General features: G+C 47.4%; 3 protein-coding genes across 3 annotated transcripts in view; 2 read left to right on the top strand and 1 right to left on the bottom strand.

Annotated features, from left to right (window-relative positions):
- The first annotated feature begins 7,240 nt into the window (after window positions 1–7,240).
- Window positions 7,241–36,229, top strand: LOC136633613 (claudin domain-containing protein 2-like). The gene is made up of 5 exons (XM_066609371.1): window positions 7,241–7,314; window positions 8,708–8,919; window positions 18,784–18,912; window positions 34,444–34,575; window positions 36,032–36,229. The coding sequence occupies exons 1-5, from the start codon at window positions 7,241–7,243 to the stop codon at window positions 36,172–36,174; spliced, it is 690 nt and encodes a 229-aa protein (XP_066465468.1). The 3' UTR covers window positions 36,175–36,229.
- Window positions 36,230–44,011: 7,782 nt separating this feature from the next.
- Window positions 44,012–53,294, top strand: TMEM202 (transmembrane protein 202). The gene is made up of 5 exons (XM_066605632.1): window positions 44,012–44,079; window positions 45,256–45,428; window positions 48,155–48,283; window positions 49,841–49,960; window positions 51,693–53,294. The coding sequence occupies exons 1-5, from the start codon at window positions 44,066–44,068 to the stop codon at window positions 51,833–51,835; spliced, it is 579 nt and encodes a 192-aa protein (XP_066461729.1). The 5' UTR covers window positions 44,012–44,065; the 3' UTR covers window positions 51,836–53,294.
- A 6,321-nt stretch (window positions 53,295–59,615) lies between these two features.
- The window catches only part of LOC136631362 (lens fiber membrane intrinsic protein-like), a 5,918-nt gene continuing 4,585 nt past the window's right edge, over window positions 59,616–60,948 (bottom strand). The window contains exons 3-4 of the mRNA XM_066605630.1: window positions 60,767–60,901; window positions 59,616–59,677 (exon numbers count right to left, since the gene is read on the bottom strand). Of these exons, the coding sequence (XP_066461727.1) occupies window positions 59,616–59,677; window positions 60,767–60,901 (197 nt within the window). The remainder of the gene's footprint in view (window positions 59,678–60,766; window positions 60,902–60,948) is intronic.

The following is a 60,948-nucleotide window of genomic DNA, read 5'->3' as shown; positions in this document are numbered from 1 at the left end:
TCGTGGGAGGCCGCAAAGACGGAGGCAACCACCGGCAAGATTAAGCCCCAGCCCAGCGACGAAAAAAGGGGGCAGAAACAGCCCAAGAGCAGCGGGAGCGAGCCGGAGTGGAGCGGCGCGGTCGCAGCGCCAGGCGGAGGCTTACAGACCCGGGGAGCGTAGGAGTGGGGACGAGAGCGGAGCGGAAGGCGGAGGTCTACTCACCGGGAGAGGCGGAGCGGTGCCAAGGTCGGGTAAGTCCTGCGCGGGCAAGGGGAATCCCGTGGCGGTGCAGGAGATCATGGCGGAGGTGAGGGAGAGCGGGACACGTGTCTCCCTCAGCAGGCGGAGGGATCTGCGAGCCGGAAGTAGTACCGGCGGGAGGCCTGCACTTCGGAAGGAGGCCACAAGGGGCTACGGGAGCGAGTCCCTGTTCAGCCCGGAGGAGCGCAGCGGGGGGGAGGGAGAGCTTAGCGGGGGTAGCGAGAGGGAAGGGGGGGGGGGTCGGATTTCAAAGAGAGGTGTCAGGAGGATAAATAGAAGGGAGAGTAGGGATAGTGGAGATAGTGCAGGCAGTATAGTTTTCATGAGAAGGGGGCTTGGGGCGTTGGCAACAGCCCCTCCGCCTGGAGAGGGGAGGGGGGGGGAGGGGCGGGGGCGCTTTATGCAGCAACAAGCAATAGTGGCATCAGGGGCAGCAGGTGGAGGGCAGGGCGCCCGACACGAGCGGCACACAGGCGGGCGCTCACCGGGCAGCTCGTCAAGGGAGCGAGCTAGTTGGCGCGATAGGGAGGAGCAAGCAGCAGGGCACGGTAAGTATGGAGGGGTGGGGGGGCGCAGAAGCGAAAAAGGGGCGCAGCGGTTTAGGGCAGGCAGAAGAGCGCGGGTATCTACGAGCTCGTCAGCGTCTCCAGAGAATGAGGGTCGGAAAAGGAAGGCCCCTCTAATGGATACACAGAGAAGGGCAGGAGCGGCGGTTGTTTACGATAGGCGCAGCGGCCGGGAGCGGGACGCTCGGGCTTCACGCGGTACTTCATCTCTCTCGCCGGCTTCTTCCGCAGATAATAGGTACGCTCCCCGCAGTAGCAGACACAATATGGCACCTTCGGCCGGTAGGGCATTCAGTGCGCAGAGCCAGAGAAGCCGTGGTGTCACCCATGATTTGGGCACGGAACGACACGCAGGCCAGAGGCGGGATCGTGTATCAACGCCACCCGGCCCGAGCTTCCTCTTGGCGGAACCAGGGAGGAACAAGGCGGGTGAGTCACACTACAAAAATGTTTGGGATGTATCGGTAACATCAGGTGATAAGTATAACGAAGATTTTATGGGTGCGCTTAAAGCGCTGGTAAATCGTTCTGGAATGGAGAAAGGTTTTGCTCACGCACCCGAGAGCTCGCAAGGGGCGAGTCGTAGGGGCGAAGAGTTGTGTGATGAAGAGTTTATGGGAGCGCTAAAAGCGCTGGTGAATCGTTATGAGGTTGGTAAAAGTTTGGCTCACGCACCCGAGAGCTCGCAGGGGGCGAGTCGTAGGGGCGAAGAGCTGGTTGGTGACGGTTTAAGGTTCGCAGATACACTTTTCTGCGGGGTAGCCCCGCTCGGGGTGGGCTTGACGGAAGAAGTAACGGAGAAAATTAAAAATGGTACATATGTTGACATATGGTCGCTATTGTCGGTGGAACATATTGCGGTCGACAAAGAACGGTTTTCGGAACGTGGGACCGACAAAAAAGCGAAAGTAGCCAAAACATTTGGTAATTGGCTACAGGCGTTTTTAATGTTGGCACACGTAGCTTGTCAACATAGCCCACAGAAGGGCCCGGAACTAATGGTGTATATGAACACCATTCATAGTGCTTATAAACTGCACGGAGGGTCGGCGTGGTGGAGGTACGACGAGGATTTTCGTCGTCGTATTTCCGGAATGAGGAACATAAGCTGGGCCACGAAGGCAACGGATGTGTGGATCCAGCTTATTCTTTCACAAAAACCGGTAAAACCGTTTTTTCAGGGGACCGCTGCAGGCGCCAGTGGACAGCAGGCACCTGCGGCATCAAAACCCTCCGGATCGTGCTGGGCCTTCAACGAAGGTCATTGCCGATTCTACGCATCGTGTAAGTTTCGGCATGAGTGCTCAGTGTGCGGAGGAGCACACTCCGCAGTACGGTGTTTTAGGCGACAGAGGACAGCAGTTACACCAGGGGTGCCCAGCGCAGGGGCGAACCCCAGTGAACGTCAGGTACCTGGAGCGGTGGCTCGTCCGGTACCACAGGACGCAGGAGGCAAGATTAATTAGGTTAGGTTTTACGGAAGGTTTCCGGATACCGCACAACCCGACTTTTTCCCTTATGCTCTGTGACAATTTAAAATCGGCTCGAGAAAACAAAGAGTTAGTGATGGAGAAGTTACTGAAAGAGGTAGAATTGGGTCGGATGGCGGGCCCATTTCGGGAGCCCCCATTCGGGAACTTGCGGGTTTCACCTTTGGGGCTGGTCCCGAAGAAAGAACCGGGCAAGTTCCGGCTTATCCATCATTTATCTTTTCCGACGGGTGATTCGGTCAACGACGGGATTTCGAAAGAGCAAGCGGCAGTGTCGTATGCGTCTTTCGACCGGGCGGTGTATCTAGTCCGTCGGGCGGGAGCTGGCGCAATGTTAGCAAAGGCGGACATTGAATCAGCTTTCAGGTTGCTTCCGGTACACCCTGATTGTTTTCATCTGTTGGGGTGTAGATTGGAAGGGTGCTATTTCGTGGACATGTGTTTGCCGATGGGATGCTCTATTTCGTGCTATTATTTTGAGGTTTTCAGTTCATTTTTGGATTGGATACTTCGATTCGAGACGGGCATCCCTTCGGTATTACACTATCTGGACGATTTTTTGTTCGTAGGGCCCCCCGAGTCAGGCGTATGCGGTTTTCTATTGGCATCTTTACAGAGGCTGATGGAAAGAGCAGGCGTTCCCCTGTCCGCGGAAAAGACAGTAGGGCCAGTGACAGCTTTGGAGTTCTTAGGTATCGAGATCGATACTAAGGATATGGTGTTTCGGCTACCAGAGGAAAAGATTGCGCGGCTGCGGCAGATGGTAGAGACCATTGGTACATCACGGAAAGTTACACTGCATCAAATGCAAGTGCTGCTGGGCTTGCTAAATTTCGCGTGTCGGGTCATACCTATGGGACGCGCCTTTTCGAGGCGATTGTCTTTGGCGACGAAAGGGGCAAAGGAGCCTCATCATTTTGTCAGGGTGACAAAGGAAATGAAGGCGGACCTGCACATATGGAAGGTTTTTCTCGAAACTTTCAATGGGCAGGTAATATGCCAAAGGGAAGAAGTCGACAGTGAGGAGCTAGGACTGGTATCAGATGCAGCGGGAGCCTGTGGTTTTGGTGTGATTCTGGGTAACAGGTGGTGCAACGCCATGTGGCCGGAAGCCTGGTTCGAGAGAGGATGGACGAGAAACATAGCTCTGTTGGAAATTTTTCCCATCATGGTCGCCATTGAACTATGGGGCCCGGTGTTGGCTAATAGAAGTATATGTTTTTGGTCGGATAACCAGACGGTGGTGAGAGCGGTAAATAAACAGTCCTCAGCGTGCAAATTGGTGTTGGCGGCTTTACGCCATTTGATTTTGGATTGCCTGCAGCATAACATAAAGTTCAAAGCGAGCCATGTACCAGGACATTTAAATAACAAAGCTGACGCTCTTTCTCGATTTCAGATGTCGAAATTCAGGGAGCTTCACCCGACGGCGGACGTCGAGGGGGTATGTTGCCCTGCTTTCTTATGGCAAATAATAGAAAGGAGCTCCTGAATCTGGTCCGTAAGTCGGTATCCGAAGCCACATGGCGGCGCTACAATGCGATTTGGAAGCAATGGTTTGAGGTCGCCGGGGGTGGTTTTCCGGATACGGAACAGGCTAGAGCGGTTACTTTAGACACTTTGGCGAACCTGCGCGGGCGGGGAGCGTCGGCGGATGCGGCGAAAAAACACGTTTCGGCAATAGCATTTTTGTTACGCTTACACGGGAGTCGGGACGTGACAAAGGATTTTGTTTTTACGCAAATACTGAAAGGTTGGAAGAAAGAGAAGTTTTCTCGGGATGGGAGACGCCCGATCACTTTCGAGCTGCTTTGCGCAATGATGAAGATAATGGGATCAGTATGTGCGAACGCGGAAGAAACGGCGCTTTTTAGAACTACATTTTCCTTAGCCTTTTTTGCAGCGCTGCGGTTGGGCGAATTAGTATCGACGAGTAAAAATAATCCGGGAGGTCTGCAATTTTCGGATGTTTCGCTCGGGGACGACGATATTAAGATTTGCATAAGAAAATCGAAAACGGACATATACGGAGCGGGAGAATGGTTGCGGATTCGTGCGCTGGGGACAGAGTGGTGCCCAGTAAAGTTAGTTAGAGACGTGATAGCACGCCACAGTGGTGGCGGCCCGCTATTGGTGCACGCAACGGGATTTCCGGTAACAAGGTACCAGTTCACGGCGATAATGCGGTCATGCTTAAAAAACCTGGGTTTGGCGCCAAACGACTTCGGGTCTCATTCGTTTAGAATTGGGGCGGCCACGTCGGCGTTTTCCTGTGGGTTGCGAAGTGAGGAGGTAAAAAGGGTGGGTAGGTGGAAATCGGAGGCATACCGGTCCTATGTAAGGCCGGATTTGAGAGTACTGTGAAATGGTGATGAGTTTGATGTTGGGGACAGTCTTCCCCTGTTTTTTCTTTCTTGATTTGTTTTACAGGTTCAAATTGGACAGTGTGGGTGGTAGGACACTCCTACATATTTTGGGCCGAAAGGAGGGCCAGAGCAAGGCCGGTGGGTCCCCATTTGGGACAAAAAGACGTATGCGTGCAATGGCACGGCGTACGAGGTTTGAAATGGACCGGGCTGCTCCAAGAGGTGCTGCAAATCAGCAGGCGGTCACCCGATAAAGTGATCTTGGTAATCCACGCGGGTGGAAATGATCTGGGGAAAGTTAAAGTGGGAGAGTTGCTAACGTTGATGAAGGAGGATTTATACCGTTTTAAAAAATTCTTTAACGACGTTATTAGAAGGTTCTGGAGGGACGCGAGGGATATGGAGGCTATAGAGAGAGCGAGGAGGAACGTTAATTTTAAGATGTCTAAATTTGTTCAGTCAATTGGGGGGGTGTCAGTTAGACATTGGGAGTTAGAAAAGAGAGAGATAGGCATGTTTAGGGGTGACGGTGTTCACCTTAGTGATATTGGCACCGACACGTTTTTGTCAGGACTGCAGGACGGGGTAGAGGAGGCGTTGTGGCTGGCATGTGGGGGGCGGAGTGCAGCATAGGGATATGCTGCATCCTTGGTGGCGGTAATTTTATTCCATGCCAGCAATGGATGGAAGGGCTGTACAGGCCCATCATGGGGCTTTCTTACGCCTGGTTGTTTTACGTTAAAAGTTTTAAATTTTATAAAGCGGTTAAGCGGCATGGAAGATGGGTATAAAGTGGAGTAAAAGAGAAATTAAATAAAGCTGTGGCCTACCCACGTAAAACGCCAGCAGGTTGTTGTGTCCTTTATTTCATAGATAAAGGGGAGCTAAGAGGTAAATGGGTAGTCCTCCCAGTCTGAAAAACAGCAAAGTGTATAACGTAGCTGTGGGGGACTGGGAGGCGGGGCTAGCTAGATGGAGAGGAAGGAAGCGACCAAGGGAAGGTGTTAGAGGGATAGGAAAGAGAAGAGAGGAAGAGGAGGAGTCAGTGCTCAGAAGGAGAAAGAAGAGTGGAGTCGCCCACCCACCCGCCCTGTAAGGAAAGGGAGGTGGGATAGAGTTATTATGAGGAAGTTAAGTTGTTTAGGAAGTTGTCACAGCTTAGGGTTAGGCGGTAATTTTATTCCATGCCAGCAATTGATGGAAGGGCTGTACAGGCCCATCATGGGGCTTTCTTACGCCTGGTTGTTTTACGTTAAAAGTTTTAAATTTTATAAAGCGGTTAAGCGGCATGGAAGATGGGTATAAAGTGGAGTAAAAGAGAAATTAAATAAAGCTGTGGCCTACCCACGTAAAACGCCAGCAGGTTGTTGTGTCCTTTATTTCATAGATAAAGGGGAGCTAAGAGGTAAATGGGTAGTCCTCCCAGTCAGGTGGGGGGAGTGAAGATGTGTTGTGTGTCAAGTCCTGTGAGTGTTGTCAGATCACGGTGCCTTTACTATAGATAAACATAGCTAGTAAAGCAGGGGTACTATAAGAGGGGCCACGGAGGGGGCACTATAACTAAGAGGGGCACTGTAATTAAGAGGAGCTAAACAGGGGGCACTATTACTTTGTTTGGCCAAGGAGGGGCACTATAATTTAGTCAGGTCACAGAGGGAGCACTGTTACTGTAAGGGGACACAAAGGGCGTGGCTAAGTATAAAAGGGATGTGGCCTAATGTAAAAAAAATACCACAGTGCGCTATTCATGCTGCTAAACGTTGTTCCTCTTTTCACTGTTCAAAACTTGGGAGGTATGCATGTGCGTTCACAGTCTTAGGTAGGCTGTTGGGTCCCAAAATGATGCCGAACATTTGCAGCTTAAATGATGCTGTAAAACAATGCACAGTCACTGACTCTCTTGAACAGTCTATTAGACTCATCAGTCTCTGTGGCTCTCTCTCAGTCTTGGAGTGACCCCTCTAAGGGGGCAGCTTCCAGCTTCAGGACCAGTCTTACTCTCTCACCATCCTGACAAGGGGGTTCCCATGGACTTCACTCCTCCTCAGGCTTCAGTCACTTCTTTTGGCCTCTGTCTTCCTCTCACGTCTCACAATGCTTCTTGGTGGCTGTCTAGGCCCAGAACTCCACTGCCTTTCATAGCAGATCATACTGTCACTCAAGGGCCCATTGTCCACACACTCGCCAAAGGCGCTATACATACCCAGTTATATATATGTACCTCAACCCCACCTAGGGACACTGTGGCTCAGTGCTAATAGTGCTGCAATGTCCATCATCAAACCAGGGCAGAGCACCAATTACTGGCCCTCAGTGTCGCCATAAAAGTGATAGCCACAGACACAGCTTGCCCATAACAGTATATAGCCACAGTTCCCCAATAGCAGTGTCAGACGTCTCTGATTTTGTGAGCACTTTCATTCCCATAAAATGTGTAGTAATCACTTGACCAACCCATTGAATAAAGCTCTAGTGAGGGTGGTATAGCTTGTTGTGACTTATTGCATCAACAGCAGTAATGTTGCAAGAGTTCCTTCCATCATACATCCACTTCTTAAAACCTGAAATACAGTAAATGTCATGTTCAAAGACAGTGAAGGCTCCAAAGACTGAAATTACCCGCAGAGCAAGCTGCAAACAAGCTACGAGGTAAGCATGACCTCCCTACATTGTTACTGTTACGTCCCTATGGACCTCCCTACATGGTTACTGTTACATTCCTATGGACCTCCCTACATTGTTACTGTTACGTCCCTATGGACCTCCCTACATTGTTACTCTTACGTCCCTATGGACCTCCCTACATTGTTACTGTTACATTCCTATGGACCTCCCTACATGGTTACTGTTACATTCCTATGGACCTCCCTACATGGTTACTGTTACATTCCTATGGACCTCCCTACATGGCTACTGTTACATTCCTATGGACCTCCCTACATGGTTACTGTTACATTCCTGTGGACCTCCCTACATTGTTACTCTTACGTCCCTATGGACCTCCCTACATTGTTACTGTTACATTCCTATGGACCTCCCTACATGGTTACTGTTACATTCCTATGGACCTCCCTACATTGTTACTGTTACGTCCCTATAGACCTTCCTACATTGTTACTGTTACGTCCCTATGGACCTCCCTACATGGTTACTGTTACATTCCTATGGACCTCCCTACATTGTTACTGTTACATTCCTATGGACCTCCCTACATTGTTACTGTTACATTCCTATGGACCTCCCTACAATGTTACTGTTACATTCCTATGGACCTCCCTACATTGTTACTCTTACGTCCCTATGGACCTCCCTACATTGTTACTGTTACATTCCTATGGACCTCCCTACATGGTTACTGTTACATCCCTATGGACCTCCCTACATTGTTACTGTTACGTCCCTATGGACCTCCCTACATGGCTACGTTTACGTCCCTATGGACCCCTTATGCCACACTCATGGAATTTCGATAAGCTGAGATAGAGGGAGCTAGGTAATAAGAAAAGAAAAGTCATAAATACAAATAAAGATTATTATTATTAAATGCCTACCATCTCTACAGATGGGAACCCCAACAAGCAGCCTCTCATTACAGACAGTATACACGCAATGAAGAGGAGTCCATTCAATGGACTGAGCAATGGGTTTGCAAGAAATGTAGGTGAGCCTTACAGTCACGTCCGCAGACCCAGCACCCCATGTCCTATGAGTCCATAACTTTATTTTACAGGACTCATGGGATGTGACTGGTTCCCTTTAAAGGCTAAATAACAAATAGTCACCGCAATGCTTAATTTGTAATATGAAGAGTAGAAAAATAACTGTCAGCTTCAAACATTTTTACCATTATGTTGCACTTTAAGATTAGTCTACTACAAGCGTCTGAATGATAGAGCTCTGTGCTCCTGGTTACATATAGAGACACTTGCTAGTAACAGCATACCCTGTGGCCAGGCTTGGTATTGCATATGAATATTAATATTGCAGGATGATTTTCTTCTATCTGCTGTATTTTACTATTATATTTGTCTGTTTTCTACAGAAGATCCCTCAGGAGATCAAGCGACATGTCCTGGAAGTCTAAACTCTTGACCTATGTGATCCTACTTCTACAACTTGGCACTAGCATATTGGCTATTGTGGCCATGGTTACCAATTACTGGGGGACTATCCCCTCTGTATCTGCACACTTTGGCTTGCACCGGTTATGTGACAATCAAGAGAGGTGTTCTTCTGTAGTCTTCCCTGGGGCAGGTAAGAAAGTCACAACCTGCATCTTCACCATTTTAGTTCTAATGGGTAACTGTTTGGTTTCAAGAAATTCATTACTCAACAAGTATGGGTATTCCCAACTTTGTGGCAAACTAGGCAAGTCAAATTCCTTTAACAGAGCATCATAGGCTGCAGATTACCAAATGTTCTGGATTACTAGAAGCGCTGCAGTATTCAAGGGGATCTAGTGTCAGACCAAAAGGACTTCTGAAAATTTACCATAGGAACATTTTTATTACATGGATTAGGAAGATTATGCCCCCCTATATGCCATCATACAAGACCTCTGGGGAACATTTACAGTTTTCCATTGTAACTGGGGCATCCATACAGGTACAGATACAGGTACAGGTGAATATCACCTTATTGAGACATTAGTCACTGACGGAGCTGCGCTGGGTCTAATAACGCCGAGCAGCTCTGTGATGCTGAAGGGCGCCAGCAATCACGTGATCACCAGGTCCAGTAGAGGGAATGGCACTGCCACTTTCTATATTCATTATCTAGCGCTCCGTGAACACTATGTAGGTCGCAAAGGAGATGAAAGCTGTTAAAAACCACTTCTGTCTTCTCCTTCGGGCAGCCAGCTGTCTCTGACAGCATAGCACCTGACCTACTCCTACTAGATTGAAGAAGCAAGAGCTTTAAACCCATGCCATACCTTTATAACGGTGCAGGTTTAAAACCCAGGACATGTACGGCGCTTGGTCATAATCGGATTAAAGGGGTTGTGACAAGATGGCATTTATGAAAGTGACAAAGCAGTCCGTCACTTGGGACCCCTCTCTATGACCCAGAATGAAGCGCTATTCATTAAAGAGGTTTTCCACGCAATCTACTATTGATGACCTATCAGCAGGATAGATCATCAGTGGTTTGTCGCTTGGAATCCTGAGCTGAGTGGGCACTTGTTGGCAACACTAATACAAATGAGTAAATGGGAGCTGCAATTACAAGCACCGTCCACTACACAGGGGTCAGAGCAGCAGCTTCTGCTCCGACCCCTGTGTATCCCAGCATTGACAGCAGGCGCCCAGTCAGCCGATCGGCCGGGAAACCTGAGTGGCAGACCACAGTTAATCAACTATTGATAGTAGTTTGCATGGAAAACCCCTTTAAGTGCAGCTCCTGTTCTAGCGGATCTTCTGCCTTCCTAGTATTACAGGACAGCCATTCATGTGCAGGTATGTCCGGTAATAGTTCCATTGCAGTTCATGCTACAGGGGAAATATGTAGCTGGCGGCAGCTTTTCCGGGAAAAATCAGCTGATTGCCAGGGCTGGCGAGAGCGAGACCCAAGGTGATCAACTGTTCACCCCGGATCCCGCATTATGGAAGGAGTTGTGGTGCATAAAAATAGCCATGAAGCAATTGGGCCAAATTAACCTATTATTGCTTAAGCAAAGGGGTTACAATACAGTGACATAGCTTCAATGCAATACCATAGGGGGTTTATATAGCATTACACTAAACATTGTCCAAACATGTTAGATCTTCAGTTTAAGGGCTCTTCACAAGGGTTGGGGCCTGAGATTCTTGGGGGCAGCTCGCATTGGACAGCAGACGGATACACTGTCTGATACCAGTAGACACTGGGCATTGCATGTCTGACCCTGGTTTGTGATTCGGACCAGAATTAGACACGATCCAGTGGTCAGTGTGAAAACAAGCCTGTGCAATAGCCTAGTTGGCTGTAATGGGTCCGTGTGCTGTCTGTGAAAACACGGACAGCACACGGACAGGAAATATGCCTGTGAATGGGCCCTGAAAGAACCAATCCAGGAGCGAATACACAGTAGTTTGCAGACTCGGTTCCATTTTCTGATCCAGACTGTAGTCAGTTGGATTTGTCAACTTCTTACCAAAGTCTGTCCTTTAGCAACAGTCTCTCTCTCTCTCTCTCTCTCTCTCTCTCTCTCTCTCTCTCTCTCTCTCTCTCTCTCTCTCTCCACTTGATTTGAGATCAAAGGTTGAAGAACTGTATTGCGCTTGGTGATTGGTGACTGTAGTCAGGTAATCTTCCAGGCATTCATGGCGATAGTAAAGACATGACCGCTACCAGCATCAAATGAGGGTGTAATTTCACTCTCCACAAAAGTCTACCAGGCTACCAGCCTAGTCCCCAATCTTGGATGTCGACTGCTAAACTAAGTTCAACTAGTTTAATCCCCCAAAATCGGGGGATCAAATTGAACCAAGATTTGAACCAAGGTCACGGCCTAAACTGTGATGTTGCAACATTTTTCTACTCAATCTTAGATCAACTCTTGTTGATCCCAGATCAAAACTTTGGTGCAACCGGCTCTGAATGTCTTTCACAGGTTGTGCACTCTGCACAACCCCTTTAAGTTGTGAAAACTAATATGTTCCCTATTACGAATCCCACAGGGTTGTCAATCAGCTTCTTCGTATGCTGTGAGCTGCTTAAGAAAACAGCAGGTGACTGGGGACAGGAGGTAGGAGAGTGGGAGGGAAAGTAAGTGAGCGAGCCAAGGGGGGCGGAGCTTAGGACAGGATGTGGGAAAGGAGGGAGCGGAAGAAGGGAAGCAGAAGAAGAAAGACACGAGGAGAAGAGGTGATTTGTGAACGGAGAAGACGGCAGTGAAAGAAGATAAAGAAAGATTAGAAGCAGAGCAGCAGAACGAGAGCAGGGAAGAGACCAGGTGAAGAGCCAAGCAGCACAGCAGAAGCAAGCGGTTGCAGCATCGGACGTGCAGCGGTGAAGAAGAAAGAAAGGCGATCGGAGGGCTGTAAGTTAGCAAAAGAGAGAGAAGTCCCAAGACAGATGGAGGATTTGCAGAGGATGATCCGGGAGGCTATCGACCGCGATGGAGCCGGGTGGCTGGAGGAACTCCTAGGCAGGTCGGGATCGGAATCCGGAAGGCGGGGGGAGCCAGCAGTTCAGGAGCCAGCAGTTCAGGAGCCAGCAGCGGGAGACAAAGCAGCGCAAGAGGGGGATGCCGGGCGAGGACGCCCGAAGAGAAGGAAGAACCCCCCGGCGAGGCTCAGCCCGAGCCCCGCGGCAAAGAGGAGCGGCCGGAGGAGCAGCCGAGGCTGCGAGAAGACAGCGGGGACAGTTCGCGCCACACAGAAAAAGGCGCCAAAGTCAAATCGCGCGGCGGGAGGAACGCCCGCGGCCGAGCAGCGGTCACTGCCGAGTGGCAGTCCTCTGGGATCTGGATTACAAACGGCGGCATCGTCGGGGTGCCCCGGCCCGAGGGACCAGCGCGTGGCAGGGCGTACGGCAGTGGAGCATAACTCGGGACAGAGTCATCAAGGAAGGAGAGCGGCGCGCGGCGGTGCCCCGCAGGAGTGCAGGAGAACACAAGATGGCGGCGCGAGCGTTCAGCAGGCGCAGGTAGGACAGACAGGGACGGGTATGAGAGGTGCAAGGGAGCGAGGGGGGGGAGGCAACGAGGTAGCAGGCCACAGCAGGATCAGAGTAGAGGGGAGGGGGAGGGAGAGTTATAGCACGTCTTCTAGTGCAGTTAGCAGCGCGGATAGCAGGAGAGGTAGCAGGCAGGGTAGCGGGGGCAGGGGCTTCGAAACGGATGGGAGCGGTAGTTTGTTTTCGGATAGCCCACCACAGGGCCCTACGCCTGGGGGCTACACAGATCTCCCACCCTCGCAAGGCTACGGCAGACAACTCTCGCGGCATCAAGTTGCGGCCACTGCGCTCCCACGCGGTGCCGCGGCGTGCAGTCGTGACAGTTACGGGGCGCATAGTAACCCGCCCCCACAGCAGCAGCATGATTGCGCACGCCCAACATCGCAGAGGTTTTGCTACGTTAACCCACGTTTCGTGGAGGCTCTCTCTTCAGGTGGAGGAGAGTCATCATATAGCTATGTTAGTCGCGCTAGCAAGAACAGGCAAGGTCAGGGCGCTAAGCGGAGGCAGAGGGAGAGAGCCAGGAGGGAGAGGTATCAGCGCAGGCGCGATAGCGAGCAGGCCAGGCTAGCTGCGGAGGCCAGCGGCATTAGGGCAAGAACAGGTAGAGAGACCGTAGGCGAAGGGTTCCGCGGTCCTGAGCAGCGGCACCAGACGGGAACTTACCGCCAGGCGGACATCTTGCCAAAGACTCAGAGCAGCAGGGATTGCATACGCCACAGGAGGCGGGATGTTACGCAGGAGCGGCCGGAGCAGGGCCACCTTGGTACAACACAGGAAACGAAGGCTCGCAGGGCTCCGCACGTGAATTCGCGGCAATCAGCAGCCCTCGGGGGCAGAAGCCCAGGAGGAAGCCCGGCAAGGTCCACCCCCTTGGCGACGCCGGAGGACAGGCATGCCGGTGAGTCCAACTACTTAAATGCGTGGAATAATGTGTTGGATCCCGCCAGGGTGGCGGAGAAATGTGATTTAGTTACGGTATTGAGATCGCTGTTGAGCAGAGTGGATAATAAGGATGGTGTGTCAGAGTCCTGTGGTTCCCCAGGGGGCGCGGGCCCGCCGGTGGGGCAGGAAGGTGGTAGCTCAACAGCCGGTGGTGATGTGGACCGTATGGAGGGTTTGAAATATGCGGACTCGCTGTTTTGTGGTGTCGCCCCTTTGGGGGTCGGTTTGTCGGTTGATGTGGTGGAAAAAATACGTAAAGGTATATACGTGGATATATGGTCCTTGCTGTCGGCGGACCACGTGATGGTTGACAAGGAAAGGGTTACGGAGCGTGGTGCGGACAGGAAGCCGAAAGTGGCTAAAACGTTCGCCAACTGGTTACAGGCTTATACAGTGTTGGCGTACGTAGTATGCCAACAGCAGCCTAAAAAAGGCCCTGAGATGTTGGTGTACCTAAACACAATTTTTAGCGCGTATAAGTTGCATGGCGGCGCTGCGTGGTGGCGTTACGACGAGGATTTTCGTCGGAGGGTTTCGGGCATTAATCACATAAGTTGGGCGTCAAAAGCGACGGATGTCTGGATACAACTCATCCTAGCACAGCGCCCTCAAAAAATGACATTTCAGGGAGGAGCCGTGGGGGGCGGGCAACAGCCTCCTGCGGCCTCCTCAAGACCCAATGGCACTTGTTGGCTCTACAATGAGGGCCATTGCAGGTTCTATGCCACCTGCAAGTTCAGACACGAGTGTTCTGTCTGTGGGGGCCAACACGCGGCGGTGCGATGCTTTAGGAAGCAAAGAGCAGCAGGCGCCGGAGCTGGCGCCAGCGGAGCACCGAACACCGGTGAAAAGCCAGTACCTCTCCCTGTGGCTAGACAAATATCACAGGAAGGAGGAAGCAAGAATCCTTAGACAGGGTTTTGCAGAAGGCTTCGGTATACCGTTTACGTTTCAGCCCGCGTCCACGTGGTGTCCGAACCTAAAATCAGCGACGGATAATTTAGAACTAGTCAAAGAAAAGGTACTGAAAGAAGTAGCAGCGGGCCGCATGGCAGGCCCCTTTGCTGAACCGCCTTTCCCCAATTTGCGGGTCTCCCCATTGGGGCTTGTCCCCAAGAAGGAGCCCGGAAAATTTCGTTTGATACATCATTTATCCTTCCCAAAAGGGGAGTCGGTAAATGATGGGATATCGAAGGAGGAAGCGTCGGTAGTTTACGCTTCTTTTGACCAAGCAGTAGCGCTGGTAAGAAAAGCGGGAAGGCGGGCGCAATTAGCAAAAGCTGATATCGAATCCGCCTTCCGCCTCCTCCCGATACATCCAGATTGTTTTCATTTACTCGGATGCAAAGTGGACAATCAATTTTTCTTTGACATGTGTTTGCCGATGGGCTGCTCAATTTCATGTTACTACTTCGAGCTGTTCAGCTCCTTCCTGGAGTGGATGCTTAAGTATGAAACGGGCATCTCATCGGTGACGCATTACCTTGATGATTTTTTATTCATAGGTACGGAAACATCCGGCGCGTGCTCCTTGTTGTTAAACACGTTCCGTAAATTGATGTCGCTCGCGGGGGTCCCGTTGTCTGAAGAGAAGACAATGGGCCCAGTCAACAGATTGATTTTCCTGGGGATCGAGATCGATACCGAGGAAATGGTTTTCAGGTTACCACTGGAAAAAATCGCGCGGCTTCGGCAGACAGTAAACGAGATTGCGAGCTGTAAGAAGGCCACGTTACGCCAAGTGCAGGTCTTATTGGGTTTATTAAACTTTGCTTGCAAAGTGATTCCCATGGGCCGCGTTTTTTCCAGGCGTCTTTCCCTTGCGACGGTAGGCATTAAAGAGCCCCATCACTTCATAAGGATCTCGCAAGGAATCAAAAGGGATCTCCATATTTGGAGAGTTTTCCTGGAATCCTTTAACGGGCAAGTGGTGTGCCCTAAGGAGGAGTGGTCGGGCCCCGACCTCTGCTTGTTTGCGGATGCAGCAGGATCGGTGGGTTTTGGGGTGATTTTCCGGAACCACTGGTGCAGGGAACCCTGGCCAGTATCCTGGCTGGAGAAAAGTTGGAACAGAAACATTACGCTCTTGGAGTTTTTTCCGCTGGTGGTAGCGTTGGAATTATGGGGCGAAGAGCTCCAGGATCATAAGTTGTGTTTTTGGTCCGACAATGCGGCGGTGGTGGAGATAATTAACAGGCAGTCCGCGGCTTCCCTGCCGGTACTGGTACTGTTGAGACACGTGGTTTTGAGATGTTTGCAGCGGAACATATATCTACGCGCAAAGCATGTACCGGGTTACAAGAACATGGCAGCTGACGCACTCTCTCGTTCGCAGATGGAGCGTTTCAGGGAGCGGCATCCACAGGCGGACGCCGAGGGCGTACGCTGCCCGCCTTTCTTGTGGAAGCTGGTCGAGCAGAGTTGCTGAAGCTAGTTGAGACATCCGTAGCGGCGGGAACGTGGAAGCAGTACAATGCGGTTTGGCAGAAGTGGTTGAGTTGTGCGGGGGGCCGCATGGTACAGGGTGAAAGGGCGCGCGCGGCGACGCTGGACATGTTAGCGGCGTTGCGGGAAAGCAAGGCGTCGGTCGACGTGGTTAAGAAACATCTTGCTGGTGTTGCCTTTTTATTAAAACTCCACAGCCTGGTAGACGTTACAAAGGAATTCGTTTTCCGGCAGATTGTTCGGGGGTGGAAAAAAGAAAAGGCCCAGGTGGACACCCGCCGTCCTATAACTTACCCAGTTTTGTGCAGGTTATTGGAGGTGTTGGAAGGCATTTGCACGGACTCGGCGGAAGCGTTACTATTCAGATCTGCATTTTTGCTGGCGTTTTTTGCAGCCTTGAGAATAGGCGAGCTCGTTCCCGCCAGTAGATTCAAGGCGGGAGGGCTACTCGACAACGACGTGATGATAGTAGAAGGGGCTCTACGAGTACGGATAAGAAAGTCGAAAACGGACATGTACGGTAGGTGAGTGGGTGTCCATCAGCCCGCTGGGCGCGCTTTGGTGCCCAGTCGCGACAGTAACACGTTATATGGCGTCCAGGCCTTCGGGCGAGCGGTTTTGGTTCACGCGTCGGGTTTTCCCCTCACACGTTTTCAGGTTTCGGCAGTTTTGCGCAGGTCCCTACGGGCAGCAGGTTTCGACGCGGCTGATTTCGGTACGCACTCTTTTAGAATTGGCGCAGCCACATCGGCCGATGCGGGCGGTATGAGCGAAGAAGGGTTAAAGAGACTGGGGAGGTGGAAGTCTCAGGCGTATAAGTCCTACGTTAGGCCGGATCTAATGGTTGGGAACGTTCATGGTTAGTTGTGTTAGCGTTTTTTTGTTTAAAAATTTTTGTTTTTGCTCAAGAAGAGATCGTTGCCCTTGGAACTGTTTTTTGTTTTCTCAGTTATGGAGCCATGGAAGGTGCACATCGTGGGCCACTCATACGTATATTGGGCCCAGAAGAGGGCAGCGGTACGGCCAATGGGATTGGACTTGGGCCTTACCGGAACGTCCGTAACCTGGCACGGAGTCCGGGGGCTAAAATGGCCGGACATGCTAAGACTGGTAGCGGACATTGGGAGGCGTAACCCCGGGAGAGTGGTTTTGGTCGTCCACGCGGGGGGTAACGACCTGGGCAGTTTGAAGACCCGGGACCTTCTGGTCTTAATGAAGCAGGACATTTTGCGTTTCCAGGAATGTTTCCACACGGTGACTATTGTTTGGTCGGACATCGTAGCCCGCAGGCATTGGAGAGGAGCAAAGAACATGGAGGCGATAGAAAAAAGCAGGAGATTTATTAACATGAAAATGTCTCAGTTTGTGCATTCCCTTGGGGGGGTGGCCGTGCGGCATTGGGAATTGGAGGATCAGGAAAAAGGTGCATTGAGGGAGGACGGCGTCCACCTCAATGAGCTAGGCTTAGACACGTTTCTATCAGGGATACAGGACGGAGTGGAGGTTGCACTGGCCAAGGTCGGTGGGGTGGGACGGAATGAGCCGAAGGAATTCGCCACATCCCGTGTGGCCCGGAAGTAGTCCATGCTGGGTTAGGGTTAGAGAGGAAGGTTCGCAAGCCCAAGGACCGGGGCTTACGAACGTCCTTGGCGGACGGTTTATGGACTGTAATATAGCAGCTTTGCAGCATGGATAGGGTTTTTTCAGAGCATTAATGTTATTTACAAGTTATTCAATAAAGCTGTGGCCTACCCCACGTTTTACAGCAAGAAGTGGTAGACGTTTATTTTGTTAATTAGTTAAGCGAGCGGTTTAAGTAAGTTATTGTCCCCAGTCTCGTATGCTGTGAGCTGCTTAAGAAAACAGCAGGTGACTGGGGACAGGAGGTAGGAGAGTGGGAGGGAAAGTAAGTGAGCGAGCCAAGGGGGGCGGAGCTTAGGACAGGATGTGGGAAAGGAGGGAGCGGAAGAAGGGAAGCAGAAGAAGAAAGACACGAGGAGAAGAGGTGATTTGTGAACGGAGAAGACGCCCACCCGCCCGCCCGGTAAGTAGGGTAGAGAGGTGAGGGTGCAGAGTAGGTAGTTAGTTTGGAAGTCGTCACAGCTAGTGGTTGGCCCGGAAGTAGTCCATGCTGGGTTAGGGTTAGAGAGGAAGGTTCGCAAGCCCAAGGACCGGGGCTTACGAACGTCCTTGGTGGACGGTTTATGGACTGTAATATAGCAGCTTTGCAGCATGGATAGGGTTTTTTCAGAGCATTAATGTTATTTACAAGTTATTCAATAAAGCTGTGGCCTACCCCACGTTTTACAGCAAGAAGTGGTAGACGTTTATTTTGTTAATTAGTTAAGCGAGCGGTTTAAGTAAGTTATTGTCCCCAGTCTTTAGAATCCTGCATGACAAATCTTCCACACGTGTGATGGAACTGATTTGTCTTGCAGGCTTCCCTACAAGTTACCACACAGTCACAAACTGCCTTGACTTGAGTAAGTGCCTCCATTTACTACTATTAGAGGGCACTGTCTACAATGACCATGAGTTCAGGAGGCGGAGCTTGATGTTATAGCTCTGCCTTGCCTATGCTTATAAGGCCATATTCACATGGTCAAGAGCAAACTGCTGTGTGCTGTGTGATGTGCAGGTCGCGTGTCTCACTCTCGTCCTAGAATCAGTCGAGAATAGGATATGTAGCACTTTTATCAAACTTGTACTATTGAATAATCACCCATGTGTACACACAGAAAATATGGGTCATCTTCTTGTGCAAGTTCCATCCATATTGCAATTGAACGGAACTCGCGCAAGGAAATCGCCTGTGTAAATACGGCCTAACTTAGTAGATTTTCCTTTCAGGATACCAGGGAAGCTGAGTGACAACCTCTGTAGGAGCTCTAGTGACAATCATATTGGCTGTCTCTCAACGTTCTGAAAACAGATGCAAATATTAAATGGCTGAACAGAATTTTCAAAAACTTTTGGAATTTTTTTAATTTAAAGGTGATCTCTTTAAATGTTCTTGGATGCTACACACAGGTTGCAGCGTCATTAACCTTTTCATTTCCGCCCTTCCAGATGATGTTCTGAACCTCCTGGCCACTGTCTTTGGGTTGGGTGCTGTAATGTCGTTATCTTGTGGCATTATGGAACTTATTAGAACCTATGCTTTCTTTGCCTTTCTAGGCGGATTTTCTTTCTTTCTAGGTAAGTGCATCTTTTATGCTGGATAGATTCTATAAATAACTTCAAGTGTATCTATCATTACGGAACCAGTAGCAGAAATGACTACTATCATGGTTACCCGAAAATAACACACTGTTTTATATTAATTTTTTCCTCAAAAGAGGCACAGGGTCTTATTTTCGGGGGGAAGGGGCTTATACTCACCTGGTCCCCGGCATCCCGATGCCTTGTGATGCTCTCCAGCAGCACTGCGGCAAGCTGTAGTGTCCTCTGTGCTGGCATATCAGTTTCTTTCTGGCTTTGAATACCCCGCCTCCAGCAAAGCGAGCACTGTGATTGGATCGAGCGCCAGCCAATTACACATGGTGCTCGATCTTTCACAGCCATTCAGTGAATTATATCACTGAATGGCTGTGGTTGGCTCATCGAGCGCAAGCTGTGATTCGCTGGCGCTCAATCCAATCACAGCGTTCACTTTGCTGAAGCAGTGTATTCAAAGCCCCGTCACCAGAAAGAAACTGATATGCCAGCGCAAAGGACACTGCAGCTTGCCGCAGCAACACCGGAAACCATCACGAGGCAGTGGGACACCGCAGACCAGGTGAGTATTGATGGGGTTTTTTTCATGTAGGTTAGCTAGGGCTTATTTTTGGGGAGGGCTTATATTTCAAGCCTCCCCCGAATCTGGAGAAGGGCTTATTATCGGGGTAAAATGGTAGCAGTAAAAATCTCAGTTACCTGTTGCCACCACTAGAAGGTCGCTGTCTGAACGGGGAAGAGTTAGGGGTGGTGAATTAATTAAAGCACTACACTTCCTCAGGAGCCATCCATCTTGTAGTATAATGTAAGAAGAATTGATGACAGCTTACATTGCACTTTACCTTGTGGGGGACATCTCAGAGAAACTCTCAGAGGGGCACAAGATTAGTATAATGTAAGAGGCCCACATTATACCACATATGAGCCCCTTCTGAACACCATCCATAGGCAGACCACAGCGTCGTGTGAGCGCTCCACACTAAAAGCTGGGTAACAGCTCAATAATGACAAATTCTAAGAGTGCTGCTGAGACTGGAAAGCTGATGATACACTCCTGATATATCCATAACATTGCATGTAAAGGGGTTATCCCAAAATCTAAAGTTATCCTCTACCCACAGAATAGGGGCAACTTTATTATGAGTCTGAGACCTCCACCAATCTTGAGAACGGGGTTCCATGTCCCTCCTCCTCGGTGCTAAATGCACCGCCCCCAGTGAAGAGGAGACTGAATGGTGCGACAGTCATGCCATGCAGGGGCGTAACTATAGAGGATGCAGGGGATGCGGTTGCACCCGGGCCCTGGAGCATTAGGGGGCCCATAAGGCCTCTCTTCTCTAAAAAGGGAACCCAGTACTATGAGTAACGCATTATGGTTGGGGGCCCTATTACAAGTTTTGCATTGGGGCCTGGGAGCTTCAAGTTACGCCTCTGATGCCATGCATTGTGCCGCTTCATTCACTTTCAATAGGACTGCCAGAGATAGCTGAGCTGCAAGTACTCGGCAATTTCCGTCATCCCTATTGAAATAAATGGAGTGGAGGCCGCGCACGCTTGGCTATTGCTGCATTTAGTGTGATGTCACTGCGTTCGGGAGAGAAAAACAGCAAAGCGGGCACCGCACAATGAAGAACGAGGTGCATTCTCTATGCTCACAACAACTATATAAGGGGGAAAAGCAGCATAGTACAAAGGAGGCACAAAATAAATGGAGAAAGTGGTGTAAGGACTATTGAGTACAAAAGAGGCACAGAGGCTTTATTGCAGACACAAAAGAGTTAAAAACACCTAAAAAAGAAGTAAATATAAAACTCAGCACAAAAAATGTCTAATTAGTGACATGGCAGCAGTCAGAAATAGACAAGGACCAAATGGAAAATATACAACATTGTTTCCTGTTGGGGTAAAATGATAAAAGTAATTAATCAGATGTCCCATAATCAGTGCATGACAATCCAATGTGCATAAAGTGCATGATGTGATAAAATAGCTATGGAGAGGGGAAAACTTTATATTTTGGGATAACCCCTTTAAGAGCATCCTACTGTCTTCCATCTGGCCAGTATTTATTGGTATACCTATTGTTATGTGGTCTGTAACAACGTAGTAGATTGTACACTTTATACTTTTTCTCCATTTTTTTCCACGTGCCATTCCGACATTCTAAGCTTCCACCAACTACTATAATTTCGACTACCTCATTGCAGCAGTAATAGGACACCAGTTTCTTTTAGTATTTAGGAGCTTTAAGGCTGACTACTGGCTGCTTATAGGAGTACTACAGTACTGTGCAAAAGTTTTAGGCAGGTGTGGAATAAGTGATGAAAATAAGAATGCTTTCAAAAAGTGTTAATAGTTTATTTTTGTCAATTAACAAAATGCGAACCAAATGAATAAAAGAGAAATCTAAATCAAATTAATATTTGGTGTGACCACCCTTTACCTTCAAACAGCAGCTATTCTTCTGGATACAAAAAGTCAGGGATTTTGTAAGGCTATAGTCAGGTGTATGATTATCTAATTATACCAAACCTGTGATAATCATCATCATTTTCATATGAAGGCTGAAAAACAGTCATCAACAGAAACAGCTGTATAGGAGGCTAAGAACTGGATGAGAAACTACTACAAAGGTGAGGTTGTGGAAGACAGTTTCACGTCACAGGTCATAGGCACAGCAATAAGATACAAGGTAGTTATACTACATCGGTACTGGTGCATCTTGTCTACACCAGAACTGTGGGTGGAGACATAGGTATGTCCTGGTGGAGTTAGAGTACATGCCCACATCTGTCGATTGGCTACCTTGACACCAGCTGAAAACTGCAGATGACACCTGGCGTGGGATGGGCAAACGGTGAGTGAGGCCGGCTTCAGCGTCGGCGGTTGACGGGAGAATTGCGGGGCCGGCTTCAGCTTCGGCAGTGGAAGGGAGGAGACTTTGTAGTGGTCCGCCGCTTACCAACATGCATCTGACAGCGATGCCGGCTTGAGCAACGCCTCCTCCTCAATGTGAGAGCAGGGCTGGCTTCAGCGCAGGAGCAGGACAGGAAGACTGATTATACCGGAGATGGGTTGGCTGGAGGGAGACTGACAGCATTGGAGGCTGCATGGGAGAAGGTACAGTGACAGGGAAAAATGACAGGATCTGGGAGGGAAGATGATGGGAGAACACCTGGAACAGTGACAGGAGGTGGGAGGGTAGAGGATGGTACACGGGCGGGTAGAGTGCCATCAGAGTCGAGGGTGGCGAGTCCACCGGAGGTCAGCACAACAGCGGGGTAGTTGAGCTTGCATCTGCCCAGGAATGTGTGCATCATCCAATCTGCATTAGTGGCCGACAACTGCCCCTCCCCTATAAGTCAACCTAGCCCACCCATGTCTCCACCCATTCTTCTGGTGGAAACAAGATGCACCAGTACCTACTACACCAGCATGGTTTCTCCCAGGCAAAGATTTCAAAGCAGACTGCGGGTTTCAAGAAGTGCTATTCAAGCTTTTTTGAAGAAACAGACAACGTTGGGGACCAAACATCCCGTGGTCGCCAAGGAACATTAGTGCAGCAGATGAAAGACACATCATGCTTACTGCCCTTTGAAATTGGAAGATGACCAGCAGTGCCATCAGCTCATTCCTGGTAGAAACCAGTGGGACCCAGATACACCCAACTACTGTTAAGAGAAGTCTGACTAGAAGTAAACTTCATGGAAGAATTGCAGCCACAAAGCTCTACATTCAATTTAGAAACAAGGCCAAGCGACTCAACTATGTACAAAAAGTAGGAGCAGCAAAATGGCAGCAGGTGTTCGGGACTGATGAGTCAAAATGTGAAATACTTTGCTGTAACAGAAAGGAGTTATTTCACAAAAGGGCTGAAGAGCGGTGAATAATGAGTGTCTGTAGGCAGCAGTGAAGTATGGTGGAGGTTCATTGCAAATTTGGGGCTGTATTTTAGCAAATGGGGTTGGGGATTTGGTCAGGATTAATGGTGTCCCCAATTATGAGAAATACAGGAAGATACTTATCCATCATGCAATACCATTAATAACTATCCTTAGTGTAAAGGAGAGCAAGGAGTCCTGGAAGTGAGGATATGGCCCCCACAGAACCCTGATCTCACCATCATCCAGTCTGTCTGGGATTACAGGAAGAGACAGAAGGATTTGAGCAAACTTACATCCACAGAAGATCTCTGCTTAGTTCTCCAAGATGTTTGGAACAACCTCTCTGCCAAGTTCCTTCAAAAACTGCATGCAAGTGTACCTAGAAAACTTAATGCTGTTTTGACAGTAAAGGTTGGTTGTACCAAATATTGATGGGATTTAGATTTCTCTTTTGTTCATTCACTTTGCATATTGTTAATTGACAAAAATAAACTCCTTAACCCTTTTTTTTTTTTTAAAGAAGTCTTATTTTGCAGCATTTTTCCTACACCTGCCTAAAACTTTTGCACAATGCTGTATGTTTTGTTTTTAATTACATAATCCTACCAAAATGTAAAAGCAGTGTGTATTTGAAATTGTAATCCTTCCCCAACACGCGGTCACTGGTCGCCGAGTCCACTGAGTGCACATAACTACAAGTTAGCAGACTTCTAGTGATAGTCGCTGCTGTGATCTCGTGCTGGTATGTCTGATCAGCTGGTGGCCTCTTCTTCTGCTCGCCTGCAATCACTTTTTTTTTTTGTTTGAGCCTTCGTTCATTTGTGTTCCATCAAAGGCCAAACCAGCGAGAGACCACAGCAGCCAGTGTATCTATGAAGACCAAAGCAAACGAGAGACCACCGCAGCGAGTGTATCTATGAAGACCAAAGCAAACGAGAGACCACCGCAGCGAGTGTATCTATGAAGACCAAAGCCAACGAGAGACCACCGCAGCGAGTGTTCTTTCAAAGACCAACAGAGACCGTTCAGTCCTTTGCATGTACAGGATTTATATGTTATTCAGGAACCGATGACTGTTAAGTGAGAGGGTAAAAAAGGTCGGAAGCCAATGAGTGTTGTATAACAGTGGATTCAAATACAGTTATGAATAAAGATGGGAAATACAATATACAAAGGAAATAATGGGATTTTTTTACTTAATAAGCAAAAAAATAAAAATATAAGATAATCACCACATAAATCATACATAATGTAGGAGTAATTAAAGAAAGAAAAAAGTAGCAATAATCCAATAAATTACTTACCTTCGGTCAATCCTGAAAGTTCTATGTACGAACGGCCCAGGAATTCAGTGAGAGTCACCTGATGTCAAAATGTCTGCTTGGCTCTCAGCTCCCTCCACTCTTAAAAACCTAAAAATGCCCCAATCATTCCCTATTAGAGATGAGCGAACGCGTTCGTCCGAGCTTGATATTCGTGCGAATATTAGGGTGTTCGGGATGTTCGTTATTCGTGACGAACACCATGCGGTGTTCTGGTTACTTTCACTTCCTTCCCTGAGACGTTAGCGCGCTTTTCTGGCCAATTGAAAGACAGGGAAGGCATTACAACTTCCCCCTGCAACGTTTAAGCCCTATACCACCCCCCTGCTGTGAGTGGCTGGCGAGATCAGGTGTTCGCCTAATATAAAAGTCGGCCCCTCCCGCGGCTCGCCTCAGATGCGGTGTGAGTTAGATGAGGGACAGTGCTGTTTATACCGGAGCTGCTGTAGGGAAAGAATTGGTAGTTAGTGTAGGCTTCAAGACCCCCCAAAGGTCCTTATTAGGGCCACTGATAGCTGTGTGTTGGCTGCTGTTAGCAGTGGGATTTTTTTTTCTTTCTCAAAATCGCCTCTGCAGACCGTTGCACCTGGCATTAGGGACAGAAGTGCTGCATAGGCAGGGAGAGTGTTAGGAGTGAGTGTAGCCTTCAAGAACCTCAACGGTCCTTTCTAGGGCCATATTTATCCGTGTGCAGTACTGTCCAGGCTGCTGTTGGCTGTGCTGCATTTTTTTTGGGCTTCTCAAAATCGCCTCTGCAGAGCATTGCACCCTCCATTGATACTGCAGGGAAAGAATTGTATAGGCAGGGCCACAACACAGTTATTATTCATAGAATATACGCAGTGCTGCCTGTTGGTGGGAAAAAACTGAAAAGAAATCTATTTGTCCAGCCTGTGTCCGTCCTTACGCCTGTGTAGACGTGTGAGCTGCGTGAAAAACATTGCTAAATCATACGCAGCCAGCTACGCTTTACTGCTGGGTTCGCCATTTGCTTTCCTTAATTGGGGAAAAAAATACCTGCTCTCCAAGAGTTATAATAACTCTGCTACCCTCACGTTCTGTGACACATAAGCAGGGACACAGCGCAGTTATTAAACTTCGCAGGTTCATTGAATATACGCAGTGCTGCCTGTTGGTGGGAAAAAACTGAAAAGAAATCTATTTGTCCAGCCTGTGTCCGTCCTTACGCCTGTGGAGACGTGTGAGCTGCGTGAAAAACATTGCTAAATCATACGCAGCCAGCTACGCTTTACTGCTGGGTTCGCCATTTGCTTTCCTTAATTGGGAAAAAAAATACCTGCTCTCCAAGAGTTATAATAACTCTGCTACCCTCACGTTCTGTGACACATAAGCAGGGACACAGCGCAGTTATTAAACTTCGCAGGTTCATTGAATATACGCAGTGCTGCCTGTTGGTGGGAAAAAACTGAAAAGAAATCTATTTGTCCAGCCTGTGTCCGTCCTTACGCCTGTGTAGACGTGTGAGCTGCGTGAAAAACATTGCTAAATCATACGCAGCCAGCTACGCTTTACTGCTGGGTTCGCCATTTGCTTTCCTTAATTGGGGAAAAAAATACCTGCTCTCCAAGAGTTATAATAACTCTGCTACCCTCACGTTCTGTGACACATAAGCAGGGACACAGCGCAGTTATTAAACTTCGCAGGTTCATTGAATATACGCAGTGCTGCCTGTTGGTGGGAAAAAACTGAAAAGAAATCTATTTGTCCAGCCTGTGTCCGTCCTTACGCCTGTGTAGACGTGTGAGCTGCGTGAAAAACATTGCTAAATCATACGCAGCCAGCTACGCTTTACTGCTGGGTTCGCCATTTGCTTTCCTTAATTGGGAAAAAAAATACCTGCTCTCCAAGAGTTATAATAACTCTGCTACCCTCACGTTCTGTGACACATAAGCAGGGACACAGCGCAGTTATTAAACTTCGCAGGTTCATTGAATATACGCAGTGCTGCCTGTTGGTGGGAAAAAACTGAAAAGAAATCTATTTGTCCAGCCTGTGTCCGTCCTTACGCCTGTGTAGACGTGTGAGCTGCGTGAAAAACATTGCTAAATCATACGCAGCCAGCTACGCTTTACTGCTGGGTTCGCCATTTGCTTTCCTTAATTGGGGAAAAAAATACCTGCTCTCCAAGAGTTATAATAACTCTGCTACCCTCACGTTCTGTGACACATAAGCAGGGACACAGCGCAGTTATTAAACTTCGCAGGTTCATTGAATATACGCAGTGCTGCCTGTTGGTGGGAAAAAACTGAAAACAAATCTATTTGTCCAGCCTGTGTCCGTCCTTACGCCTGTGTAGACGTGTGAGCTGCGTGAAAAACATTGCTAAATCATACGCAGCCAGCTACGCTTTACTGCTGGGTTCGCCATTTGCTTTCCTTAATTGGGAAAAAAAATACCTGCTCTCCAAGAGTTATAATAACTCTGCTACCCTCACGTTCTGTGACACATAAGCAGGGACACAGCGCAGTTATTAAACTTCGCAGGTTCATTGAATATACGCAGTGCTGCCTGTTGGTGGGAAAAAACTGAAAAGAAATCTATTTGTCCAGCCTGTGTCCGTCCTTACGCCTGTGTAGACGTGTGAGCTGCGTGAAAAACATTGCTAAATCATACGCAGCCAGCTACGCTTTACTGCTGGGTTCGCCATTTGCTTTCCTTAATTGGGGAAAAAAATACCTGCTCTCCAAGAGTTATAATAACTCTGCTACCCTCACGTTCTGTGACACATAAGCAGGGACACAGCGCAGTTATTAAACTTCGCAGGTTCATTGAATATACGCAGTGCTGCCTGTTGGTGGGAAAAAACTGAAAACAAATCTATTTGTCCAGCCTGTGTCCGTCCTTACGCCTGTGTAGACGTGTGAGCTGCGTGAAAAACATTGCTAAATCATACGCAGCCAGCTACGCTTTACTGCTGGGTTCGCCATTTGCTTTCCTTAATTGGGAAAAAAAATACCTGCTCTCCAAGAGTTATAATAACTCTGCTACCCTCACGTTCTGTGACACATAAGCAGGGACACAGCGCAGTTATTAAACTTCGCAGGTTCATTGAATATACGCAGTGCTGCCTGTTGGTGGGAAAAAACTGAAAACAAATCTATTTGTCCAGCCTGTGTCCGTCCTTACGCCTGTGGAGACGTGTGAGCTGCGTGAAAAACATTGCTAAATCATACGCAGCCAGCTACGCTTTACTGCTGGGTTCGCCATTTGCTTTCCTTAATTGGGAAAAAAAATACCTGCTCTGCCACAGTTAATAACTCTGCTACCCTCACGTTCTGTGACACATAAGCAGGGACACAGCACAGTTATTAAACTTAGATAATTCATTCACTAGAGGCAGTGGGGCCTTTCGTTTTCCAAAAAGGGCAAAAATTATATTTGGCCTGCAGTCTTGCGCCAATTTATTTCCTGCCTGGGAAATCTAATCACTGGTAATACAGCATGCTGAGGGGTAGGGGTAAGCCTAGAGGACGTGGACGTGGACGTGGCCGAGGACGCGGAGGGCCAAGTCAGGGTGTGGGCACAGGCCAAGCTCCTGATCCAGGTGTGTCGCAGCCGACTGCTGCGCGATTAGGAGAGAGGCACGTTTCTGGCGTCCCCACATTCATCGCCCAATTAATGGGTCCACGCGGGAGACCTTTATTAGAAAATGAGCAGTGTGAGCAGGTCCTGTCCTGGATGGCAGAAAGTGCTTCGAGCAAGCTATCAACCACCCACAGTTCTGCGCCGTCCAGTGCTGCAAATCCGAATCCTCTGTCTGCTGCTCCTCCTTCCTCCCAGCCTCCTCACTCCACTACAATAACACCTGCTCAGGAGCGGGAGCACTCCCAGGAACTGTTCTCGGGCCCCTGCTTAGATTGGGCAGCAGCGGTTCCTCTCCCACCAGAGGAGTTTATCGTCACTGATGCCCAACCATTCGAAAGTTCCCGGGGTCCGGGGGAAGAGGCTGGGGACTTCCGCCAACTGTCTCAACAACTTTCTGTGGGTGAGGAGGACGATGACGATCAGACACAGTTGTCTTGCAGTGAGGTAGTAGTAAGGGCAGTAAGTCCCAGGGAGCAGCGCACAGAGGATTCGGAGGAAGAGCAGCAGGACGATGAGGTGACTGACCCCACCTGGTGTGCAACGCTTACTCAGGAGGACAGGTCTTCAGAGGGGGAGTCAAGGGCATCAGCAGGGCAGGTTGCAAGAGGCAGTGCAGTGGCCAGGGGTAGAGGCAGGGCCAGACCGAATAATCCACCAAGTGTTTCCCAAAGCGCCCCCTCGCGCCATGCCACCCTGCGGAGGCCGAGGTGCTCTAAGGTCTGGCAGTTTTTCACAGAGACGCCTGACGACCGACGAACAGTGGTGTGCAACCTTTGTCGCGCAAAGCTCAGCCGGGGAGCCAACACCAACAGCCTCACCACCACCAGCATGCGCAGACATATGATGGCCAAGCACCCCACAAGGTGGGACGAAGGCCGTTCACCGCCTCCGGTTTGCACCCCTGCCTCTCCCCCTGTGCCCCAACCTGCCACTGAGATGCAACCCCCCTCTCAGGACACAGGCACTACCGCCTCATGGCCTGCACCCACACCCTCATCTCCGCTGTCCTCGGCCCCATCCAGCAGTGTAGTTCAGCGCACCGTTCAGCCGTCGCTTGCGCAAGTGTTCGAGCGCAAGCGCAAGTACGCCGCCACGCACCCGCACGCTCAAACGTTAACCGTCCGCATCGCAAAATTCATCAGCCTTGAGATGCTGCCGTATAGGGTTGTGGAAACGGAGTCCTTCAAAAGTATCATGGAGGCGGCGGCCCCGCGCTACTCAGTTCCCAGTCGCCACTACTTTTCCCGATGTGCCGTCCCAGCCCTGCACGACCACGTCTCCCGCAACATTGTGCGCGCCCTCACCAACGCGGTTACTGCCACGGTCCACTTAACTACGGACACGTGGACAAGCACAGGCGGGCAGGGCCACTACATCTCCCTGACGGCACATTGGGTGAATTTAGTGGAGGCTGGGACAGAGTCAGAGCCTGGGACCGCTCACGTCCTACCCACCCCCAGAATTGCGGGCCCCAGCTCGGTGCTGGTATCTGCGGAGGTCTATGCTTCCTCCACTAAAGCACCCTCCTCCTCCTCCTCCTCCTCTGTCTCACAATCAAGATGTGTTAGCAGCAGCATGTCGCCAGCAGTCGGTGTCGCGCGGTGTGGCAGCACAGCGGTGGGCAAGCGTCAGCAGGCCGTGCTGAAACTACTCAGCTTAGGCGATAAGAGGCACACGGCCCACGAACTGCTGCAGGGTCTGACACAGCAGACGGACCGCTGGCTTGCGCCGCTGAGCCTCCAACCGGGCATGGTCGTGTGTGACAACGGCCGTAACCTGGTGGCGGCTCTGCAGCTCGGCAGCCTCACGCACGTGCCATGCCTGGCCCACGTATTTAATTTGGTGGTTCAGCGCTTTCTGAAAAGCTACCCACGCTTGTCAGACCTGCTCGTAAAGGCGCGCCGGCTCTGCGCACATTTCCGCAAGTCCCACACGGACGCTGCCACCCTGCGCACCCTGCAACATCACTTTAAGCTGCCAGTGCACCGACTGCTGTGCGACGTGCCCACACGGTGGAACTCTACGCTCCACATGTTGGCCAGGCTCTATGAACAGCGTAGAGCTATAGTCGAATACCAACTCCAACATGGGCGGCGCAGTGGGAGTCAGCCTCCTCAATTCCTTTCAGAAGAGTGGGCCTGGTTGGCAGACATCTGCCATGTCCTTGGTAATTTTGAGGAGTCTACCCAGGTGGTGAGCGGCGATGCTACAATCATTAGCGTCACCATTCCTCTGCTATGCATCTTGAGAAATTCCCTGCAAACCATAAAGGCAGCTGCTTTGCGCTCGGAAACGGGGGCGGGGGAAGACAGTATGCCGCTGGATAGTCAGGGCACCCTCCTGTCTATTTCTCAGCGCGTACAGGAGGAGGAGGAGGAGCATGAGGAGGATGAGGAGGAGGGGGAAGAGACAGCTTGGCCCGCTGCTGACGGTACACCGGCTGATTGCCTGTCATCCTTTCAGCGTGTATGGCCTGAGGAGGAGGAGGAGGAGGAGGAGGATCCTGAAAGTGATCTTCCTAGTGAAGACAGCCATGTGTTGCGTACAGGTACCCTGGCACACATGGCTGACTTCATGTTAGGATGCCTTTCTCGTGACCCTCGCGTTGCACGCATTCTGGCCACTACGGATTACTGGGTGTACACACTGCTCGATCCACGGTATAAGGAGAACCTGCCCACTCTGATTCCCGAAGAGGAAAGGGGTTCGAGAGTGTTGCTATACCACAGGACCCTTGCGGACAAGCTGATGGTAAAATTCCCAGCCGACAGCCCTAGTGGCAGAAGGCGCAGTTCCGAGGGCCATGTTGCAGGGGATGTGCGTAGATCGAGCAGCATGTACATCCCAGGCAGTGCAACAGTCTTTAAGGGCCTGGCCAGCTTTATGGCTCCCCACCAAGACTGTGTCACCGCTCCCCAGTCACGGCTGAGTCGGCGGGAGCACTGCAAAAGGATGGTGAGGGAGTACGTAGCGGATCGCACGACCATCCTTGGTGACGCCTCTGCCCCCTACAACTACTGGGTGTCGAAGCTGGACACGTGGCCTGAACTAGCCCTGTATGCCCTTGAGGTGCTTGCTTGTCCTGCGGCTAGCGTCTTGTCGGAGAGGGTGTTTAGTGCGGCTGGGGGAATCATCACCGATAAGCGTAGCCGCTTGTCAACCGACAGTGCCGACAGGCTAACACTCATCAAGATGAACAAAGGCTGGATTTCCCCAGACTTCTGTTCTCCACCAGCGGACAGCAGCGATACGTAAGCAATACGTAGGCTGCACCCGCGGATGGAAGCTACGTTCTCTCTCACCATCCAAAACGGGGACATTTCTGCTTCATCAATCTGTGTCTAATATTCCTCCTCCTCCTCCTCCTGCTCCTCCTCCTGAAACCTCACGTAATCACGCTGAACGGGCAATTTTTCTTAGGGCCACAAGGCTCACTCAAATAATTTTTCTGAACAATTTTTCTAAGTTTCAATTAGCTTAAAAGCGTTGGAACTTTAACTTGAACCAATTTTTCGTTACACTGGGCTGCCTCCAGGCCTAGTTACCACTTAAGCCACATTAACCAAAGCGATTCACCTGCCATCTTGATTGGGCATGGCCAATTTTTACTGAGGTACATTAGTACTGTTGGTACACCAATTTTTTGGGGCCCTCACCTACAGTGTAATCATAGTAATTTCTATGTTCTTCGCCTGCACTCATGGTACAGAAAGGTGTGTGGGGTTGGCCTACAGTTTAGCTACATAAATGTCACTTGTGCCTTGGCTATACTAAGGCTACTGAAATGGAACGAAGACTGCGCTCCCGCTATACTGCTGCTTCAGAATTGTTACTGGGGCCTGTCTTGAGTGCTACTATTGCTTACATGGAACGAAGACTGCGCTCCCGCTATACTGCTGCTTCAGAATTGTTACTGGGGCCTGTCTTGAGTGCTACTATTGCTTACATGGAACGAAGACTGCGCTCCCGCTATACTGCTGCTTCAGAATTGTTACTGGGGCCTGTCTTGAGTGCTACTATTGCTTACATGGAACGAAGACTGCGCTCCCGCTATACTGCTGCTTCAGAATTGTTACTGGGGCCTGTCTTGAGTGCTACTATTGCTTACATGGAACGAAGACTGCGCTCCCGCTATACTGCTGCTTCAGAATTGTTACTGGGGCCTGTCTTGAGTGCTACTATTGCTTACATGGAACGAAGACTGCGCTCCCGCTATACTGCTGCTTCAGAATTGTTACTGGGGCCTGTCTTGAGTGCTACTATTGCTTACATGGAACGAAGACTGCGCTCCCGCTATACTGCTGCTTCAGAATTGTTACTGGGGCCTGTCTTGAGTGCTACTATTGCTTACATGGAACGGACACGTGGAGAGGACACGTAGTGCCTCAAAAACATCCCCCTCCTCCTCCAACAGGGAAAACATTGTTGGCAAATGCCTTTGCATTGGTTCGTCTGGCGGCAGTCCAAGAATTTCACCTTTACCGACACTACTAGAGAGCCCCCCCACCATCCCCCCGCCACGGCCCACTTAATCCTGGCCACATTCCGAAAACCAACAAAATACAACCGTGGTACTAGGTCCGCAGTCACCACCACATTACCACCAACGCGGTTACTGTTAAGGTGCATATAACCACGGACACGTGGAGAGGACACGTAGTGCCTCAAAAACATCCCCCTCCTCCTCCAACAGGGAAAACATTGTTGGCAAATGCCTTTGCATTGGTTCGTCTGGCGGCAGTCCAAGAATTTCACCTTTACCGACACTACTAGAGAGCCCCCCCACCATCCCCCCACCACGGCCCACTTAATCCTGGCCACATTCCGAAAACCAACAAAATACAACCGTGGTACTAGGTCCGCAGTCACCACCACATTACCACCAACGCGGTTACTGTTAAGGTGCATATAACCACGGACACGTGGAGAGGACACGTAGTGCCTCAAAAACATCCCCCTCCTCCTCCAACAGGGAAAACATTCTTGGCAAATGTCTTTGCATTGCTTCGTCTGGTGGCAGTCCAAGAATTTCACCTTTACCGACACAACGAGAGCCCCCACACCATCCCCCCGCCACGGCCCACTTAATCCTGGCCGCATTCCGAAAACCAACAAAATACAACCGTGGTACTAGGTCCGCAGTCACCACCACATTACCACCAACGCGGTTACTGTTAAGGTGCATATAACCAGTCTGACTGGGGCATGCAGACACCTTGACAGAATGAATAGTGTGTGGCACATAGGTTCCCCATTGCTATGCCCACGTGTGCAGCTCCTGATGGCGGTGGCACAGGATTGTATTTCTCATTGCTTCTGTACAGCATTGTGGGCTATCGCCCCGCCCCTATTAAAGAGGGTCGCTACCTAGCCGTGCCAACCCTGTGCAGTGTGTGCCTGCGGTCCCTCGTCGTGGCAGACGCACTTCTAAATAGACGTGAGGGTGGTGTGGCATGAGGGCAGCTGAAGGCTGCGCAGGGACAGTTTGGTGTGCGCTGTGGGGGGGAGGGGGTGCGGTTGGGCAGCATGTAACTCAGGAGAAGTGGCAGTGGAGTGTCATGCAGGCAGTGATTGTGCTTTGTTGGAGGTAGTGTGGTGCTTAGCAAAGGTATGCCATGCTAATGAGCGCTTTTCAGAAGTAAAAGTTGTTGGGAGGGGGGGGGGGCCCACTCTTGCCGCTATTGTGGCTTAATAGTGGGACCTGTGAACTTAGGATGCAGCCCAACATGTAGCCCCTCGCCTGCCCTATCCGTCACTGTGTCATTCCCATCACTTTCCTGAATTGCCCAGATTTTCACACATGAAAACCTTAGCGAGCATCGGCGAAATACAAAAATGTTCCGGTCGCCCATTGACTTCAATGGGGTTCGTTGTTCGAAACGAACCCTCGAGCATCACGGGAAGTTCGTTACGAATAACGAACACCCGAACATTTTGGTGTTCGCTCATCTCTATTCCCTATGCATTTCAGCTAACCTTGCCATAAATACTAAAATACCAAGATGACAATCAGAGGGTTGGAAAACAATGCTGATCGTGTTTGCAGTAAACAATAGTGTTTGTAAACAATGATGGTTGAACGCCCGTAAACTGCTGGTTCATGTTTGCAAGTAGTTAGTCATTAAATGAAGTGTTGCAACCATAGAAGTCTACTCTTAAGACCCTTTTACATGACCCGATCATCACTGAGATCGCACTGGATCGCAGGAATCTGAACGATAATTGTCCAGTGTAAATTCCGCAGCGACCAAATGACGAACAGCAATTCATTCTCCATTCAGTTCCTGCAGACATAAAAATCAAACAACGATCAGCCTATTTACTGTAAATGAAGGCGGGTGGGCCGGAGATCGCTCTGACCCGCTCTGCCTCCCTTCACTAAAAGAGTCCCACTAAAGCATCCAACAGTCCTCCCATGTAAAAGGACCCTTATATAGGATGGCAACTGCGCATAAAAATAGCAACAATGCAAGAAAATTGCACAAAAATTTGGAACAATTTTTTTAGGGCTGCGGACTGCCTTCACTTGTGTGAAGGAACCCTTAGGAGTCTGAAAAAGCTGGGTGAGAAGTCCCAATGAAATGCTAATTGTGGCCGTATTGGTTGTTTCTCCATAGTAGAGGACATCTGAAGATTTAGATCAGCAGATTGTTGATGTCATCATCTGGTACTAACATCCGGGTTTTCGCCTTCTTTCACAGCGCTCTTGGGGTTTGCTGCGATGGTTCATTCAGTAGTTGTGTTCAACGCGGAATTAGTGGGGCATTTTAATTATACGTTCTCCTGGTCCTTCGCCATGGGGTGGATGTCTGTACTGACCGCTGTTATATCAGGTATGACTCTCTTATACATTGTAGGATTAGATACAGCAGCTGAGCAGACGGTATCACACATGATCGGCTTAGATACGTAAGCAGAGAAGACAGCATACACATGATTACATACACGGACTCAGCAGTCTCATAAATGGTAGGCTAAAGGTGACTTTACACAGGCCAATAGTCGCCGGAATAACCGCTCAAACACGCGGCCCCCGTCAGGGCGCTGAGCGAGAAGTCTCTCAGTAATCGCTGGTCATTCTGTTTCAGTAAGCTGAGACAGAACGACTACTGAGTGACTTCTCACTGCGTGTAAAGAGGGGTAGTTCAATCTTTGAGCGACTGCCTGTTTGCAGTAAATGCAGGCCGACGGCGGGAAGAGATCTCCAGTGACTGCTCACTCAGAGCCCTTTCGGTGGCTATATGTATACGGGCCCACTGTCTCCGAAAATTGCTGTTTCCAGAAATATATTTGGGTGATAATTCCTCCATGTAATGGCCCTTTTACACGAGACGACAGTCGGGTCAACGACTGCAGAGTGCTGACGTCATCGTGTTATAATCATCCCGTGTAAATGGCCTATGAAGGTACTTTAAGTCAGGGTCCTAGCAGCCTCAGGGATGCAATACTAATGGAGATTGATTAACATAATGGCTTCATATATGAGTTTTTGTGGTATAAGTACAAACATCCACTTTATTATTTTCCTCTATAGATGAGCCTGCTACACCATGAGCTGTTAGGTCCGCCATTTTTTCATGTCCTGTGACAAATTCACTAGGCGGATGTCCTACATCCGATAGTATCAGTATTTTAATTGGATTGCTTAAGAATTGCTTATTATTCTTAAACCCCTTAAGGACACATTTCTTTTCTCTTTACCGATATTTGGCTTTTCCTCCCCATTTTCAAAAAATTGTAACTCAGAACAGACAGCGGCATTTAAAGGGTTAACCGCCACGATCAGTGTTCATGCTAACTTTGGCCGCTGCGGGTGGGTGTCATTTGGCAAAGACAGCTGGCATCCGCTATGTATGAAGTGGATTGACTCCCAATCCCACTCCATACAAACCCCGTGCCTCCATGAGTTAACTCTACTTCATGTGTCATTACAGGGTTAATAAAAAATGAATTGGGCTCCACACCCTACAACAGCTCAGCAAACAGTATCACACATGACAGGTTACATACAGGGGGTTATCAGACAGTATCACAGATGATAATGTTAGCAACTCAGCAGATAAGATCCCATACAATGAGCTTAGATACAGCAGCTAGTATCACACATGATAGGCTTAGAGACAGCAGCTCAACAGATAGTATCACACATGATAAGCTTAGATCTCCACCCCCAGTGTGGAAGGCTGATCTAGGAAATACTGGGACCCCACTACCTGGAGAGACACATCTCATGTCTTGGTCGGTGACTTCCGTTGAATCTTTTTTTATGTTTCTTCTGATGCTTCTCAGGTGCATTGAGTTTCTACGTTTGGTGGATGGAACCAAAGACAACAGAACCATCGGTTTCTGCCTCAGCTGTAATAGAAACTGGAACGGGGATCCCACAGAATACTTTGGAGACCAATGAATATGTTGTACCACCAACGTCATAATACCCCCCCCCCCCTATACAAAGTGCTAATACACCGTCCCCATCCCCAAGCTCCGGCCAGGAAATACAAGTCAATGAATCAAAGTTAAAGTTTACTGATAGATAGATATGAAATAGATAGATAGATAGATAGATAGATAGGAGATAGATAGATAGATAGATAGATAGGAGATAGATAGATAGATAGATAGATAGATAGATAGATAGATAGATAGATAGATAGATAGATAGATAAAGTTAGTGGAATGAATATGACTCCATGCTTTATCCTATGCGTAGCCAGTTTGTGTCAGGTAGCCATCTTGTATGCCTCTTTTCATTATATTCATTTGTCCTCTTTCTTGAGGACTTAGGCAGAATGTCCACAGATGGGTTTGATTTGCAGAATCAGAGATACGCAAATCAAGCCGCCCATAGAGATGCATGAGTGTCCGCAAATGGAATTTAAGCATGCAGATTTGTTTTGCAGACCTTCTGGTTCAGAAAAAAAGTAAAAAATCACAGTATGCTCCATTTTTCTGCGGATCCCGCAGGGATGGCTTCCATTGAAATCAATGGAAGCTGTCCTATCTGCTGCACTATCTGACACTGCGGATGTGCCGCAGATCTGCGGGAAAGCAGGGGATTTAAAACAAGACCCTTTACTGCACATGTTCGACGGCAAGCCATGAGGACTGTGCACAGTACAGCAAACCCGGAAGTGGAGGGATCCGCGCAGACACCGCTGCCAGGTAAAACAGGTAAGCAGGACTATCTGGCTGCGGGCATGGGCGAATTCTGTGCGAGATTCCCTGCTCAGGATCTGCGCATGCCATGGACATGAGGCCTTATAGATATTAAATAGTTACTCAAAAAGCTTTGAGTAATTAGCTGAGGCCAGAGCTGCAGGAGATAGCATTCAGACTGAACGCCAGGTCCCGATGACATGTTTCTCAATGTTCACATATGTTACAAAATATTCTTTCTAAACAACTTTTTGTTTAAAATTACTGTACTTTTGTGTTCTTAGAACCTAATTATGCATGATTTTTATGTGCTTGGGCTGAGTTTGCCGTTAATTGTAGATGTTAAATTCCTTATTGCATATTCATATTGTGTTTATTTTTTTTAATTGCCCAATGGTAATAAATGAATTATGATAAATGTTAATTATTGTAGTTGAAGCATGTGCCTCTATAAAAACTGCTGCCTGTCAATCAATAAACAGATAACGATCACATTTAGGCTCCCACACACTTGCGTTTGCGTTATTTGTTAACGCGATTGTCAATTGGACTTTCTAATGTGAAAAACGCAACGCAATGCACCAAAAACGCAAGTCATGTCGTTTGGCAAGTTATTTCCGGGCCCATATATACTTCTAACCAATTTAGACCCCAGAAGCATATCATATAGCAAATAGATTCATTTGCACTAACAATAGATAGATAGATAGATAGATAGATAGATAGATAGATAGATAGATAGATAGATAGATATGGGATAGATAGATAGATAGATAGATAGATAGATAGATAGATAGATAGATATGAGGTAGATAGATAGATATGAGATAGATAGATATAGAGAGATATAGAGAGAGAGAGAGAGATGAGAGAGAGAGATAGATATGAGAGAGAGATGGATAGATAGATAGATATTAATGATATGCATTAATGCAGTTTTACTAAATATGGTGATTGATAGATATGAGCTAGTTAGATATGGGATAGATAGATAGATAGATAGATAGATAGATATGAGATAGATATTAGCTAGATAGATCTATCTGAATAGTTATACACAATGCACTTGAGATTACTGTATGTTCTGTCCTTATTACACAAGTTTCTGCTGTTGAAACCATTCCCATCCGTTTAAGTAATCAAAACCGGTAAGGAAAAGCCAGAAGTGCGAGGTCAGTTGTAAATTACCATGGTTGTGTAACAGGAAAATTAAACGAAATTAAAATTTCAGATATTTGAAACTTCCTATAGATTATAGTCAATGGCAGTGCTGGGATACATACTGACAGATGCAGCAGATGAGTGGAAGCCGAAAAAGTTTAATCGACCCTCCAGTCTACGCCAAACTAACATGGCCGCACCACTGCTCTAACTATTTGATGCACACTGTGTATTAGTATCTTTAGTCTCATACATTACACACTTCTCTAACTGCCCAAAGCAGGTGTAGTGTCTAAGGTTTCAGAATGTGATTGTTCCCAGCAAGAGAAACCAAGTAATCTTGTAGATATGATACCTTTTAATGGATAACAAAAATGCATGATGTTATAGCGAGCTTTCAAACCTACTCAGGGGTGTTCCGCAGGCTTTATTGAATAGATGCAAAGAGACATACATTTATATACTCATATATTTCAGATGCAGACTAATACACAGTGTCAGAGAAGTGGTGCGATCATCTTGGTAAGCCAAAATGTGCTTATGCCCGGGTGTATGGGCCTTTTGTGGACCTTACTGTGGACTTGTCGCTTGCTGTGAGTTTCCAGTAGACTGCATCTATCGAGGGCCTGTAAGAGCCTGTAGGCAGAGTATGTGAAGGAAGTCACGGTGTCTCCGAAGGTCAAGATTTACCAAGACACTGAGTTACTGAGTGCCCCTGTTGCATCCCCAGTACCAGTAAACCATACCCAAGAAACAGAGTTGTTATGGAAATAAAGAAGTATCCAGCAAAGAATCTGGTTAATCGTGAGATGTTTTGTTGGTCAAGAGGGGTCTCATCTCTCCTTAAGGAGAGCACCAAAAAAGGGTGTGGAGACACCTAGGGGGTAAGTGAATCAGGGAATGGCATCGTCTCTCCCCAAGGTGAGCACCCAGAAGGGGTGTGAGAAGACACCAGAGAGGTGATTGAGGAGACTTATATGTGCATGCATGCTCCACTGGGTAATTTATGCAAATAAGGAAGATGGAACAATACCTCTGCAATACCACCTGCTATTCAATGTTGCCATCCAAGAGGTGGCGCTGCAGAGGTATTGTTGCATCTTCCTTATGTGCATGTTTTGCCGGGAAACCTACTCTGCGTCTTGTGACCGCGCTAACTTGTCGAGTCAGAAAGGCCGTTCCACTCAACCGCCTGCAGATGCCAACGAGGATGTGAAAAGAGACCGCTATGTATGCATCTCCTCCTGCGCCAATGCCTGACTCCTTGTTCCCCCTTTCTGACTCTCTGAGGAGATAACCCAATAACCTCTACTTATACAAATGATTTCTCTACTAACACCTCCTCCTTTTTGTATGTAACACTAGTTGTTACTCCATCTCTCTTTTGTAGATGATGATATCCTCTTCCTCCAATATGTAGACTTCACACTTCTGGTCTTTGATGTCTTTGGTAGCAACAAGTGTATAAAAGCTCAAGAACGGTTCATCCACAGCAGGACAGATTGACTATTGGAGATATACCATTTTTCTGCCATAAAACTGCCTTACATGGTGTGCACCACAATAGAGAAGACCAACCCTTGTTTATAGATAGGTTACATAAAACATTCCATGATCAACACTGATGGCGGAGTGTAAGGGGTTAATGTGGGAAGGAATTAATGCTCTCAGCAATCCCCACTTTTTCAGCGGGAGGGTGGCTGTCAGTCCGTCAGCTCCTGCTGCAGATTGTGCAGGTTTAATTTTTAGTCCTCTGAAAAGAAGACTGTCCCCTCCCACCAGCCCAGGAGCACATTTGCACCAATATAGGACTTGCACAAAAGGGCGTAAGATTTGGCCAAGACGTAAAGCTGCATTCTGGGTAAGGGACCTTGTACACCGCAAGATAAATTGGAATGAGCATACAACCAGCGTTATTCAGCAGCCATTTCCATTCCCCCAAGATAGTCCAGTAGATAAAAGAAATAGTTAGAAATAACTAATAAGGCATTCATGGATATATTTATCCGGCTCGGTATACTGGGGTTTTCACTAATTCTTTTCTATTTCTCAACAATCCCTTTAATAGGAATGAGTCATCAGAAAATGACCTATTATATAAATCACATTTTTGTGTTAAACAGATTTTTTGTTTTAATTTTCGGCCACAAGCTATATTTTTTTCTAAATCCTAAAATCCTGCATTTGTCACACTGACCACAAGAGCCTGATAATAGGCTGATACTTCCTGATATCTATAAAAAAAGAAAGCTTCGCAGCAGTCGTCACACCAACATCACAGGCAGGATTACACTGAAAGTTAACACCTACATGTAGATTACACAGGAGTCACCATGTACAATAGAGGGAGGAGCTGTAGATGAGTTTCCAATGTACTGTTACCCAACTGCTGGAGAATTGCTGCCAAACCAGAGTTCGTCCCAATCCGCGAACTGGTGCTGCTGGTGTCCTCATGGGCAGAGGTTCCTGGAACTTGATTAAAGGGGTGGTCTCGCGAAACCAAGTGGGGTTATACACTTCCGTATGGCCATATTAATGCACTTTGTAATGTACATTGTGCATTAAATATGAGCCATACAGAAGTTATTCCACTTACCTGCTCCGTTGCTAGCGTCCTCGTCTCCATGGTTCCGTCTAAATTCGCTGGCAGCTTGCTTTTTTAGACGCGCTTGCACAATCCGGTCTTCTCTATTCAGCACGAGCCGCTTCAGTGTGCTCCCCGCTACAGCTCTTCTGCGCATGCGCAGACGAGCTGTCACTGCTCGGGAGCGCGCTGCAGCGGCCATTCTGCACCTTCCTCTGTTAGAGGAAGGTGCAGAAACTGGAGCTGCCCAGCGGAGAAGCCCAGCCCAGCCCAGCAGCCCCGAGAAGCGTCCCAGGTAAGTGATGGGTGGGGGGGGAACTAGCGCTGCGCCGGGGGAACTAGCGCTGCGCCGGGGGGGGCTGTCGCTGCGCCGGGGGGGCTGCCGCTGTGATGGGGGAACTAGCGCTAGGCCGGGGGGGCTGTCGCTGCGATGGGGGGGCTGCCGCTGCGCCGGGCTGCGCCGGGGGGGGCTGTCGCTGCGCCGGGGGGGGCTGCTGCTGTGATGGGGGAACTAGCGCTAGGCCGGGGGGGGCTGTCGCTGCGATGGGGGGGCTGTCGCTAGGCCGGGGGGGGGGCTGCCGCTGTGATGGGGGAACTAGCGCTAGGCCGGGGGGGCTGTCACTAGGCCGGGGGGGGCTGCCGCTGTGATGGGGGAACTAGCGCTAGGCCGGGGGGGGCTGTCGCTGCGATGGGGGGGCTGTCGCTAGGCCGGGGGGGGCTGCCGCTGTGATGGGGGAACTAGCGCTAGGCCGGGGGGGCTGTCGCTAGGCCGGGGGGGGCTGCCGCTAGGCCGGGGGGGGCTGTCGCTAGGCCGGGGGGGGCTGCTGCTAGGCCGGGGGGGGCTGCCGCTAGGCCGGGGGAACTAGCGCTGGGCTCCGGAACCTAGCGCTGGGCTCCGGGGCCTTCACCTGGGCTGAGGGTCTAGCGCTGGGGAGCCGGGGGCTAGCGCCGGTTACCTGCTGCCTGGCGGTGGGCGTCTGGTCGGCGGCTGCGGGGCGTCTGGTCGGCGGCTGCGATGTGTCCGGTTGCCATGGAGACACAGCTGGCGGCGTCTCGGGAGCGCGCACGTCGGGCTGCAGCGAGCGACGGGGAAAGAGCCGGAGGCCATCTTGAGAAAACTTTTATAAGTTGCTGAAACGCTGGAACGGTAAGTACAAACCAGCTAGAAATGTCATTTACAGGGGGGCTTAGTAATGTGTACTTAATGGGGGGGACTGGGCAAAAAAAAAATTTAACTGCTTCCTCGAGACATCTCCTTTAATGACCCGCTTCATAGGTGAGGTATCTCTTGTTCAGTGTTCGTGGACTGTTGGCACTGGGCATCATACTCTACCAAGAGCTCGATCAGCTGTGCTTTTGTCTTCCCAGTCACATCCAGACCTCCCTCTACACAGCAGACACTCAGCAAGTCCTTGGTGTCCATCTGATAAGCAGCTGCCATCTAAACAGTTACTTGCCAAACAAATGATAGAACAGAAAAAAACAAGAATAGGAAGGGGAGGGGGGCGACATGCACCAACCTGTGACGTACAGCACCAGGGGAAGACCACAGGGTCGGCTTATTTCCAGCTACCCAAATGCTGCACTCATGCAAAATGGAGCCCAAATTGAATTCTGTATGGTCTAGCATGCCCCAGCACACTTCGTTGCCACCAATAACTGTTTCTGACAGGTAGGTCCGCCACTTTGGTTACCACCAGCCGACACACAAATAACACACTTTTTAGGGTTATGGATTACTTAAAGGGTTCAAGGACAACTAAGTAAAGTTTAAAGCTTTATTATTAAAAGGGCTAGCAGTGCTTTATCCCTATTATTTTTTCTTTGTCCCATCTCAGTGGTGGGAAATCGCAGTCAGCCAGTCTGGGGGATGCGTATTAGAGGGGCAGGGAGAGAACAGCATCTCCTGCAAATGGCTACTTTCGTAATCACTACAATAAAGGACTTCCTTACTGGTCCCAAAAGGAGCATATGGGATTAAAGGCCCCTCTGGTACAATTGTGAAAGGCAGTTAAATGAATATTGATGAGCTCTGTTTGGCAGGAAATACACTTAAACATCTGCCTAAATCCACTCAACAATCATTTGCATGGAGTTATATTTGGGGGTATGAGGAAGCAATTACATTTTCACAACTGATTGTATTGGGGAAATTTTATTATTTTACATATATGACCCATCAATTATATTTTGGGAATACCCCTTTAAATAAAGAAAACTTTTATTTTAGTGTATCAGGCTGTCCTCACTCTTACCACTCCACTACTTGACTCAAGGTTACGATAGATGACATTACGAAATGTATCCAACCACATTGTTACATTGTTTAGCAATATAGTTTACCATACATTCCTTCAATACTGATCACATCCTGAGTCTCCCCACTCTCCATAAACATACACAGTCTTTATCTTCCAGTGTTCTTCTAGATCCTTCCAGTGGCATGGCTATTGGGGTTGGAGCAGTCACGGTCAGTCTTTTATATCCAGCATAAAAGACTGGAGATGGCCATACAAGTCAGATAGAAGGTTGAGAGTCGAACAGCCATAGTTTTGTAGATGCAACCATACTAGAGATGAGCGAACCTACTCGGCCACGCCCCCTTTTCGCCCGAGCGCCGTGACTTTCGAGTACTTCCGTACTCGGGCGAAAAGATTCGGGGGGCGCCGTGGGTGAGTGGGGGGTTGCAGCAGGGAGTGGGGGGGGGGGGAGAGAGAGAGGGCTCCCCCCTGTTCCCCGCTGCTACCCCCCGCTCTGCCACGCCCCCCCCCTGCCCCCCGGCGCCCCCCGAATCTTTTCACCCGAGTACGGAAGTACTCGAAAATCGCGGTGCTCGATAGAGTAATTACTCGAAACGAGTATATTCGCTCATCTCTAAACCATACACATTTTAGTGCATATTAGCCTTCACAACTCTTCAAACTGATCATACATGTTCAGTGAACCTGGGTGATGGATGAAAGACCTTTCTGAGAATGTTCTTTGTAAAAAGACAAGATCTTTTGTCCAACTATCAGGCAAAAATGTCAAAGGTGGTGGTCTTCATTGCAGCCGAGCTGCCGCTGCCCAATTCCGCTCACCTGCTGGAGTCAGTGCTCCAAATGCTCTAATGATAATCCGGCCCTGCGTAGGGGATTGAAAATTCTGCCATGTGTCACCTTATTGCACCCTTTATATAAATTACATATAAACCTAAAAAGAAGAATTGACGTAACGTGTATTAATTCTAGGGATAAATCTGTACGTCCAATGAAAGAGGAAGTTGTAGAATGTAATAACAGTGCTCACCGCCTCTTCCTCCATTTACAACATTAATCTGCTTCTCAATGGTGTAACGGTTACACAAACACGGAAGTCTTGGGAAGTATAAACGCGTTCCACAAACTGTCCTAATTTCAGAGACCCGTGCTGCAGGAGTCATCATGACCACGTTAAGGTACTGTGTTTATTACAGGGTTTTCTTAAACTTCATAGCGGGGGCATGAGAACCATGGGGTGCCAAAAAAAATTTGGATAGGAGCCCATAGTCATGATTGCTATGATCCATGGATGAATAAAGTCGCTATTTCAAGGTAACTGGCAGCTATAATGGATTCGCCATGGAGCTGAGCCATAGTTACATGGCCGACAGCGAGTTGCACTTGAGATTCTTGGGCGCAACTTGCATCATTCAGCACACGACACATTGCAAGTCCTACTCTTGTGCGAGACTCGCATGAAAAAAGGACATGCTGCGATTTTTCAGTCTTCGTGGGAGCAAAAAATTGCTCATGTACTACATTAACTCAGTAAATATAATGGGTCATTAGAACGCATGAGTTCTTTCGTCTCGCAATTGCACAGAACTTCTGCATCACTCTTGGCCATATAAATACGACCTCAGACTGTGATTTCCAGTCCCTCACCTCTAAGGCCATATTTACACAGGCAATTTACTTGCGTGAGTTCCGTTTGATTGCTAGAACGAAAAAATTCCCGCTCTCCGGTTCCATCTCATTGCGATATAGACTGAACTCGCATGAGACAATCACCTATTAATTTCTATTTGCACATATACAAAGATGATTTTTCTCTCGGACTGTGAGTCCAAGATAGAAGATACGCAACGTGCTAATTTTTGGACAGTATGGCCCATTCATTACTATTGCTGCTTTAAAAAAAAAATTGTGCATGAAAAACGCACGTGCAGTGAGGCGATAAGTAAAACGCATCTCAATTGCATGTAGAATCACATGTTTACGAGTGCAATAACGGTCTGAGAAACTCGGACTGATATCGGACTTGTCTGTGTAAATATGGCTTATCTTTTTTTTTTCCCGTTATAGTGGCATTAAACCCCCTGAAAGGCAGGATCCCATAGAAGCTGTTATCCCTGCTAGTCTGCTACTCCCCCCTCACCTCCCCCTCCAAAATGCAGATTTTGGTACAGGTTTTCACCATGGAATGCATTGCAATTCATCCCTTGTTGTCCGTGAGGGTCTCCTCCACTCCTTTCAAGCAGACAGTATCACACATGGTAGGCTTAGATACTCCGGCTCAGAAGCACACTGTGCCTGGAGATTAATGTATAGCTGCTTTGGATGGCAGTTCTGTATTTCCTTTTCCTTTTCAGCCCTTCAGAGTCCTTCAGGCTGAGATTGTTGGTGGCTGTCATGTTGACTTTCGGCAGCCTCTTCACCTTCATCGCCATATGCACAAATCAATGGGCTGATTTTGGAAGCGGGGTGTATCTCGGAATCTGGAAATTGTGCAACACGCAAATCTGTGTATCCCACACGGACATTAGTAAGTGATGAGTCTAGAAATGTCTTCTGTCCATTAATATTCTAGTCCCTTTTTTATATCTGGGAAAGCAGGGTCACAACTAATATGGTCATTATCCCAGTTACCAAAGAAACCCAGCTCCTCTAGTATGCTGCATGCCCCTCATCCTTCATGTATAGCATGGCTGATATGTTCTACAGGATTCCCTACAATTTCCTACATGACAATATATTGGTTTGACAATACTGTATAGATTGTTATTTTCACTTGGTGCCTCTATTTACCACAATTAGGGGGCTCCTCGACCGTGGGGTTTGGAGGGTTTGACCTAATACTGCCATCCCTGCTCTTCCAACTTCAGTCTATGCACAATAGAAGAATATATGACATCCTTCACTGGATTATAGGATATCCAACCCTCCTATATCCTCAGGGCCTGTTGTATTTGGACTACATCCCACCAAGACCCTCTCCACCATGCAGTGAACCATCTCCCTCCGAACATAGCTAGAAATATGGCAAAGCTGGGAGACAACCTGTTTAACCCCATAATGACCGTCAATACTCTTATTTATAGTCGTCATTACTGGGCTTTAAACCTGCACATACATCTTTTTAAGGCGGTGGCTTGCAGCCTGCTGTAACTGTCAGGAGTGGAAAAACGTCAGATCCCCGCAGTTTAACCCTTAATCAATAGCATCTGCAGCATGTAAGCAAATGAAAGGAAGCAGGGGCTACTTCTGATACCCATCGTCACCCAGCAATGTGATTGCAAGGTACCAAAGGGTTCCTCCTGGCAGCCAAAGCCCTGACAAAGGTCTTTGTGTCTGCCTATTAGACCCTGCTTCAGGCAGAGACAGATGTCATAGGCATTGTAAAAAGTAATGCAGTGTACTATCCTAGCGATTAAAAGATCACATCTTCAAGTCCTCTTCAGATACTAAAAAAATAGTTTCAAAAGAAGTTCAATAAGATGTAATTTTAAAAAAATCCAGTTAAAAACAAGCCCTCACACAGCTGAGTTGCTGAAAAAATAAAATTGTCATGGGTCTTCAACAGTTTTTCCTTAATCCCTTAATGCAGCAGGACATAAGTTTACGTCCTGGCTGGGTAGTTCTTAACACATCAGGACATAAACTTGTGTTTTGTGGATGGTGCGGGCTCAGAAGTGAGTCCGTGCCATCCTGCAGTAGGAGCCGCCTGTGACTGATAGCCAGCCTCTTGCTACAACAGTGGACATTGTGGCATGCAGGGGTTTAACAGTGGGGATCAAGAGCAGGGATCACTCCCTCTGTGACGTCATCGGCTCTCCGCGATTTAATAGCAGAGGGCCAATGGGCTGCCATGGTAATCGGACACCAGATACTGGTGTCCTGGCTTGCCATAGCCTATGATCGCTATAGTAAGCAATAAGGCATTGCTGTACAGAAATACGGCAAAGCAATATCATAGATTTTATGGTTCACGTTCCCAACAGGGACATTAAAAAAAAAAGTAAAAAAAAAGGACATAAAAAAAAAAAAGTTACGACTTTTGAAAAGTGGAGATGAAAATTTTTAAAAAATCCAAGTCCTTAAGGCTGGATTCACATGGGCGTATATTGGACGCATTTTCACACCCGCCCGATATATGCTGCCCCTCTGATACATTGGTTTACAATGCATCAGTGCACATGGGCGTATTTCTGCAGCATAAAAGCACCTGGCCCAGCCAAGAAAGTGCATTTCGGCCAGGCGCTTTTACACCGCCGCCGGCTGCATAAACTCCTATGAGAGCCTATGACAGCTGCCGGAGAAGGGAGGTGGGAGGTGACTGTTAAACTCCCACCCCCTTCCCTGCTCCTCTCCGTCCCATTGCTGGCTGCGGCAAGGGGCGGAGAGGGAGCGGGAGCTTAGCACACTAGTTCCCACCCAGTCCCGCTTCCTTCCCTTGCCAAGAGAGGGAAGGTGGAGACAGGGTGCATGTACACTGAGGCATTGTGGCCTCGGCATATATGCGCCGGGCCAGGGCCTTCAGAACGGGTGCACAAACGTTAGATTTGTGCACCCGTTCACGCTTTTTTATGTCGCCGGCGGGTGACCGTAAAAACACGGATGCTCGTGTGAATCCAGCCTGAGGGGTTAAACCCATATTTTTTTGTGCTAAAACAGTAGAAAATAAAAACATCTATATAATCTTGGTGTTTAAACATCTATATAAACCTAATATTGTAGTAATCATGTTGATCCAGATAAGAAAGCTATGTTATTTTTACCGAATGGTAAATGCTCTGAAAACAAAACCCCAAAACGATGGCAGAGTTTCTGGGTTTTTTTTCATCTCCCACTAAAAAAAAGTAATAAAATGTATACAATACATTACATGTACCCCAGAGTGGAGCCATTAAAATATACAACTTGTCCCCAAAAATACAAGCCCTCATACGGCTAGGTCAACGAATTGTGACTCTTGCAATGAAAATTACAAAATAGGCTGGTCACTAAAGGGTTAAGCTGCAGTGGTGGCAATATGGGTTAACAGAACGTTCCCAGAAGCAGATATAAGTAAGAAATTACTAGATAATAGAGGACATCGTAAGGAGCTGAGAGTGTTTATACCGATATGTATCAAGATAAGTGCAGGAGAAGTGGTGCAGTTGTCAATGGCCAACCATCAGATTGCGGCGGTCTCATGTTAGCTTTGATATGTTCTGTCACATTGTGTTTTGTCTCTTGTCTGATGTCTCTTTTTATCTCTTTCTCATTAAGTCCATGCCAAGGTCTTCCTGGTCTTCTTTGTTATATGTGGCATTTTGACCAACGCCTATGTTATATTTGCCGTTTGGATTGGGGCAGTAGATACTAAAATGATAATTGGAAAAGCAAGTCTATTTAACGGTAAGAATATGTAGTCACATGGGTTATTATATACTGTCAGTGATCACAGAATCAGCAAACTATGAGGGTGGGCACATGAGCAATATATTCTATTTTGCATCACGGGGATGGCCAGGTGCGTGTGCCCACTTACCGGAGGAAGAGGTGGCACCAGGATGCACTATGGGAAGAAGACAAGCTGGCGGAGGCCGTGTCATGCTTTGGACAATGTTCTGCTGGGAAATGTTGGGTTCTAGCATTCATGCGGATGTTACTTTGCCATGTGCCATCTACCTAAACATTGTACAGACCAAGTACCCACCTTATGGCAGTGATATTGCCTAATAACAGTCACCGCTTTCAGCAGGATATTGCGCCGTCCATCACTGCAAACATTTTTCAGTAATGGTTTGAGGAACACAACAAAGAGTTCAAGGTGAGAACTTGGCCTCCAAAGAAAGTCTCCAGATATCAATCTGATCAAGCACTTGTAGGATGTGCTGAAAAACAAGTCAGCTCCATGAAGGCCGCACCTCACATCTTACTAGACTTAAACAATCTGCTCCTAACGTCTTGGACACCACAGGACACCTTCAGAGGTCCTGTGGAGTCCATGCCTCAATGGGTCAGAGCTGTTTTGGGGGCACAATGCACCATTAAAAGGTCTTCTTATGGTGCCTATACAATTTCAATAGCCATTGGTAGAAGAATCATTTGGCCAGCAGTTATTCCTCCCGCCTCCCCCCATAGCCGTGTATGCTCACTTCAGCTGAGTGTTCATGTGTTTTCCATGAGTCAAGTTGGGAGGTCCCAATATACACGTGATAGTCGACCCAGTCAGTCTAGCCCAACTTGGTGTGATTAGATTCCCCTAATATGCATTTACTGTTATGGCTGATTGGTTGTAGAGGAAACACAACTGTCCGAGTATAGATAAAACGGATAACTAAATTGGGAACGCTTTGCTTTGTTGCTATTGTACAGATGTTGAGATGATTTCAAAGCTCTGCAGGTTTTCCTTGGAAACAGCAGTTTACCTCCACCTACTTTCTGACATTGACCTGATAACTGTTAGGCCGGTTGCACACGAACAGGTCGTATTCCGCGTGAGGAACCCCCAGCGTAATCCGACCCTGTGCCCGTCCGACGTCCACGCGTTCCTTTTTTTTTTCTCTTCCTGTAATACGGATGGTAATGCGCGGCTCGCCGTCAGACATGTGCAGTACAGTTTTTTCCCACGCCATTGCTAGGCGATGATGCTGGTACCCGTCATTGTGGAAGGGACGCGGGTCGGACGGCTTCCATTGAGTTCAAAGGAAGCCGTCCGTGCGGAGTTCTCATAAAAACAGAACATGCTGCGATTTTTGCCCTGTGAGCAGAAAATCGCAATTGATTTCCGCTCGTGGACAGGGAAAAGTGCTTTTCCATAGCATGTTATGGGTGGTATTTGCTGCGGAATCCGGAAGTGGACGCCCGCTCCGGATTCCGCAATGCAAATACGACCGTGTGTAGGTGGACTTAAGCTGGGTAAGTGTTATCTGAGAAGGAAAGGAAATAACATTTTTACATGTCTTTCAGCGATCCTTGGAGTTGGTGGCATGGTTTCTGCAACAGTCTACATTGTGACCCTAGGGCCGGCGCAGCTGTTATATGGCTTCGTTTTGGGCTGGCTGGGTACAACTCTGGTGACTGTATGTGGTAAGTTTTATAGTTCTTTACATTTTTTTACCCCTTAGTGATGGTCACAACACCTTTTTACTGACCTCCCTAATGGGCTTTTAACGTGCGCATACATTTTTTCAAGATCGTGGCTTTAGCTGACTACTGACAGCCAGGCTCCTGCTCTAACCGACAAGAGCGGAGAAACCTCAGAGCCTGCCAATTTAACCCCTTAACATACCACAATCAATAGTAATTGCAGCATTAAAAAAGATGACACAGGGAGGGGGATCCTTCTGTCACCCATCACTGCCCCGCAGGTACAAGGTACCAATGGGTTCCCATAGCAGCATGTCTGCAATGTAGCTCAACCTATTAGACCGCACCTCTGGCAGAGTTTACCAGGCTGTGTCACAGGCTTAGTAGAATGCACTCCATTGGGATAGTACACTGCCTTACTTGTGTTTGAACTTTTGCATCTGCAAGTCCCCTTGAGGGACTAAAAGATTGTATCAAAAAAATTCAGTTAAGAAAAAATAGACATTTTTCCCCACAAAAAAAACCTTTTTAAATGGATAGAGTACCAAAGAAATTTTTAAAAAGCAGCGCATAATAGTTATTACTCCGTTCGTAATGACCCAGACGATGAAAAGATTTTGTTATTTTTACCATAGGGTGAACGCCATAAAAATAAATTAAAAAACTAAAGCCAGAATTGTTATTTTTCCTTTGTTTGCAGTATAAAGCAATCCAAAAGTCACATGTACCAAAAGATGGTACCAGGAAAAATCACAACACTTCTCGCCAAAAAAAGCAAACCTCAGCTAGCTGCATTGCTAGAAAAATAACAATGTTATCAATCTTAGAATGCAGCTATGCAGATTGAGTAGCTTTTCTTTAAAAATGTGTTTTTATTGCGCAAAAGTAGTAAAAAATTTTTTTAAAAATCGATATAAACTTGGTATCGCAGTCTGGGCTTATTGCAATGTGCCTACATCGGCCGAGTTTTCATGCCTGGCCGATATACACTGTCCCTTCCACTCACCAGCGCTCTGCTTCTCTCCTCCCCTCCGAGCGGTTTACAATGGAAGTGGGCGGGATGGGGGCGGAGCTAAGCTCCCACCCCCTCCCCATAGCCAGCAATAGGAGTGTGCAGGACAGAACGAAACTTAGCTCCGCCCCCGTCCCACCCCCTCCCATTGCAAATGCAGCAGTGGAGGAGAAAGGCAGAGAGCCGGTGAGTGGGAGAGAAGGGGGCACTGCTTAGATGGCCAGGCGTGATATACGTGGGAATAAGCCCTAACCGTGCTGATCCAGATAAGAAAGTTTTGTTATTTTTACCAACTAGTGAACACAGTAAAAACAAAACCGAAAAACAATGGTGGAGGAGTTTTTCATTGGCTGCGGGAAGCGAATCTGCCTTGTGGTTGTGGGTCAGTCACTAGCACAGCAGGGTAGAGGGGGGTGGGTGTAATTTTGCAGAGAAAAATCAAAATGTGATTGTTCCCAGCAAGAGAAACCAAGTAACCTTGTAGATATGATACCTTTTAATGGCTAACAAAAATACATGATGTTACAGCTAGCTTTCGAGCCTCTCAAGTTCTTCCTCAGGCATAAATGATTACTTGGTTTCTCTTGCTGGGAACAATCACATTTTGCTCTACTGGTGAACACGGTAACAAACGTTCTTCATCATAGAGAAAATTCAGGAATACGATCAAGGACTGGTGAGGGGGACAACATTTACTGATTCCCTTTTTGTTTTTTGCAGGTATCGTGAGTTTAGTTCATAGTCTTCTTGAACCTGACAAACCTTCTACCTTAATACCAAACATGACAGAAGGCAAAATTATTACGCCACCACCACCGTACCCAGGAACCCAAGCTGCGCCAACCAGCGTCATAGTCTCTTAAAGGGAAATAGCTCTTCCACAGACCTAAGGGCCGTCAAGACATCAGACATTAAAGGAGAAATTCTACCCAAAACCTGACGGCAGAACATAGAGGAAATGATTTAAAAATAGCAGACATGTTGGTTATGTCCTAGCTTTCCCACCTCAAAATAGAGATCAGGCTAAACAATTTCTTAGGGTGATTTCACATCTGCATTGGAACCTCCGGCCTCAAGTTCCGTCACAGATGCAACTGAAAATACGGGAAGAAAAAGCGCTTTTTCATACTTTTTCTTCCATCTCAAAACTGGGCAGTTGGGCGGAAAGCAGGCAGAGCCAATTATAGTCAATGGGGTCTGCCTAGAGCTGTACGGTTCTCTCCAGAGGCGGAGCGGTTCAGCTAAGGGGATTCCCCTTTCCTGCTCCTCAAACAGAGCAGGAAAGCAGAATCCCCAGCGCAGATATGAAATCACTCTTAGTTTCACCCTACAAAAAAATGTATCTAACAAGTAGTGTTGGTACCACTATTTTTGGGGATGCTCTTACATTTGTAAAACAATGTATATACTATACATTTTGTTCCTGTGAAAGGTCCAAAGAAAAAGAGCCTTATTATTCCAGACCCAAGAAAAGGGGCTTCTTTGACCTCTTTCAACTCAGCTGATTGGTTCAGGCGGCCCTTCTAGCTGAGCATTATGCTTCCATACTAGTACAGCTTCATCTTTTAACACCATGTTGTTTTAGCTCCAAAATTCTGTGCAAATTAATTCCTTAATATACTTTTATAGCAATGACAGCTCTATTTTCTCATAGAGAGCTCCAAATCTCCTTCACAGACATTCTGTTATGCTGCAGCCACCACTAGAGGGAGCTTACTGCATTACCAAGTTCGATGTGTAATTCGTATGCAGTAAGCTCTTAAGCTCCCTCCAGTGGTGACTGCAAGCAGAAAGCACTCAATTATGCAACTCTAAGGGGAAATTAATTAAAGGGGTTGTCCAGTTAGTCGACAGCATTTCCCCTATACCACCGGCTGTGCTAAAATAGCAAAAGGATCAGTACTTACTCCTCTTCTGTCACTGTGATCCAGTGCTACAGCTCCGTCGTGGTACCGTGTTTGTTGTGACGGACATCATGCTGTGACTGCTGTAGACAATCATAGGCTGCAGCCTCACAGCTCAGAATTGTGGCCATCATGGCGCCCAGAATGTGATCACTGATCTTAGGAGAACAGGCAGTGACACTGCAGCACTCAGGTGACTTCCGCTGATGCCACATTAAACATGGGGACAACAGCGAGGCTGCAGAGGGGTAATACTGATCCAACTGTTATTATAGCACAGTTGGTAGCACTGATGGGTTGTTTTACGCTTTTGCTAATTATTTCTCTTAATAACAATAGAAACATTATAAATATAAAATGTATGTAAAAAGCTTCTGAGCCGCCAGCGCTTTAGGAATTGGATTTCAATAAAGCCCTTCTTAGCCAATGATTTGATTGGCAATTTATTTACAAAGCAATTAGGGTAAAGATCTACCTGCTCTCTGTGGATGGAATATTCTGCAACAGTGTTTTTGAATACGTCCTCCTGCAGAATTTTCAACTCCAAAATCCTTACTGTTAACGTGCGGATTTCGGTGCAGAATTCAGAGATTTCATATTCTGCAATGCTGTTGTGGAATATTCCGTCCTGTGTGAAAGGTTCCGTATGGGTTTATTCTGGTGCCTGTAGTTTGGATGAGATTCCCGGTCGCATAACGGGACTAAATCACGCCCATCTATTCAAGCTCTAAAACTGTATCAGTGGTACTTGGTGTTCCTTTAGACTACCTTCACACAGGAACTCTGAGCTGCTGAATTTCTGTTACTTTTCTGCAGATGAGTAGAGAAAGGGTGGCTTCACACGAGCGTGTTTTTGTGCGTACATAGGTACGCACCTATGTACGCACAAAAACACACGTGTATGAAGGTCCGTGCATTGCCTTCAATGGAGCCACGGCTGCTGTTTTACATATAAGCTCTTCCCTGAAAAACAAAAATTTTAGTGTTTAAAAAAAAAAAACAAAAAAAAAAACTTACCTGTCTGCTGCTGCCGTGTCCCCGCTGGGGTTAGAAGAACACGTCTGCCACATGCGGCAGATGTTTCCTTCATGCTGCCTCTGATTGGCTAAGCGCAGGGACCAATCAGAGGCAGCTCTCAGCTGTCATTCAATAACTGAGAGCTGCCTCTGATTGGTCACAGTGCTCAGCCAATCAGAGGCAGCCCATTCAGCAGACAGGAATTTAAAATCCCCACCTGCTTAATACTCCTCAGAGCAGTGCAGGAGAAGAGCCGGCTGAGCCCCGGCCGCAGAAGAAAGGTGTTTTTTTTTATTTAGATCACCATTTTTTCTTGTTTTTCAGTGAAGGGCTTATATTTACATCCCTTCCCTGAAAAACAATTACAGGATGCCGGCAGCTTGATCCCCTACAGCTGCGGTAGGGAATTCTTTATTCCCCGCAGGGATGAAGAATTCCTTTGCTGCATCTGTCACAGACGTGGCAGGTGCAGCAGGGAATTCTTTTTCCTCGCGAGGATGAAGGAAACATCTGCCACATGCGGCAGATGTGCTCTTCATCCCCGTGAGGACACGGCAGCGGTGGACAGGTAAGTATTTTTTTTACACTAAAATGTTTGTTTTTCAGGGAAGAGCTTATATGTAAAGCCCTTCCCCGAAAAACAATTCAGGGGTGCCGGCAGACCATTGCCTTCAATGGAGCTGCCGGAAGCAGCCGCAGCTCTATTGAAGAAAATGCATGCATTCACTATGGTGCACGCATGTCCTATCTTTACAGGCACGCACCTGTAAAACATGGACATGTGAACACACCATAGGAAATGCATTGGTTTTAATAGAAGCGTGTTTTTGTGCGTGCGTACGCACGCACAAAAACACGCTCGTGTGAAGCCACCCTTATAAGCTTTGTGAAATTTACTGTGTTTTTTTGTTGCAGATTTTGTATATTTACTTGCGGTTTTAAGTGCATATTTTCTGCTGCGGAAGGCGTTGTGTTTTTGTGATATGGCAGTGTTAGTTCCCACTGGCGAACTTTATTTTCAAAGATCAACAAATGCAGATTTCCAGGCAGAATCAGTGCGTTTCAGCAGCAAAAGCTTCAATATCTGCAACAAACATGTATTTGCAGATTTTGGTACACTTTTTCTGTTCTCCATTGATCTCTATGGTGAAAATCTGCTGCATTTCCACACAGTTTCCACAACATAAATAGAGCTGCTGTAGATTCGTAATCCTGTATGTTTTTCAAATTTCTAGCCTTTTCCGCAGGAGAAAAATCTGTGTGTGAAGCAGATTTATAAAATCTCCTTCACTTGGTTTGTATTGTAAACACTGCGGAATTAACCCATTAAAAGGACCAGACATGTTTTAGCGATTTCGTACATCTGGTGGTTTTATGGCCTTATTTTTTTTCTTGAGCTGGCAAAATTATTTTGGCTGCTTTTTCCCCCCTGTGACATATAGGGCCATTTTTAAATGTTTTTTCACTGATATTTTTTCTTCCAATTTTTGTTAAAAAGTTTTTTTAAAACGTTCTCCATTCTTCACTTTAGTATTAGTATATTTATGCTAAAATAAAGTAAAGTACTGAGTTCCTCATCATGATTCACAATGTCATTTTTTCCCCCTTAGGGCGCCCACCCACTTGCGATTTTTTTTCCTTTGCGTTTTTTCTGAAGAGCAATTAGGATAGAATGTGTTCCTGTGCATTTGCGTTTTTTTTTTCGGTCCGTTGCAATTTTCAACATAGGAACTGTCAGTTGCATATGTGTCCTTATTTTTCTCTTAATGCACCCATGAATGTCAATGGAAATTAACGGAAAAGGCGCGAAAAAGCCGCGAAAAACGCACGGAAAACGCGCCAAAAAGCTGCGTTTTTCACGCACGAAAATCGCAAACGCCAGTGGGTAGGCGCCCTTATTCTAGCATTCACTGTATTTGGGGCATCCATAAGAGCCCCAGTCACAGGGAAAAACATCTGCCTATTGTGACAGTAGTCCCTGGCAGACTTGGGGTCTGCCAAGACCCATATGGGGAATGCCAGCAATTACGTGACTGCCAGGCTTCATGGAGTTCACCTCTTCTGTGATCTTCGTAAAAATTCTGTTCAGTTTATGGGAAAGCTGGGTGAAAAACAGTAGATCAGCCATTATAGCTCCCACATGCATGTTCACTCAGCTTTCCTAGGCTCCTGAATAGGGATGCATCCTCACCTCCACAGATTTGCCATGCAGGACCCTAGAAGAGCTGGGTGATTACACCACTCAGAGCTATAATAATAGCCATAGTGGGCATCACCCAGCTTTTTCAGAAACAAATAAGCGTAGTAGTGTAGTAACATGAGAATAGGGCATTAATCACTACAAAATAGACGGATTTGCCATGGGGGCTGTAATGGTAGCCATATTGCTTGTCACCTAGCTTTGAACAGCCCAAATAGGAAATGACAATGTAAAGACTTTGAGGATTTTTTCTGATCTTTTTTATTTTGATATGTGATGGTCATAACTTTGAGCACACGCTTCAATAAACTTTATTGACATAGCCGTTGATTACAGGATGCCTACTTGCACAGTTGATAATCTGCCCATGTGACAAAGCCCCAGAACAGTGATCCCCAACCCGTTGCTCTTCAGTTATTGCAAAACTACAACTCCCAGCATGCCCTGACAGACAGGAATTGTAGCTTTCCAACAACAGGAGAGCCACGGGTTGGCCAACAATGTTCTAGAAGGTGACTGGATGATTTCCACGACACTTTTAGACCGTTGTGTCAAGCTATAAATAAATTCCTACATTCTCTCTCTTATAGTAATGACTGCCCATTTGGGTTTAGGAAATTTGACCCAGAATTGTCTTTATTTCTAGTCCCATTATTTCAGCAGGGTCCAGTTACTCTGACATGCAACGAGCAGGGAAGTTGCAGAGTAAATTGCACAAACTTATTGCGGCTCATCCGGGGGGAATGAAATTCTGAAATCGTTGAATGATGAAAAGTTTTGTAACATTCTAAAATACGTTGTGCTTCAGTTACTCATCACTTCCTAAATCTCTGCTTGCTGTCAGGATATAGAAACGTTTGCTAAAATGATATCCACCCTAGAGTCCAGTCCACTTCTGTCTTGTATGATCTACGAGGGGGTATCCAGGAGAAACAGGAATCTTCTTCTGGTGGGTGAGGAGTTAGTAGTACAGGCTTCTCTTGCTAGATTGTCTGCATTATGCCATTAGACATTGGGGAAGGTTGTATTCGCCCCCGGCGAACTTTTTTCAAGAAGTTGTTCAGTTTTTTGCTTGTTTTGTGATGGCTGATTCATGCCACAAGTGAAGTCAGAGGTGAAAGCAATGCCCATTTGTTTCTTTGCTGGGAGGGATAATGGACTCAGAATTTGTAATACAGGGTCAAACAGTCAACTAAAGTTTTTATTTTTAAAAAGCTCGCATCACGACGTACGGAGAAAACGCCTGGATTTGTGGCAAACAGGTGACTGGTTCTTCCATGATGACAACGCATCTGCCCATACAGCGCTGAGTATTAAGCAATTTTTTTATGAAAAACATCATGACCCCCACGCCTCACCCTCCAGATTCATCCAATCTTACTCCGTGCAACTTTTTTTTTTTTCTATTTCCTTGAGTTAAAAGAAACCTCAAAAGCTAAAAGTTGTTGTTTTTTTTTAAACTTTTGGTAAAAGTTTTGCTGATGTTGAAGAGGTGAAACAAAAAATGGCACAAGTACGAAGAGACATCAATAAAAAAAAAAATGCTATGAGCAGTGGAAATAAACGTTTGGACAAATGCATTGCTTCAAATGGAGAGGACTGTGAGGGAGACGGAATTAAAATGTGCAAATAAATAGATTATTCCTGTTTCTTTTGGGTTCCCCCTTCGTATAAAGTCTGGGCTTCATTATGGTACTTTTTACCAGCACTGATACATTGTTACAAACTATCAGGACAAGTAGATAATTCGGTTGCTGATGTATTCAGCTGTTGGAAGTTGTAGTTTTAACACAGCCAATCAGGATTTTGGAAATTGACCCCAGAAAAGCAGCACTCACTCTAATCAATACCCGGCCTGGTTGGAGAGGGTTTATTTTCACGCTGAAGATCTCATATCACACAGCGAATATTCACACCAGTAAATGATCACGACCGTTCTGCCTCAACTAAGAGAGACTTCAAATTATGCACTATTCATGTTTAACGAGCATTTACCCCCAAAATAACAAAGATGACACCCGGATCAAATATACGTACTTGGGTCGTACTTGTCTAATGGTTATAATCATATTCTGCCGCTTGTAGGATAGGTTTCAGGGAAGGCTGAGTGACAACTAATATGCTCGTCTTTACAATTCCCACTGGGGTGACTCCTAAAGCAGGGGTCCCCAACTCCAGTCCTCAGGGACCCCCAACAGGTCATGTTTTCAGGATATCCTATAGTAAGAACACCTGTGGCAATGTGTGAGGCACTGAGGATAATTACATCACCTGTGTAACACTGAGGAAATCCTGAAAACATGGCCTGTTGGGGTGCCTGAGGACTGGAGTTGGGGAACACTGTCCTAAATGATAGCTAAAAGGCATTTACAATAAATCTAGCTATGCATAGATTTCCCAAAATACTCAAAACAGAGGCAGATTTGTCATTCAGGAGTCTGGGAAATCTGGGTGGAAAATCTTAAAAGCAGATTTTCACCTCTGAGTAGAGTTTTTACCAAACAACTTTAACAGGGGTTACCGAACTTTCCAAAAGTCTAAAAGACAGGTTAGTAATTCACGTGTCTAGTGAAGCTGGGCGACATCAGCTGTAGGAATTGTACTAACCACATAGATTGGGACCCAGCTTTCCCAGAAACAGAGATAACTAAAGAAAACTAGCTGAACATCAGTATATAACAAATTAACAGCTTGCACAAGCCTTGTCACCCAGCTTTGCTAAAGAATAAATGAGTCCAGTTATTAGGGGTGATGACAGGTTTACCATTCAGTAAGCTATGAAAAAGCAGGTGACGACCACTATGGGAGGTGTAAAGAATGTACTGCTTGTCACCTAGCTTTCCCAGAATAACAAACGGTTGAGGGAAATATGTTATACAGCGACGACACCATATGGGTTGTCACCCAACTTTCCTATAGTCCTGAAAAACAAACCAGCCTAGTATTGTAGATTTAGAACAATGTAACTAGACTTCCACAATAAAACCTTCTGGGTCGTCATGTTGCGGTTAGTGACTGAGGAATAAAGCTGCATTTTTCAGATTTTTGCACCCATATGCTGTCACTTCTGTTCTTTTTTGCTGCATTACTTGTCCTTTAGATTCCGGACTATTACAGCAGTATGCATACTTGTCCCCAAGGTGAGGTATATATATATAATGCTGCTGCTTCCTTTTTTAAAAAAATCTTGTGAGCTAGATTGGTGACTAGTAAAGCTGAGTGACAATCCCTATGAGAGCTGTAAAGACTGCACTGTTTTCACCCAGCTTTCCCAGAAGCAGAAAGAACTACGAGGAGAAGGACCAGGGACAGTTTTTTTGCCATTATAGATGTAAATGCTCATTAGTATAAATATGACCTCCAGCGCTGCAAAACGGGTATTATAAATATATATGTATACGGTTATATGGTGTCCAGTGTGCTCAGAGTCTTGTCACCATCTTGTATTTGATGTGGAAGAAGCAGAGAAGCTGTTACTGAACATCATCCCATAGAACTGTCTTTCTTCCTAGTCCTGCCACTTTAGCGAGGTCCAGTTACTCTCCGACATTCGTGCATTCGATAGGCGCACATGTAAAATATCCCTGTAAACAGAAGACACCATGTGATTCATGAGCGGGGAAAATTGCGCAGCTCATATAAAAAAAGCACTTCTAAGGAGGGGGGTGAAAATCTGCAATGACTGCATGATGGAAAGTTCTGTGTCTTTCTAATATATACCCCCTGTCCATGGCCAAGGCGAAATATTGCTAGCGATATTCCACCGCGGGGGAGGACGGGGAGCGCTGACAGGTCTCCGAGGTGAGTCTATCTGACAGATAGGCTCGCTGTGATTTAAATCACTATGATTCTCCGCTTGTGGACGCCGGCGCTGCACTTTCCATAGCAACCCTATGGAAAGCTTCACAGAGCGTGATCCATGGGCAATTTATCGCCAACGGATCATCGCCCGTGGACAGGCAGCCATACTCTGTACTCATTTCTAGTATCTCAGCTAGCTGTCTGTGTGTAGAAACATTTTTGTTTACATCCACTACCTGATATATTACCTTACTACAGTTGTTTTCAGTAAAGATAATCTTCCTCATGTCCACAGGGAAATTCAGGCCCGCACGGATTCTCTGTGCACAATCCTGCAGCAGGTCCCTCCTGCCCTGCACACATGCCGCCAATCAATAGATTATACTTTCCTGTCCGGCCGTGGAGGGTCTCCCCTCGATCGCGGACGGATCTTCTTTGATGCGCTGTGCACAATTTTTTTTTTGAACTCCTGCTGGACACAGTGATAGCTGCATCTGTGCCGTGGGACTGGACGGCTTTCATAGGCTTCAATGGAAGCCATGAGAGCCGTCCATGCAGGAAAACCGCACAAAATGGAGCATGCTGCAGATGGTTCCCTACACGTGCGATCTGCGCCAGGGAAAAATGACATCCGCAGGTATTTAATCACCTGCAGGTGTCCAATGATTCCCTATAGACACAGATGATGCATGAGGGAGACCCGTGCGGTTTTGTTAATTCTATTTTGCCCCTGGACATTGGGTCTTACTGATACTATGTACCAAAATAATCAGGACACAAGGAAGATTTCTCTTGCCGATGTATTCTACTGACTCATGTTGGGAGTTGTAGTTTTAGCCAAGTTAGAAAATTGCAGATTGGTTTAGACTTACCTGCAAAAAAAGTCATAAGCAAAGCTACCCAGCCCAAGATGTAGGACCAGGAAAAACGCCAGTCACCAAATCGCTTGCCCAGGAAATTAACTGTTACTCCAGTGTAAATAGCCATGGCCAGTAGAACAAAAAGAGCTGTGTACATAAAGATGGAAGCATCAGTTCAACTATGAAAAAAATAT

The sequence above is a fragment of the Eleutherodactylus coqui genome, chromosome 6 (genome assembly GCF_035609145.1).
Source record: "Eleutherodactylus coqui strain aEleCoq1 chromosome 6, aEleCoq1.hap1, whole genome shotgun sequence".
NCBI classification, from domain to species: domain Eukaryota; kingdom Metazoa; phylum Chordata; class Amphibia; order Anura; family Eleutherodactylidae; genus Eleutherodactylus; species Eleutherodactylus coqui.
This window is presented reverse-complemented; position numbering and strand designations above follow the sequence as displayed.

Excerpts from the sequence above, each read along its gene's own strand:
- LOC136633613 (XM_066609371.1), top strand. The coding sequence starts at position 7,241 with ATGTCATGTTCAAAGACAGTGAAGGCTCCAAAGACTGAAATTACCCGC. Across the intron at positions 7,315-8,707 it reads AGCTGCAAACAAGCTACGAG|AAGATCCCTCAGGAGATCAA; the intron begins GTAAGCATGACC and ends TGTTTTCTACAG. Across the intron at positions 18,913-34,443 it reads CGGATTTTCTTTCTTTCTAG|CGCTCTTGGGGTTTGCTGCG; the intron begins GTAAGTGCATCT and ends CTTCTTTCACAG.
- TMEM202 (XM_066605632.1), top strand. Across the intron at positions 48,284-49,840 it reads AAAAGCAAGTCTATTTAACG|CGATCCTTGGAGTTGGTGGC; the intron begins GTAAGAATATGT and ends CATGTCTTTCAG. Across the intron at positions 49,961-51,692 it reads AACTCTGGTGACTGTATGTG|GTATCGTGAGTTTAGTTCAT; the intron begins GTAAGTTTTATA and ends TGTTTTTTGCAG.